The sequence below is a fragment of the Arachis hypogaea genome, chromosome 1 (assembly GCF_003086295.3).
Source record: "Arachis hypogaea cultivar Tifrunner chromosome 1, arahy.Tifrunner.gnm2.J5K5, whole genome shotgun sequence".
In the NCBI taxonomy this organism is placed as follows: domain Eukaryota; kingdom Viridiplantae; phylum Streptophyta; class Magnoliopsida; order Fabales; family Fabaceae; genus Arachis; species Arachis hypogaea.
Window position 1 is genome coordinate 8,797,274 of NC_092036.1, and position 60,948 is coordinate 8,858,221.

General features: G+C 31.0%; 5 protein-coding genes across 6 annotated transcripts; 2 read left to right on the forward strand and 3 right to left on the reverse strand.

Moving 5' to 3' along the window:
• Positions 1-13,515: 13,515 nt before the first annotated feature.
• On the reverse strand, positions 13,516-18,877 carry LOC112794817 (probable metal-nicotianamine transporter YSL7). The gene is given in 7 exon segments (XM_025836798.2): positions 13,516-14,663; positions 14,914-15,103; positions 15,477-15,611; positions 15,698-15,795; positions 15,994-16,034; positions 16,037-16,156; positions 18,462-18,877. Coding segments are annotated over 7 exon segments (2,076 nt in total). The 5' UTR covers positions 18,853-18,877; the 3' UTR covers positions 13,516-13,562.
• A 10,625-nt stretch (positions 18,878-29,502) lies between these two features.
• LOC140178988 (uncharacterized) lies at positions 29,503-33,679 on the reverse strand. Its single transcript, XM_072216918.1, has 6 exons — positions 33,329-33,679; positions 32,268-32,355; positions 31,246-31,301; positions 30,977-31,147; positions 30,305-30,381; positions 29,503-29,683 (listed from the first exon to the last, which is right to left on the reverse strand). The coding sequence occupies exons 1-6, from the start codon at positions 33,677-33,679 to the stop codon at positions 29,503-29,505; spliced, it is 924 nt and encodes a 307-aa protein (XP_072073019.1).
• A 4,527-nt stretch (positions 33,680-38,206) lies between these two features.
• On the reverse strand, positions 38,207-39,671 carry LOC112794826 (protein LEAD-SENSITIVE 1). 2 transcript variants are annotated; one of them, XM_072236742.1, is made up of 2 exons: positions 39,547-39,671; positions 38,207-39,166 (listed from the first exon to the last, which is right to left on the reverse strand). In XM_072236742.1, exons 1-2 carry the CDS (start codon positions 39,556-39,558, stop codon positions 38,492-38,494), a joined length of 687 nt encoding a protein of 228 aa, XP_072092843.1. In that variant the 5' UTR covers positions 39,559-39,671; the 3' UTR covers positions 38,207-38,491. The 2 variants fall into 2 exon arrangements, with proteins under 2 accessions (XP_072092843.1, XP_025692592.1); XM_025836807.3 differs by having other exon boundaries at positions 38,207-39,159; positions 39,547-39,658.
• Positions 39,672-51,728: 12,057 nt separating this feature from the next.
• LOC112794842 (uncharacterized) lies at positions 51,729-52,640 on the forward strand. The gene has a single exon (XM_025836819.3). The coding sequence runs from the start codon at positions 51,828-51,830 to the stop codon at positions 52,410-52,412; it is 585 nt and encodes a 194-aa protein (XP_025692604.1). The 5' UTR covers positions 51,729-51,827; the 3' UTR covers positions 52,413-52,640.
• A 2,108-nt stretch (positions 52,641-54,748) lies between these two features.
• Positions 54,749-56,797, forward strand: LOC112794849 (psbQ-like protein 3, chloroplastic). The gene is made up of 2 exons (XM_025836825.3): positions 54,749-55,585; positions 56,315-56,797. The coding sequence occupies exons 1-2, from the start codon at positions 55,121-55,123 to the stop codon at positions 56,408-56,410; spliced, it is 561 nt and encodes a 186-aa protein (XP_025692610.1). The 5' UTR covers positions 54,749-55,120; the 3' UTR covers positions 56,411-56,797.
• The last annotated feature ends 4,151 nt before the right edge of the window (positions 56,798-60,948 follow it).

The window sequence follows — 60,948 nt, forward strand, 5'->3', positions numbered from 1 at the left end:
TTTTTTGTTCTACTTGTTTTTTTATTTCATGTTAAATTTTACATTGATTAAAGAATTTTATTTTTTATAACATTTTAATATTTAAAAAAATATGTAAAAAGTTTCAAGTACTTCAAAGTCAAAAACAAAATCATAAATATTATAATTTTATTTGTTATTTGTCTTTCATCTAGAAGTATCTTCAAACTTTCAACATTTTTTCCATTATTAAGGAGAATGAAAAATTAAAGTTATAATACATTTTCTAAGTTTGCAATTTCTTGCAATATTATTCGTTATACTTCATTGGCATATAATATATAATGAAATAAAAGAAATAATATTGCAAGAAAATTGCAAATTTAAAAAATGAAACAACTTTAATTTTTTGTTCTACTTGTTTTTTTATTTCATGTTAAATTTTACATTGATTAAAGAATTTTATTTTTTATAACATTTTAATATTTAAAAAAATATGTAAAAAGTTTCAAGTACTTCAAAGTCAAAAACAAAATCATAAATATTATAATTTTATTTGTTATTTGTCTTTCATCTAGAAGTATCTTCAAACTTTCAACATTTTTTCCATTATTAAGGAGAATGAAAAATTAAAGTTATAATACATTTTCTAAGTTTGCAATTTCTTGCAATATTATTCGTTATACTTCATTGGCATATAATATATAATGAAATAAAAGAAATAATATTGCAAGAAAATTGCAAATTTAAAAAATGAAACAACTTTAATTTTTTGTTCTACTTGTTTTTTTATTTAATGTTAAAATTTACATTGATTAAAAAATTTTATTTTTGATAACATTTTAATATTTAAAAAAATATGTAAAAAGTTTCAAGTACTTCAAAGTCAAAAACAAAATCACAAATATTATAATTTTATTTGTTATTTGTTTTTCATCTAGAAGTATCTTCAAACTTTCAACATTTTTCTATTATTAAGGAGAATGAAAAATTAAAGTTATAATACATTTTCTAGGTTTGCAATTTCTTGCAATATTATTTGTTATACTTCATTGGCATATAATATATAATGAAATAAAAGAAATAATATTGCAAGAAAATTGCAAATTTAAAAAATGAAACAACTTTAATTTTTTGTTCTACTTGTTTTTTTATTTCATGTTAAATTTTACATTGATTAAAGAATTTTATTTTTTATAACATTTTAATATTTAAAAAAATATGTAAAAAGTTTCAAGTACTTCAAAGTCAAAAACAAAATCATAAATATTATAATTTTATTTGTTATTTGTCTTTCATCTAGAAGTATCTTCAAACTTTCAACATTTTTTCCATTATTAAGGAGAATGAAAAATTAAAGTTATAATACATTTTCTAGGTTTGCAATTTCTTGCAATATTATTCGTTATACTTCATTGGCATATAATATATAATGAAATAAAAGAAATAATATTGCAAGAAAATTACAAATTTAAAAAATGAAACAACTTTAATTTTTTGTTCTACTTGTTTTTTTATTTAATGTTAAAATTTACATTGATTAAAGAATTTTATTTTTTATAACATTTTAATATTTAAAAAAATATGTAAAAAGTTTCAAGTACTTCAAAGTCAAAAACAAAATCACAAATATTATAATTTTATTTGTTATTTATTTTTCATCTAGAAGTATCTTCAAACTTTCAACATTTTTCTATTATTAAGGAGAATCAAAAATTAAAGTTATAATACATTTTCTAGGTTTGCAATTTCTTGTAATATTATTTGTTATACTTCATTGGCATATAATATATAATGAAATAAAAGAAATAATATTGCAAGAAAATTGCAAATATAAAAAATGAAACAACTTTAATTTTTTGTTCTACTTGTTTTTTTATTTCATGTTAAAATTTACATTGATTAAAGAATTTTATTTTTTATAACAATTTAATATTTAAAAAAATATGTAAAAAGTTTCAAGTACTTCAAAGTCAAAAACAAAATCACAAATATTATAATTTTATTTGTTATTTGTTTTTCATCTAGAAGTATCTTCAAACTTTCAACATTTTTCTATTATTAAGGAGAATCAAAAATTAAAGTTATAATACATTTTCTAGGTTTGCAATTTCTTGCAATATTATTTGTTATACTTCATTGGCATATAATATATAATGAAATAAAAGAAATAATATTGCAAGAAAATTGTAAATATAAAAAATAAAACAATTTTAATTTTTTGTTCTACTTGTTTTTTTATTTCATGTTAAAATTTACATTGATTAAAGAATTTTATTTTTTATAACATTTTAATATTTAAAAAAATATGTAAAAAGTTTCAAGTACTTCAAAGTCAAAAACAAAATCACAAATATTATAATTTTATTTGTTTTTTGTCTTTCATCTAGAAGTATCTTCAAACTTTCAACATTTTTTCTATTATTAAGGAGAATCAAAAATTAAAGTTATTATATATTTTCTAGGTTTGCAATTTCTTGCAATATTATTTGTTATACTTCATTGGCATATAATATATAATGAAATAAAAGAAATAATATTGCAAGAAAATTGCAAATTTAAAAAATGAAACAACTTTAATTTTTTGTTCTACTTGTTTTTTTATTTCATGTTAAATTTTACATTGATTAAAGAATTTTATTTTTTATAACATTTTAATATTTAAAAAAATATGTAAAAAGTTTCAAGTACTTCAAAGTCAAAAACAAAATCACAAATATTATAATTTTATTTGTTATTTGTCTTTCATCTAGAAGTATCTTCAAACATTCAACATTTTTCTATTATTAAGGAGAATCAAAAATTAAAGTTATAATACATTTTCTGGGTTTGCAATTTCTTGCAATATTATTTGTTATACTTCATTGGCATATAATATATAATGAAATAAAAGAAATAATATTGCAAGAAAATTGCAAATATAAAAAATAAAACAATTTTAATTTTTTGTTCTACTTGTTTTTTTATTTCATGTTAAAATTTACATTGATTAAAGAATTTTATTTTTTATAACATTTTAATATTTAAAAAAATATGTAAAAAGTTTCAAGTACTTCAAAGTCAAAAACAAAATCACAAATATTATAATTTTATTTGTTATTTGTCTTTCATCTAGAAGTATCTTCATACTTTCAACATTTTTTCTATTATTAAGGAGAATCAAAAATTAAAGTTATAATACATTTTCTAGGTTTGCAATTTCTTGCAATATTATTTGTTATACTTCATTGGCATATAATATATAATGAAATAAAAGAAATAATATTGCAAGAAAATTGCAAATTTAAAAAATGAAACAAGTTTAATTTTTTGTTCTACTTGTTTTTTTATTTCATGTTAAATTTTACATTGATTAAAGAATTTTATTTTTTATAACATTTTAATATTTAAAAAAATATGTAAAAAGTTTCAAGTACTTCAAAGTCAAAAACAAAATCACAAATATTATAATTTTATTTGTTATTTGTCTTTCATCTAGAAGTATCTTCAAACTTTCAACATTTTTTCCATTATTAAGGAGAATGAAAAATTAAAGTTATAATACATTTTCTAGGTTTGCAATTTCTTGCAATATTATTCGTTATACTTCATTGGCATATAATATATAATGAAATAAAAGAAATAATATTGCAAGAAAATTGCAAATTTAAAAAATGAAACAACTTTAATTTTTTGTTCTACTTGTTTTTTTATTTCATGTTAAATTTTACATTGATTAAAGAATTTTATTTTTTATAACATTTTAATATTTAAAAAAATATGTAAAAAGTTTCAAGTACTTCAAAGTCAAAAACAAAATCATAAATATTATAATTTTATTTGTTATTTGTCTTTCATCTAGAAGTATCTTCAAACTTTCAACATTTTTTCCATTATTAAGGAGAATGAAAAATTAAAGTTATAATACATTTTCTAGGTTTGCAATTTCTTGCAATATTATTCGTTATACTTCATTGGCATATAATATATAATGAAATAAAAGAAATAATATTGCAAGAAAATTACAAATTTAAAAAATGAAACAACTTTAATTTTTTGTTCTACTTGTTTTTTTATTTAATGTTAAAATTTACATTGATTAAAGAATTTTATTTTTTATAACATTTTAATATTTAAAAAAATATGTAAAAAGTTTCAAGTACTTCAAAGTCAAAAACAAAATCACAAATATTATAATTTTATTTGTTATTTATTTTTCATCTAGAAGTATCTTCAAACTTTCAACATTTTTCTATTATTAAGGAGAATCAAAAATTAAAGTTATAATACATTTTCTAGGTTTGCAATTTCTTGCAATATTATTTGTTATACTTCATTGGCATATAATATATAATGAAATAAAAGAAATAATATTGCAAGAAAATTGCAAATTTAAAAAATGAAACAACTTTAATTTTTTGTTCTACTTGTTTTTTTATTTCATGTTAAATTTTACATTGATTAAAGAATTTTATTTTTTATAACATTTTAATATTTAAAAAAATATGTAAAAAGTTTCAAGTACTTCAAAGTCAAAAACAAAATCATAAATATTATAATTTTATTTGTTATTTGTCTTTCATCTAGAAGTATCTTCAAACTTTCAACATTTTTTCCATTATTAAGGAGAATGAAAAATTAAAGTTATAATACATTTTCTAGGTTTGCAATTTCTTGCAATATTATTCGTTATACTTCATTGGCATATAATATATAATGAAATAAAAGAAATAATATTGCAAGAAAATTGCAAATTTAAAAAATGAAACAACTTTAATTTTTTGTTCTACTTGTTTTTTTATTTAATGTTAAAATTTACATTGATTAAAGAATTTTATTTTTGATAACATTTTAATATTTAAAAAAATATGTAAAAAGTTTCAAGTACTTCAAAGTCAAAAACAAAATCACAAATATTATAATTTTATTTGTTATTTGTTTTTCATCTAGAAGTATCTTCAAACTTTCAACATTTTTCTATTATTAAGGAGAATCAAAAATTAAAGTTATAATACATTTTCTAGGTTTGCAATTTCTTGCAATATTATTTGTTATACTTCATTGGCATATAATATATAATGAAATAAAAGAAATAATATTGCAAGAAAATTGCAAATTTAAAAAATGAAACAACTTTAATTTTTTGTTCTACTTGTTTTTTTATTTCATGTTAAATTTTACATTGATTAAAGAATTTTATTTTTTATAACATTTTAATATTTAAAAAAATATGTAAAAAGTTTCAAGTACTTCAAAGTCAAAACAAAATCACAAATATTATAATTTTATTTGTTATTTGTCTTTCATCTAGAAGTATCTTCAAACTTTCAACATTTTTTCCATTATTAAGGAGAATGAAAAATTAAAGTTATAATACATTTTCTAGGTTTGCAATTTCTTGCAATATTATTCGTTATACTTCATTGGCATATAATATATAATGAAATAAAAGAAATAATATTGCAAGAAAATTGCAAATTTAAAAAATGAAACAACTTTAATTTTTTGTTCTACTTGTTTTTTTATTTAATGTAAAAATTTACATTGATTAAAGAATTTTATTTTTTATAACATTTTAATATTTAAAAAAATATGTAAAAAGTTTCAAGTACTTCAAAGTCAAAAACAAAATCACAAATATTATAATTTTATTTGTTATTTGTTTTTCATCTAGAAGTATCTTCAAACTTTCAACATTTTTTCCATTATTAAGGAGAATGAAAAATTAAAGTTATAATACATTTTCTAAGTTTGCAATTTCTTGCAATATTATTCGTTATACTTCATTGGCATATAATATATAATGAAATAAAAGAAATAATATTGCAAGAAAATTGCAAATTTAAAAAATGAAACAACTTTAATTTTTTGTTCTACTTGTTTTTTTATTTAATGTTAAAATTTACATTGGTTAAAGAATTTTATTTTTTATAACATTTTAATATTTAAAAAAATATGTAAAAAGTTTCAAGTACTTCAAAGTCAAAAACAAAATCACAAATATTATAATTTTATTTGTTATTTATTTTTCATCTAGAAGTATCTTCAAACTTTCAACATTTTTCTATTATTAAGGAGAATCAAAAATTAAAGTTATAATACATTTTCTAGGTTTGCAATTTCTTGCAATATTATTTGTTATACTTCATTGGCATATAATATATAATGAAATAAAAGAAATAATATTGCAAGAAAATTGCAAATTTAAAAAATGAAACAACTTTAATTTTTTGTTCTACTTGTTTTTTTATTTCATGTTAAATTTTACATTGATTAAAGAATTTTATTTTTTATAACATTTTAATATTTAAAAAAATATGTAAAAAGTTTCAAGTACTTCAAAGTCAAAAACAAAATCATAAATATTATAATTTTATTTGTTATTTGTCTTTCATCTAGAAGTATCTTCAAACTTTCAACATTTTTTCCATTATTAAGGAGAATGAAAAATTAAAGTTATAATACATTTTCTAGGTTTGCAATTTCTTGCAATATTATTCGTTATACTTCATTGGCATATAATATATAATGAAATAAAAGAAATAATATTGCAAGAAAATTGCAAATTTAAAAAATGAAACAACTTTAATTTTTTGTTCTACTTGTTTTTTTATTTAATGTTAAAATTTACATTGATTAAAGAATTTTATTTTTGATAACATTTTAATATTTAAAAAAATATGTAAAAAGTTTCAAGTACTTCAAAGTCAAAAACAAAATCACAAATATTATAATTTTATTTGTTATTTGTTTTTCATCTAGAAGTATCTTCAAACTTTCAACATTTTTCTATTATTAAGGAGAATCAAAAATTAAAGTTATAATACATTTTCTAGGTTTGCAATTTCTTGCAATATTATTTGTTATACTTCATTGGCATATAATATATAATGAAATAAAAGAAATAATATTGCAAGAAAATTGCAAATTTAAAAAATGAAACAACTTTAATTTTTTGTTCTACTTGTTTTTTTATTTCATGTTAAATTTTACATTGATTAAAGAATTTTATTTTTTATAACATTTTAATATTTAAAAAAATATGTAAAAAGTTTCAAGTACTTCAAAGTCAAAAACAAAATCACAAATATTATAATTTTATTTGTTATTTGTCTTTCATCTAGAAGTATCTTCAAACTTTCAACATTTTTTCCATTATTAAGGAGAATGAAAAATTAAAGTTATAATACATTTTCTAGGTTTGCAATTTCTTGCAATATTATTCGTTATACTTCATTGGCATATAATATATAATGAAATAAAAGAAATAATATTGCAAGAAAATTGCAAATTTAAAAAATGAAACAACTTTAATTTTTTGTTCTACTTGTTTTTTTATTTCATGTTAAATTTTACATTGATTAAAGAATTTTATTTTTTATAACATTTTAATATTTAAAAAAATATGTAAAAAGTTTCAAGTACTTCAAAGTCAAAAACAAAATCATAAATATTATAATTTTATTTGTTATTTGTCTTTCATCTAGAAGTATCTTCAAACTTTCAACATTTTTTCCATTATTAAGGAGAATGAAAAATTAAAGTTATAATACATTTTCTAAGTTTGCAATTTCTTGCAATATTATTCGTTATACTTCATTGGCATATAATATATAATGAAATAAAAGAAATAATATTGCAAGAAAATTGCAAATTTAAAAAATGAAACAACTTTAATTTTTTGTTCTACTTGTTTTTTTATTTAATGTTAAAATTTACATTGATTAAAAAATTTTATTTTTGATAACATTTTAATATTTAAAAAAATATGTAAAAAGTTTCAAGTACTTCAAAGTCAAAAACAAAATCACAAATATTATAATTTTATTTGTTATTTGTTTTTCATCTAGAAGTATCTTCAAACTTTCAACATTTTTCTATTATTAAGGAGAATCAAAAATTAAAGTTATAATACATTTTCTAGGTTTGCAATTTCTTGCAATATTATTTGTTATACTTCATTGGCATATAATATATAATGAAATAAAAGAAATAATATTGCAAGAAAATTGCAAATTTAAAAAATGAAACAACTTTAATTTTTTGTTCTACTTGTTTTTTTATTTCATGTTAAATTTTACATTGATTAAAGAATTTTATTTTTTATAATATTTTAATATTTAAAAAAATATGTAAAAAGTTTCAAGTACTTCAAAGTCAAAAACAAAATCATAAATATTATAATTTTATTTGTTATTTGTCTTTCATCTAGAAGTATCTTCAAACTTTCAACATTTTTTCCATTATTAAGGAGAATGAAAAATTAAAGTTATAATACATTTTCTAGGTTTGAATATTTCTTGCAATATTATTCGTTATACTTCATTGGCATATAATATATAATGAAATAAAAGAAATAATATTGCAAGAAAATTACAAATTTAAAAAATGAAACAACTTTAATTTTTTGTTCTACTTGTTTTTTTATTTAATGTTAAAATTTACATTGATTAAAGAATTTTATTTTTTATAACATTTTAATATTTAAAAAAATATGTAAAAAGTTTCAAGTACTTCAAAGTCAAAAACAAAATCACAAATATTATAATTTTATTTGTTATTTATTTTTCATCTAGAAGTATCTTCAAACTTTCAACATTTTTCTATTATTAAGGAGAATCAAAAATTAAAGTTATAATACATTTTCTAGGTTTGCAATTTCTTGTAATATTATTTGTTATACTTCATTGGCATATAATATATAATGAAATAAAAGAAATAATATTGCAAGAAAATTGCAAATATAAAAAATGAAACAACTTTAATTTTTTGTTCTACTTGTTTTTTTATTTCATGTTAAAATTTACATTGATTAAAGAATTTTATTTTTTATAACATTTTAATATTTAAAAAAATATGTAAAAAGTTTCAAGTACTTCAAAGTCAAAAACAAAATCACAAATATTATAATTTTATTTGTTATTTGTCTTTCATCTAAAAGTATCTTCAAACTTTCAACATTTTTCTATTATTAAGAAGAATCAAAAATTAAAATTATAATACATTTTCTAGGTTTGCAATTTCTTGCAATATTATTTGTTATACTTCATTGGCATATACTATATAATGAAATAAAAGAAATAATATTGCAAGAAAATTGCAAATTTAAAAAATGAATCAACTTTAATTTTTTGTTCTACTTGTTTTTTTATTTCATGTTAAATTTTACATTGATTAAAGAATTTTATTTTTTATAACATTTTAATATTTAAAAAAATATGTAAAAATTTTCAAGTACTTCAAAGTCAAAAACAAAATCACAAATATTATAATTTTATTTGTTATTTGTCTTTCATCTAGAAGTATCTTCAAACTTTCAACATTTTTTCTATTATTAAGGAGAATGAAAAATTAAAGTTATAATACATTTTCTAGGTTTGCAATTTCTTGCAATATTATTTGTTATACTTCATTGGCATATAATATATAATGAAATAAAAGAAATAATATTGCAAGAAAATTGCAAATTTAAAAAATGAAACAACTTTAATTTTTTGTTCTACTTGTTTTTTTATTTAATGTTAAAATTTACATTGATTAAAGAATTTTATTTTTTATAACATTTTAATATTTAAAAAAATATGTAAAAAATTTTAAGTACTTCAAAGTCAAAAGCAAAATAAAAAATATTATAATTTTATTTGTTATTTGTTTTTCATTTAGAAGTATCTTCAAACTTTTAACATTTTTCTATTATTAAGGAGAATCAAAAATTAAAGTTATAATACATTTTCTAGGTTTGCAATTTCTTGCAATATTATTTGTTATACTTCATTGGCATATAATATATAATGAAATAAAAGAAATAATATTGCAAGAAAATTGCAAATATAAAAAATAAAACAATTTTAATTTTTTGTTCTACTTGTTTTTTTATTTCATGTTAAAATTTACATTGATTAAAGAATTTTATTTTTTATAACATTTTAATATTTAAAAAAATATGTAAAAAGTTTCAAGTACTTCAAAGTCAAAAACAAAATCACAAATATTATAATTTTATTTGTTATTTGTCTTTCATCTAGAAGTATCTTCAAACTTTCAACATTTTTTCTATTATTAAGAAGAATCAAAAATTAAAGTTATAATACATTTTCTAGGTTTGCAATTTCTTGCAATATTATTTGTTATACTTCATTGGCATATAACATATAATGAAATAAAAAAATTATATTGTAAGAAAATTACAAATATAAAAAATGAAACAACTTTAATTTTTTGTTCTACTTGTTCTTTATTTTCATGTAAAAATTTACATTGATTAAAAGATTTTATTTTTTTATAACATTTTGATTTCTAAAAAAAAAATATGTTAGAAATTTTGAAAAATTTCAAGTATTTCAAAGTCAAAAACAAAATTACAAATATTATAAATTTATTTGTTATTTATCTTTTATCTATGAGTATCTTCAAATTTTTAACACTTTTTCTCTTATTATTTTTAACTTTGAGAAATTTGAGGGAAAGAAAAAGAGAACAAGATAATAATAAAGTCATGAAAATTACTAACCTAATCGCAATAATAAAGTCCATATCAATCTCAACTCAACTACTTAATATATGTATCTATTCACTACTATTAAAGAATGTTAATCTCTTTAATATTGCAATGGGTAAAAAAAAGAAATTATGAACGAAAATTAAAATATTTTAAAGCCAAAAGTAAAATAACAAATGTTAAAGAAGGAGAAAACTAAGAAAAGAGAAAGTTGATGCGTGCATACCTTTGTGGCTTGAGAATTGAGATAGATGAGAAGGGTGTAAAACTCAAATCTTGGATTTTTACTTAAAAATGATTTCAAGAAGTGGAAAAAGTTAATAACAATAATAATAATGAATCCACATGATGCCAACTTCAAACAACGATAAATAAATAAATAAATATTTTTTCTTGAAAACATTAATTAGATAACAAAATTTGAAATATTGCAAAACTTTCACTTTGACCGAGGGAAAGAATTAAACATTTTCTTTATATTTTTTTTATTTGGTAAATAAGATTAGACAGAAAACAGAAAGTAAAAAAAAAAAGAAATATTAAAGAAGAAGAAAACCAAAAAACGAATTCAAGAAGTGAAAAAAGTTAAATAAGATAAAGGAAGAATCAAACATTTTCTTTATTTATTTGGTAAATGAGATGAGACAAAGAAAACAAAAAGCATAATTGAGATAGAAGTTAGAACATGTGAACCATTATTTTTTGGATGAACGAATAAGAGAGTAAAATAAAGGAAGACTTGGGATTACTAAAAAAAATTATGAGAGAAACTTAAAGTATTTTAAAGCCAGAAACAAAATAAGAAATGCCGAAGAAAATCAAGAAAAGTACCATAACACTTTTGAGAGAGATGAGAAGGATTAAACAGATGATAAGTGCAATAAATAAATAAATAAATAAATAAATAATATTTCTTCTAGGAAATATTTTTTTAGATCATTGAGAGAGTAGTAAAATAGAAATCATACGTCAAAGTATTACAAAATAATGATACTAAGTGGTGAATAAAAGAAGAAGAAGAAGAAGAAAAGAAACCTGTGAAGATCGATGAAGGACATTAACTCAAATCTTGGATGAGAAGGGTTGAGTAGCGGTGTAAAACTCAAATCTTCGACTTTTACTTCAAAATAAATAAGTAAATAGTTAATTCAAGAACTGGAAAAACTTAATAACAATAATAATAATAATGAATCCACATGCATGATGGCAACTTCAAACAACCATAAATAAATAAATAAATATTTTTCTTGGAAACATTAATTAGATAACAAAATTTGAAATATTGCAAAACTTTCACTTTGACGGAGGGAAAGAATTAAACATTTTCTTTATCTGGTAAATGAGATTAGACAGAAAACAGAAAGTGTAATTGAGATAGAACATGTGAACAATTCTTTTTTTGGATGATTAAGAGGGTAAAATAAGGGAAAAATTTGGAATTACTACAAAAATGAAAACCTTGAAAGACCAATTTTACATAAAAATTTAAACATACCCAATGTGTGTTTCTATTCACTCTTAAAGATTCTTAATCTCTTTAATATTTCAATGCGTAAAAACAAAATTATGAGAGAAATTTAAAGTATTCTAAAGCCAAAAACAAAATAAAAATTATTAAAGAAGAAGAAAACCAAGAAAAGAAAGTTTGTGAGTGCTTACCTTAACATTTGACACTTGAGAGAGATGAGAAGAGAGAAGTAATGAAACTAACAGATGGCTATTGTGTGGAATGTTGCACTCTTTATTTATTATATTTTATTTAAATAATTTAAATTTAAAAAGGTAAGTAGTTAATTAAGTTAATTATTTTTTTTATAAATTTTAAATATTTTTGTAACTTTTAGATATTGGGCTAAAGTCTAAAATAAAAAAATAATATACAAATATTAAAAACAACATGTTTTTACCAAAAAAAAAGTAACTGAACTTTAAAATTAAAATAAATAATACATAAAAAATAAATTAAAAATTCATTCATCAAACCCAAAAAAAGGATATATTAGAATCTTAAAAAATAATATTAAATATATATTATGTATATATATTAAAATTTAAATAAATTTTATTTGGTGTAAAACAAAACTATAATATTAAATATGAACAGAATGATAAAAGATTGTGTTATATAAATTTAATTAAAAAAATATATACTCATATAAAAAGCAAACAAACATATAACAATTTTATTTTGTGTGAAATAAAATTATAATATTAAATATGAACACAATAATAAAAAAATTTGTATTATATAAATTTAATTAAAAAAAACATATATATTCACGTAAAAAACAAACAAACGCATAAAATTTTTTAACACAATAATAAAAGATTTTGTACTATATAAATTTAATTAAAAAATATATACTCACGTAAAAATCAAATAAAATGTAATAATTTTATTTTGTGTGAAAAAATTATAATATTAAATATAAACACAATGATAAAAGATTTTGTATTATATAAATTTAATTAAAAAAATATATATACCTATGTAAAAAGTAAACAATAATAATAATAATAATAATAATAATAATAATAATAATAATAATAATAATAATCTCATTTGTTATTTATCTAAAACTAGATGTAGCTTCTTAAATATAAATGAAATTATTAGACTACGTCTGAACAATAGACTAATATTAAAAGAGAGACTGAAAGATAAATAAATTAATAAAACATAATATATTAGCCAGTACAATGTTCAATAATAAAATTATGATATTTATTATTTTAATATGTCATGTAATGTGGTTGGGAGTAAATTGGATCAATCTATAGAATCTAATGCATGAAATTTGCAAAATAAGGATCCAATCAGTTCCAAAGCTTTAGTTCATAAGGGTATGTTTGCAAAATAATGATCCAATCTTAACTTTTGAGAACCAAATTTCATAATTTTTTTTTAATGAAATTAAGCGATTTCTTGTTTTTGTGAAATAATCGTTAGTTCACTCTGATATTTACTAATAAAGTTACTGTGATCTCTAATATGTACTAGCTTTGAAATTGCATATAGGTTCATACACACAACAAACTAAATGGTACCTAACAATTATACTAAAGATAATAAAACGAGGTCTAAGACTTAGGTGCTGAATTCCAAAGGAGAATCTTTATTTCGAATTTATCCTAAGAATGCATCCACCTTTGCATTTGTTGCTCTGGACAAAAACTTCATGCAAATTGGAGGCTTTACCCCTGCAAGAGCAATAATTGAGCTAGGTAGTGTCCAGATTCCATCACCACATATCAAACCAGAAGCCACAGCTGATCCAAATGCCTCAGCATTTTCCTTGTTAACCTTCTCCCAAATAAATAAAATCAAGCTTCCAAGACACATGTCAATGGCAAAATAGCTCCCTATGTAAAAGGGTATTGCCATGGCCATTGGAATTGGAATGAACCTTGCATACTTGTTTCCTACCATGTCCCTAATAAGGTTGATAACTATGGCTCCAACAAAGAACGCACAGCAGAGAGTGAGGCAGTATCTTGGTAGAGCCGAGAAGCCGTCGACCCCCAATATCGCCATGTTCCGGTAAACAAGGGCATAAGGAGCAGGGTATTGTGAGTCCGGGCTCCCAAGGTTACCAAAGGCCTTGTAGAAAAGCCAAAAGACACAAGGAGATATAATGCAACCCATGGCAGTTCCAACAACTTGGCTCACAAACATGGACCTTGGTGAGGCCAATGTCATGTATCCGGTTTTAAAGTCCTGCATAAGGTCAGAAGCTGTTGAAACAATGTTCATCATGACACCACATGCCGCCAAACCGGCTAGAACACCGCCACCATCAGACCCTGCCCATGCCCCAATACAGAAAATGGCTAATTTTCCATAAGTGGATGCAAGGGACCAATCAGTTAGTCCACAGCCAAAGGCATTGCAAAATGCTAGTGCTGGTGCAATGATGTAGATGACAATAATGTAGTACCACTTTAGCTGGTGGAAGATGAAGGGAAGAGTTATAGTTGAGATCGCCGCAATGATGACATATCCAGCAATAGAAAACCAGGTGGGGATTTGGTCCTTGAGGAAAAGCTCGGTTCTGCGCTTGTCGTCGTATGAGATTGATGGAGGGTGGCCATGCGAGGAATCATCGGTTGGACCAACGTCCGAGTCCTTTTTGTAGCATTGCTTATATAAACCAGAAAGTGTGCGGGCAAGAACCTTCACAAAGTTGTATAGACCATCACCAAGAATCATTGCTATGGCAATGAAAACCTGAAGTATATAAAGAATACACCATGTTAAAATCACAACTATTAGTTTAAAGGTGTGTATTGTTTCATCTAAACAGAAAAAAATGAAAAATATAACTTTCCTATACTCATAAAATAATCAGAGTTTCGCAAAAGAACAGATTTTATACATGTACAAAAACTGTACACCAATCTTTCTTGTTTACTGCAATTCAACTATTCAATCACAAAAACGGAACATAGTGAAAATTGAGTGGTAAAGGATGACTTGCCTTGTAACCTTGAAGGCCCTCTAAGCTGCTTGACTTAAGTTTTGCATCATACCAATCACCTTTTTTATTAGCAATGAGTGGCCACATGACACCCCATGAGAGAATTCCACCAATCAGTAGGGATACATTGATTATATATGGGCAAATCATCCCAACCCCAACATAAGTAGCGGAAAAATCAAAGTAGAACCTGTTATGCACAAGAAAATAACAAATAGATAAGCAAGTGGTTAAAGGAAATGAAAAACAAAGTACAAATCTATTATTATATAACAATAAACAATTAATAAAAAAATGGCATTATTTCATTCAGGACCAATAAGTGCTACCCCATCAAGCTAAGGCTAACACTAGAAGGTGAAATGCTTCATCTTAGTTTTTTTTATTGGTTTATTATTATTGCAATACAAAGTTGGCTAATATTTGACATTCAAGAAGCATATTTTTTAGAGGATAGAGGTTCTGCGAATATATTTACATGTCCTTTATTGAAATAAGTGTTTTAAACACTTCTTCTGTTTGATACTTTGATTCATCAACAAGATATAGAGTGAGTCACATACTTGTTCTTATAGGCCTGTAGACCAAATGTAGGGAAGCTTGAAAATCCGCAATCATCACCAGCAGTGAAAAACCATTGGAAGAAACTCCATAAGAAGCTCATGGAAAAAAATCTTCCCAGCTTTGATACTTGCTTCCTAAAAATTAAAAGATCAAGAAGAAATTAGGAGAAAATATGCAAGTAAAAGTGGAAACTCTGCTGTTCAAAGCCCTGAATGCTCACTTAGCTAGCTCTGCGCCCTCTGGAGTATGGAAACCATTGATAAGATTGGCTGTCGCAGTACCACTAGGATATGTCAATCTGAAGTCTACAATCATAATCTGTAAGAAGGACCATTATGCAGAAAGGGTCAACTCAACATTCTGCAACGACTAACGAACCACCATAGAATCAACTGAAAACTCTATTTGCACCGCAGACAGATATTGCAAATTGAGCTTTAATTATAAACTTATTCTATATTGATGTAGTGGTGCTTGTTACAAGAAGTGGACACATGCACAATTAGTTTAGCTTACCTTCCGAAGAGGAAGCACAGAAAAGAGGCCAAGAAAGCTACAACAAACAGAAAAGCAATCATCCATCCTAAACTCGGGTTCTTAATATCCGCAGCAGCAGCAGCTTCTGGCGATTGATTTGCGATAATTGAACTCATTCCAAACAGGTAGCTACCAAAACCACCTAGCCAAGCAATTTTTTCCATCATAAATTCAGTTGAATAGTCAAGCATCGACCGACTCTATGGCATAATATTCTTTTCAAATGAATGTAAACAATTGACACCATTTTTACCATAAGTTAAGACAAAAACAAAATTTTCTGCATGCAAGTTTTTACCCTTATGTCCTACAAGACACACTTCCTAAGTTATATAAACTTGGAACTTTCTTGAAACAATTAATTTTTAACCAAAAGTAGCTGTTTAAATTATCCCCTCTAAACTGTATAACTGGGACCTCTTTAAACAGTAGGTGGTATTGCATCAAAAAGACTAACTATTCATTGAGCAGTAAAAGATGGAAAATTAGAAATTTAGAATGTATGACAGTAAATATAAGCATAAACAAACACAGATTAAACTTTGGCAGAAAATGCTCTGTTGGTTGTGTAGTAAAACTTCAGAAGATTCGAAATATGGACAGTCTATTGTATTAAAAATGGGAAGCAAATCACATTTTTATCCAATTAAGATTTATAAGTTTCCAGTCATTGGAGTAATCAAATTGTAATGCCGACTCTTTGAAATAGCACTTGCGCAGGAGCATATTATAATCTCTTGGAAACAACTCTCAGTCACAGAAGGTTAACATAAAAGTATAAAACATAAGAAACTTCTAAACTCGTATGATGTACAAGTAAGCCAGATTTATTCTATATGCCAACTTTCTAGAACCAGGATCCAACACATGCATACTATTTGGAAAAGAAGAGTTGGATAAGAATATAATAAAAAAATTCCCTGGATACCTTTATCCAAACAAAAAGAAGGAAAAAAGAAAAATTTTTTTTGTTACTTTTAGCCATTAAATGACTAGCTGCATAAAATTAGCTTTTCAGCCTTTTCTTCAACTGCACCTTATTGAAAGAGACATTATTTATGCTCACTAATGATCCATACAAATTCCAGAATGGAAAGGTGTGTGACAGCTAGAGAAACATTCCATATATCCAAATGTAGTTGAATCACAGTTCTTGATTTTTCTGTCCCTTTCCTGGTTGTCATTATCATTATATGTATTCTTCTTAAACGTCATTATGTTAGGGAAATTCCAAAGACGAAAGATGGAGGGGAAAAGGTGAACATATGGACAAGCTAATCAAACTAACAAGCACTCAATTGTCTTCATGGAAGGTCATAAATAGCTTCATGCCACACTCGTTTAAAGAGCATTATAAGACACTTGGAAAAACAAATAAAATATTTAAGCATGATTAAGATATAAAGTGCTAATTCAACACAAATCTTAGCCACTAATCTCAAAAAAGAAAAAACACACTCCTCACCTTTCCACTTTACAAAAGGCAAAAATTTAATCAAGAGAACTTCTCCTCGCTATCTTCCTTGGTAGCTCCCACTTCCTACTTTCTACTTACGTTTCATACTCCAAAGGAAAATATGTAATGAACTAAATAATATTATTATGAATTTGATTTTATTATGTTAGTATATGACTAATAATTTATTAAAAATAAGCTTTTGTATGATTCTAAAGTATTATTATTATATAAAAATAAAATCTAAACACCAGTGTGTATATAAGATAAAAAATTAGATAATTATGTATAATATTTTCACAAAACTTTAGTTTTTATTTAAACCTAACTTTCTCATTTTAACAATTTATTTACTTTAGAAAATCTTTTATTCCAACAAAGACCACTTTTATATTTTCTGGGAATACACAAACACATTCTCATTCCGTCAGGACTACGTAAATCTGAAGTAAGCTATGTGATGCCGATATATAACAACAAATATTATTATTTTACAGAAATAAACAAACAACAAAGAGAGAAAAAGGATCACACTTTCTAAACGAACGCACGAGATCCGCTGTAGGACCCACACACGCAAACAACACCCCCCATGCAACAACCAAACGATGCCGTTTTGAACAAAACTACCATAAGCGTCTTCATATAGTTCAAATAACTTATTGCAAATTCATAATATAAAATTAATCTTAAATGTTTAAATTAATTGTTATTGAACTATGATTACTGAAATTTTCTGTAAATTAAACAGGCTTCCCCATTCACACTCTGTTCACTAAAATGTCTAAATTTGAACAAAAAATTAGAAATTATTGCACTAAACAAAATCTCGTAGCTGAAATTTCAAATTTCAAAAGAAAAATTAAAAATAAAAATCAGGTCAATCATTGCAGAAGAAGACAATAATAATGACCATGCACATTAAGTGCGCAATGTTCGTGACGAAATTTTCCCGAGAAAGAAGAAAAAACGGAGAGAAGAAAATTTTTACCGCTGAAGGCGATTCCGCTGGCGGCGACGACGCAGGTCTGAATGACGGTGTTCTCTTGGCGCGTGAACGGTGTCCTGAGAAGCCCCGTTTGAGCGAGAACCTTGGACCATGTCTTCACGAAGAAGAACCCTAACAATCCCGCAGAAACGTTCAAGGAAGGAATAATCCCAGTGGTGAGGTTGAGCTTCATTACGATGAACGTGAACGCGAACGCAAGCACGGCGCTAACGAAAATGGCTCGCACAGTGAGCTGTTTCGTCCATGGCGGCACCGGTTTGGCCTCGAAGAGCTTCTCTACCGATGTGGTATCGTCCGGCGCCGCATTGTCCGCCGTGGATGGCGGCTCTCCGGCGAGGTCGTCGTCTTTGTAACGTGCTGTTCGCGAAGTCATTGGGTTGGCGCAGTGGCAGTAACGATTCTACGAAGAATGTGTTTGATGAGTTGTATGTCTGTATGTGGTGTTATATATATACGCTGCTCCATTGACTCGGTTCACCTTTTCTTTTTTCTTTTTTTAATTTTATAATTAAAAGTTTCAGTTAAAATTGAAAATGGATGATTAATCAATGTCAACTCAGTTGTTTTAATTTTATTTTAAATTTTGGTAAAAATTCATTTGTAGTTATTTATATGTGAAGTTGATATTTAAAAATTATTTAATAATTTAATAAATTTGATTAAATTATTATTTAATAGTATTTAATTATTAATTTTTATATAAAGACAATTGTATATAAATTTTTATTATTTTATAAAAGATAATATGAGTTTGTTTGAATCATTGGATATATTTTTAAAAGGATATATTTTTCTTTTATTAAAGATATGAAGACTTGAATCCGCTATTTTTTAAATGAATATAGGAAAACTATGTTATTTAAGTTATAAGTCATTGGCTAAAATGATATTTTTTTTAAAAGTTATTTTCTTATAAAATAATTTTATTTTTTAATATTTTATATAAAAAAATATTTTTATCTATTATTTTCTTTTTTGTTATCTCAAGCCGTTTGTCCGTTTCCATATTGTTTACCGGATGTCTTATTTTTAAATTAAGTTGACATAATCTAAAATTTGATTTTAAAGTGAACAATTTAAAAAAAAAAAATCCTTAGCTTTTTATAAATAAATATCGTTTTGGGGTTTGTTTATGAGATGGAATTTTTGGACAGAAAGAGGAGGCTGTTAAATTTTTAAGTTTTATACAACAAATCTTTTCTTCTCACTCTATCTTTTTCTCTTTTTCAAACTTTCAACCATTAAAATTTGCTGTGAACTTGGGGTTTAGTTAATTTATTGTAGAAAGTTATTGTCATTTTCGAAGTAGGATTTCTTTCCAAAAAACAAAATCCTTTTTTTATCAATAAAATATCGTTATGATAGGTTAAATGCAATAATTTTCTTTTCAAATAGAAGTTTTTCTTATATTATTATTTTTTATTATAAATTTGATAAAATTTTAAAATATTTTAACGTTTAATCTTAATCTACAACACAAAATTATTATTTAAGAAAAACTTATGTAAACAGAAAAATGAGTTAATAAGTTTATTGTCTAAATTATTGTCTACAAAACTACAACCAACTTATTATGATAGGTTAAATGCAATAATTTTTCTTTTTCCTAATAGAAGTTTTCCTTATATTATTACAAATTTGATGAAATTTTAACTAATTTTAATGTTTAATCTTAATCTAAGACACATAATTATTATTTAAGAATTTGAATTACTGCAAATATAAGATACGATTTAAACCTAATACTTATTTAAACATACGAATAAACTAACAACTTTGACCTACTTAAATTGATTTCTGAGCCGCAATTCTGACTTTTGTTATTACCACCAGATTCTGAGTTAGTTTAGAAATGGCTGGAAAAATAAGTGGCCGATGAAAAGACTAGAATGTAACTGTATGTTGAATTATTCTGTAGTTGAATTCTCTTTTAAAATTAATTAATTATTAAGGAGATGATAAAGAGAGCCCATAAAAAATGGAAGAAGAGATAAAGTGAGTTAAGGAGATGAAGACAGAGGAAAAAGAGGACACATGCAAAGGATATGAAAATAATTAGTGGATGACATGAAGAAAATAATATAAGATAGAAATAAAATTAAAATTAAGATTGAAAAGAGATAACAAAATTAACTTAAATTAAAGCTTATCTTTAAATATTCTTTTATCAAGTGTTACATTTTTTATTAATGAAACAAATTTTAATTCTCTATTTTATTATGTTTTATCTACACTTTTATTTTATTTTATTAAGAGTACATTAGCATTTACCATTAATTAATATCTATATATTATTAAAGATTATGATTAATTATTAACAATGAGATATGAAGAAATAACATATTCCTTAATAAGAATTCTTATAGCATTATTAATTCATAACTCATAAGTATAAGAAGTAATATATAACATTCCTACTTAAAATTGGTTTTGGACCAAAATATATTGAGACTTGAGAATATTAATTATTAAATCCCTCTTGCATGTGGAAAATTAATTAATGGGGAGAGTAAGAGTTGATTAAGTAATTAAGCATGCATTGCGCCTCATTTTGTATCATTATTATTCCTTTTTCTTAGCCAGAAAATTTCCCATGGACTTTGCTAATTTTGGGTAATCTTCAATTAGTTCCTCTTCAGAAAGTGTGTCATCGTCTTTTTGTGGAGTCCATAGCACCTCCCCAGCCTGTAACAAATTGAAGAAATAAAATTAATTACTAAATTAATTATTTTTATACGAATATATTAAAATAAAATATATAAAATAATATTTATATTTATACAAGGGTAAAGTATATTTTTTGTTTCTGAAATTTGATAAAAATTTTAAAAATACTCTTAAGTTTTATTTTATTTCAATTTTGTTTCAAAAGTTTTCGATTTGCATCAAATATACCTTCGACGGATAAATTTTCAAAAAATTTAAAACCAATCTAACAATAATACATGAAAATTATACTTAATTTGCTTGTGTTGAGGGTTGTTCTTATGAAATTATTGTTGAATTGGTCTTAATTTTTTTGAAAAATTAGCCGTTAGAGATATATTTGATGCAAATAAAAAAATTTTAGGACAAAATTAAAACAAAATAAAATTTAGGGGTATTTTTAAAACTTTTATCAAATTTCAGGGACAAAAAATATACTTTACTCTTTGTATAAAAATACATGATAATTAATTTCGTAATTGATTTTTAATATACGAATAAAGTTTTTGGCTAATTATATAGTCATACTGTTGAAGAAATTAATAATAATTATTTAATTAATTGAATGTATGTGTTTGATCTTACTAGTAAGTGTTTTGATAGAAGGGATCTAAGCTTTTGTAATGTTCTCTTCAAATCTTCAGCTCCATTGATACTTGGAAGCTTATGCGTTCCTTTAGCAGCTACCAAAATTGTTATCTGATATATATATATATATATATATATATATATATATATATATATATATATATATATATATATATATATATATATATATATATAATTGTATTAAAGAATAATGCAAGAAGAAAGGGATTAGAACTCCCACTCTATGTTTAGAAAAATGAATAATGTTTTATGTCAGTGTATGTAAATTACTATTTGAAATATATATATGCATATATCTAGATAATATAAATATTATTCTTCGTTTAATTTATATCCAAAGAATTGAACTCTCTTGAATATAAAGTGACAAACCCTGAAAAAAATGAAGTTGAGAGTTAATTGTGTTTCCCCTTTTGATAAGAATATTCTTTTGGAGTGTCTCTTTTATATCAAATTTCCAACAATAACCCATTTTCCTCTCTAGCTAGATATAGAGACATAAAGTGTTTCCCTAAAGTAAGCAATGAATTAAGTCACTTAAAAAAAAAAAGGTAAGCAATGAATTAACCTCCATGGTATCTGGACAAATTCTTGGGTTTTTTGGAGTGTCACATGCATTTATTCTTGTATTGATTGGGAATTTGGGATTTAGGGGTAACATTCACATGATGTTCAAGAATAGAAGATAAAATTTAACTAATTTATTTCCAAAAAATGTTACACAAACTTAATTAAGAGAAAAAAAAAAACTTACATCCAAAAGTTATGTCAAAATATAAAAATACATAAAATTGTTGCTTTCAGTGTGAAAACTGGCATCCCATTATATATAAAAAAGAGTATATATTCAAATAGCTTCTTAGAGAATTTTGCGTCAAATATTTTTTTTTTTAAAAAAAATTTATTATATCAAGGTTTTTGAATTTTATAAAGGTAAGATATATAAGTTTCTATTTTAGTTAAGTCGAGTAAATATTTAAAATAGTTCTTAAAGTTCAAATTGCTATTCAATTTAGTCTCCCACTTTAATAAATGACCAACTAAATCTCTAAAACTCCAAAACGTGCATCTCCATTAGTCTTTTAGAGAAGTACCGTCTAAACGTATGATAACGTCGAAAAGAAGTGCCAAATAGACATTCGAACTATATGCTGAGGTGTCCGAAAATTGAATATGATTCAAATTGGTATCTAGAATTGTTTAATAATATCTAAATTAATCCATCTTCCATTATAAAACTCTAATCCCCAAATTCTTGTCTCCTCTTCTTCTTCTCTTCTTGTCTTCTCTTGCTCGAGGCTTTCAAGTCCTGACACTTTGAATACACATCAATTAAATTCGTACCAAAAAAAAACATTATGGTCAGACTCCACTTTCAAACACAAAAATACAACTGAATTCCCAGCTCATAAGCTTCCATTTGAGAGCAAGCTACCAGAACAGCTAACATGGTCACTGGCGTAGGATAGATCCCCAACTTAAGTATATCCATAAACAAATTTACAGATATCATAGGGCACTTGACTGACAAATACCCACAAATCAAGGAATTTTAAACAACCACATTTTTCTCAATCATTTCATCGAACCATTTTTGAGTCTCAAATACAACACCATATTTACAGTGCATACTAATGAGAGCACTATCTATATGAACGTTAGAAGAAAATCCCAACTTGACAATGGATGCATGCAGCTGAATACCCACATCAAGAAAAATCGACTTTGCGTAAACGAGTACAAACTTGTTAAGAAGAAGAAGAGAGGATAATGAATCATTTTGCAAATGGGACAAGAGTTCCAAACGAGTGGGGTCTAATGGCTTTCGTTTGTAACCAAAGATTTGGCAATAAATGGACTAAAAGGCATGGTCTTGATCGGTATCACTGTGATGTGAAACGTGGGTAGTTAAAGATCACGAGAGCACCAAAATTTGTGGTTTTGACCCCTGTTGGTACACAATTGAAGGCCTTAGTTGCTTCTTCATGAAATTCATTTGCATCCTTCCCATTCCCATTCCCATCCCCATCCATCGAAGCTCATGATCTCCCTCCTTGAATGGCGGGAGATCCACGTGGAGAGGGGAAGAGTGACCGGACAAGTCGTGGTCGTGGAGAGCGTGAGGGTTTTCATTGTTGTCTTCTTCTTTGTCGGAGTGGAAGTGGAGGTGGGAGCTGGAATTAGAGTGAGGCAGAGAAGACAGAGGAGAAGAGGAGAAGCATGCTTCGCTAGGTGAGCCTTCGCCAGAGGAGAAGGTGGAGGAGAGGCAGCGCCGCCTTCTACCGCTAATACCCTATATTACTGAATGAAGAGGTGGAGAGAGTGGTTGATTCCCTTGAGTGAGTTGATGTACGCCATGTGCGCCGCGAGAGCATACCTCCGATGGATAGCTTCGTCGAAGAAGGTGCATCAATCTCAGTACAATGCCATTGCTGGCAGATCCTCCACATTGGTGTTGTGGCGGAGGAAGGTGGAGAAACATTGATAATGGGGGACATTATTCGAAAAGGAGAGGTTGGAACGACGTTGTTTTCACATATTTAGGGTGTCCCTCCCTTAATGATGTCGTTTTCTCCAATGTCTACCTGGCACTTCACATTTCATGTCATCAACGTTTAGATAGTACTTCTCTGCTAAGACACTAATGGAGATGCACGTTTTAAAATTTCAGGAATTTAGTTGGTCATTTATTAAAATGAAGGACTAAAGTGAGTAGCGATTTAAACTTTAAGGACCATTTTGGACATTTACTCTAGTTAAATCTATTGTTGTCACTTTGACAAATAAGTTCTCAAAAGTATTGATAGAAACAAGAGACTGAGAGAATAATATGAAAAGTGTATTATTGAGTTGTGTTCTGAGGTACAATATACAAGGGGTATTTATAGGTGCTAAATGAATCAAAGTAATAAAGACATAGAATCTTACAATTAATGTACAGATATGCTATATAAATATAGACGATGCTAATTGATCTAAATTGATTCTAATGATTCTCTAACATCCCCCCTCAAACTCAAGTGGGAGCTAAGGATACCAACTTGAGTTTGGATAACAAAATCCGAAAGCGAGTCGGGTGATGAGCTTTCGTGAAGATATCAGCAGTCTGATCCAGTGTCCCAACAACAATGAGACGAACAGTATCAATAAGGATTCATTGCCAAACAAAATGACAATCAATCTCAATGTGTTTGGTGCGTTCATGAAACACATCATTATGGGCAATCTGAATAGCACTACGGTTATCACAAAACACATCAGTAGGGGACAACTGAGGAGCACCCAGATCTTCGAGAAGTCAACGAACCGAGATAACCTCAGCTGTGGTGTCAGCGAGGGCACGGTACTCAGCTTCTGTGCTTGAGCGAGCAGTGAACGTTTGCTTCTTAGCACGCCAAGAGATGAGAGCGTCGCCAAGAAACAAGCAGTAACCAGTAGTAGAACGACGATTAGTGGGATCACCAGCCCAATCAGCATCAGAGTATGCCTGAAGGGTCAAAGAAGAATGGGCAGAAAAATAAAGGCCATGAAATAGAGTGCCTTTGACATACTGAAGAATGCGGAGAATTGCCGCATAGTGAGTAGTACGAGGAGCAGACAAGAACTGGTTGAGGACATGAACTGGATAGGCAATGTCTGGTCGGGTGACAGTCAAGTAGATGAGACCGCCAACTAACTGGCGATAAAGTGTCGAATTATCCAAAACATTGCCATCCATAGGGGTAAATCGAACATTAGGCTCAAGAGGAGTAGACTCAGTGCGACTATCTGTAATCCCAGCGCGAGCAAGGAGATCTGAAGCATACTTAGCCTGAGAGAGATAAATGCCATCATATGTGGAGATTACCTTGAGACCAAGAAAATAGCTGAGAGAACCAAGATCCTTCATCTCAAAGGTACGGTGAAGTGAGGTCTTGAGATCAGAGATACCATCAACATCATCTCCAGTAATGATCATGTCATCAACATACAAAAGTAGAAGAACAACTCCACGGTCGCTTTTACGAATGAAAAGCGCATTCTCATGAGGACTAGAAATAAAACCAAGACTGCATATGGTAGTGCTGAACTTGTCAAACCATTCACGAGGAGCTTGCTTAAGTCCATAAAGTGCCTTGCGAAGGAGACAAACCTTACTGGAAGGACAAGGATATCCTGGAGGTGGTTTCATATAGACTCTCTGTTTCAAATCCCCATTAAGAAATGCATTCTTCACATCCATCTGACTGAGAGACCATCTTTTAACCACAGCAATGGCAAGGAGAGCTCTAACAGACGTAAGGCGAGCAACAGGAGCAAAAGTCTCTTCATAATCAATACCATACTCTTGCGTACAACCTTGAGCAACCAAGCGTGCCTTATAACGGTCAATAGAGCCATCAGAGTGAGTCTTGATCTTGTATACCCATCTACTGTCCACAACTTCCTAATTAGAAGGAGGATCAACCAAATCCCAAGTGTGTGCTTTTTCAAGTGCCTGTATTTCTTCCTGCATTGCTTGTTGCCAATTTGGATTTGTGGAGGCTTCTCTGAATGACTTAGGTTCATGTTGATGAAGAATAGTAGAAAAGCAATGATAATCAAGAAGATGAGGAGGGAGATTTCTTACCCTAGAAGAACGAGTGGGAGGAGGAGGCGTGACGCTAGGAGCGGGATCGACGTCCGGACTGGAATCATCGGGAGATGGAGAAGGTGGAGGATCAGGAGCCTCGAGGGGTGGACTTGGGGTAGACCCTGTAGTATCATCACTAGGAAAGAGATCAACATTTGGGTTAGTAAAAAACGGTGATGGAGTAGAAGGAATGGACTCAAAGGAGGAAAAACTAGAGAACATGTGATGCTCCCAGAAGACAACATGACAAGATATACGAATACGGCGAGAGATAGGATCCCAACAACGATAACCCTTATGTTCAGAAGCATACCCAAGAAAACAACACATGCGAGCCCGAGGTTCAAGCTTATTATGTTCATGAGGCTGAAGAAGAACAAAACAGACACAACCAAAAACACGGAGAGAACTGTAATCGGGTGTGGTACGATAAAGACGCTCAAAGGGAGTAGTGTTACCAAAAACAGAAGAAGGGAGTCTATTGATAGCATGAACAGCAGTGAGGACAGCTTCACCCCAAGCACGCTCAGGACAGGAAGAGGAAATAAGCATCGCACAGACAGAGTCAAGAATATGACGGTGTTTACGCTCAGCTCTGCCATTTTGTTGAGATGTACCAGGACAAGAAAACTCGGACAAAGTACCCTGTTCAGCGAGAAAACTTAAAAGTTTGGAGTCACGATATTCCATAGCATTATCACGTCTGAAAATTTTAATGACCTTTGAAAACTGAGTTCGAACCATAGTGGCAAAGTTAATATAAATCTCAGGCAACTCACAACGATTAGTCATCAAATAGACCCAAGTAAAACGGGAATAATCATCAATAAAGATGACAAAATATCGAGCCCCTCCCATAGAAGCGGTGGGAGCAGGCCCCCAAATATCAGAATGAATAAGATCAAAAGGAGAGCTTGCAATAGAGGAAGTATTATTAAAGGATAAGGCAGGTTGTTTTGCAGTGCGACAAGAAATGCAATCTAAAGACTCATTTTGAACTTGACCTAAAACACCCGTAGATATAAGAGGACGTAATTTGCCTAAGGAGCTATGGGCAAGACGACGGTGCCACAAGTGAAGAGTAGATGGAGAGGAAGCAGCACAGAGATTTGTAGAGGGAACATGAAGGTTCTCGAGCTCAAATAAGCATCCGACTTTACATCCAGTCCCGATGATCTTTCCCGTCCGACGATCCTGCACACGACATCCAGAATTTGAAAAAATGACATCAAAACCAAGTTCAACAAGCTGACCGACAGAGATAAGATTGAAATTCAATTTTGGAATAAAATAAGCATCAGAAAGATGAATATTGGACTGTGAAATAACCTCGTGATGTGTTACATGCAAGAGGGAACCATTAGCAGTGTTAACAGAAGGTGCATTTGTAGTGGGAGACAACGACGAGAAAAGATGACGCAAAGGAGACATATGATTGAAACAACTAGAATCAAAATACCATTTAGAATTACCTGGAGGGGTGAAAAGAGTAGCGGGGGTATTACCAGAAAAGGAGAGAAGTTGTCGAAGAAGGGTTTCAATATCTGATGGAGAGACAGAAGATGTGTTAAGAGATGTGGAAGAGGTGGACTCAGCAGCAGCAGCAGAGGCAGGCACATGCGGAGAGTTGTTGGGACAAGGTTGATACTTGTTCTGATCTGAGCATGGTGGTCGAGTAGGACAGGTAGAAATCAAGTGACCTGACAGCTTACAATAATGGCAGAACAGTTTCGGGCAGTTGGAGCCAATGTGGCCTTTTTGTTTGCACTTACGACATTCAATAGAAGGACAGTCGGAGAAGGAATGCCCAGGCCGATTACAATTGCGACAGATTTTTCCCTTTCTGTCGGTGGCAGCAAAGACAGTTTCACTTTTAGAATGAAGCAATCCCAAGCGCGTTTCTTCAGACTTAAGACGAGGAAGAGCATCTTCAAGACTAGGCAAGGGATTCTAATGAAGAAGAAAAGCCCTGACCGGCTCATAGTCATCAGTAAGTGCCATCAGAAATCGGATGAGACGTGTCTGGTTCCGATAATCCTCATATGCCTTAGCATCAGTGGGATCTTTAAGAACAGGCTCACAAGAGGTCAACTGATCCCAAATAATCTCCATCTGAGCAAGAAAGTCAAAAACTGCTTGGCCACGTTCTTGCTTAAGGCTATGAAGTTCCTTAAGCAGTTGGTATTGATGAGAGAGATCAGAGATAGTGTAACGTTTCGCCAAATGATCCCATACCTCTTTAGCAGTTTCAAAACGCCCAAACTGTAAATGGATGCCAGGAGTAGAAGTGTTGTGGAACCAGGTTATAATCTGATGATTTTTACTATCCTAATCTTTCAATTTCTCTGCATAGTCCTTCTCCTTCTCAGCATCCTCCTTGGATTTGGAGGCACCATCTTTGGATACAGTAGGCTTAACAAGACAAGCAATATCACCAGTCACATATCGCCACAATTTTCGCCCTTTAAGAAATTCTCGCATGGCTTCAACCCAATGTGCATAGTTGGAGCCATTAAGAATAACAGGGATAGGCTGAAAGACATCCGGTTTTTCCATAGTAATAGAAGAAATAGCAAAAGGAAGAAGAAAACTGCAAATTCGGGGCAGAAAAAGAGAAAACAGAGTGCGAAATCGGAAAGAGCTCACCAAAAAACCTTAGGGAGGGTCTGCTTGTCAGACACGTCAGCGAAACGTCAGCGCCACATCAGCGGTGACGTCAGTGCCACGTCAGCGAGGTGACGACACATGGCAGCACCGGATAGGCGGAAGGAGACACGCTGGCGACTGGTGGCACGCGGGTCAAAGGGGCGGGTCGGGGCGGGTCGTATCGGGGCAGGGTTGCCCAAACAACTTCGTTGCGACACGTGGACGCTCCAGCGATGTTCGATCTGCACCAAGATCCAACGGCTGCTGAAGCCTCTGGATGAGAAAAGAATGGTGGTGGACAGCAACGTTCCGACGGCGCGTGGAGGCACGTCCGGTGTTTTCTGGCGGCGATCTTGGCGGCGTTGGAAAGCTGACGGAGAGAAGAACACGTTGATGCCGGAGGTGACAAACCAAAGCGTCAAAAACAGATCGGAAATCGCGAGCAAAGAGTCACGGGTGGAATCTGAAAGAAAGATCAACCTGGTCGTGGCAACGTCTTGCGGCGGCGCGTGGGGGCGCGTCTGGCGGCGGTTTTGGTTGCGTTGGAATCACGGCGACAAGATGAACAAAATGGTTACGGGGTGACGAACCAAAGCGTCGAAAAGAGAACGAAAAAAGAGGCCAAAGAATGCTGCCAAAAAGGAAACAAAGGGGCTATGAACTAATATTCATTGAAAAAAAAAAGACCTAAGCTCTTGATACCATGATAGAAACAAGAGATGAGAGAATAATATGAAAAGTGTATTATTGAGTTATGTTCTGAGGTACAATATACAAGGGGTATTTATAGGTGCTAAATGAATCAAAGTAATAAAGACATAGAATCTTACAATTAATGTATAGATATGCTATATAAATATAGACGATGCTAATTGATCTAAATTGATTCTAATGATTCTCTAACAAGTATAACAGAAGGACTTATATGTTACTTTTATAAGGTACAGGACTTCAATGTAATAAAAAAAATTAAAACAAAAATATTTAATACAAATTTTTTTAGTAATCTATTTAGGTATATACTCTTAAAAAAAAACTAAGCTAACAAGCAATTAAGGATGAAATATTGTTGCATTAAAAAACCTTTACAAAAAATTCCACAAACCAAAGTGACACTAGACTTGAACATTTTAGATTGATTCATTAGATATATTTGGAGGGCAGTTAATTAAAATGCAGGAACACAATAATTGACAATACAAATCCAAGCAAATTTTATAAACCTAAGAGCAATAAATAAAAGAAATCATACCATACCACTATGAACTCATTCCCAAACCCATTGAGAAGTAGTTTCTTCTCTTCTTCAGGTTTCTTTTCCTCATCCAACTGCAAGAGACTACCAATTGGTTAGTTAGTTATAATTCTATATCAATTTAGATGATATGTTGCATTATGATACTATGGTGAATATGCATGTTTGCAGAGACGGAGTTAGATGAAATATTAGAAGGGGCTAAAAATATTTATACAATAAAATAATATTAAAATAAAATTTTGAAAGAGACTAAACTGAAATTTACATATAATTTACATGTAAAAAATTAAAATTAGGGGGAGCCGTTGCCCCCTTCTTGAGTATGTAGCTCCGCCCCTGCATGTTTGGGTCAAATAATATCTGATTTAAGTTTGACTGTGCTTGATTAATTTAAATGGTTTTTAATTAAATTTTATGTATAAGTTTTTATGATGGTAAAATTTTGATTTCTTAAGCATTTCGAAACAATTAATTTGAAAAAGAAAAAAAATTCAGAAAATAATTTATTTGTTTGTAAAATTTTGATTTCCTTAAGCATTTTTGAATAGTATCACATTACAAACCATAATGAAGGGTATTTTGTGAATATTTCTTAATTAACCTCAGGGTGTTCATTATAATTTTGAATGAAGCTATGAATATAATTAACTAATATATTATATATACCAATGTGTACTCATCATCATTGACGAATACATTAGCACTCTGGTTTCTTGTACTAATCTTCTCTTTGCCATTAAAGTTGACTAATGTCTCTTTGTCAAATTTGGCTCTCTCTTCATGTGATAATTGAGTGTAGCATTTCTCTCCATCTTCCCTACTCAGCTTAAGATCCACCTACAAAAGATATTGTTTGATACAATGATAATTGATATCTAGAAAATGATATTTTTTTACTTTGCCAATGAGAAGAAATTAAATGAATTATTTCTTACATATGAATATCCTGAAATACAGTAACCCGGATTCTGATGCAAAGCTAATATTGTCTCTGAAAGAGAAAATTAGTGTGATAAATTAATGCATCATAAATAAATGAAGCCTTGTGTGAACAATGTAATGATCTTAACAATAATTAGTTTCAATTCCTTGGCACATAGCTAGCATCACAAAATTAAAGAAACATATCCAAGACAAACATATTCATATCAAAGTGTTAAACTAGTATGTTTATTTTGCAGTAGTTAACTAGGGACTTGTTTGAATGAGTTTTTAAATAATAATAAAAAAAATTTGAGTTATTTTGTTTTAAAAGATTTTATAAAAAAGTAAAAATAATTTTATGTTTGGATATTTTATATATCAAAAAAAAATTTATCTATCAATTATATTTAAATATAACAATATAAAATTATTTTTTATTTATTTATTATGTGAAAAATATCCTTTTTTTTTAAGAAAAAGATCTTTTAAGAAAAGATCATTTAAAAAAAGACATAAATCGTAGTTTCTTAAAAAATATATATTTTTTATTTTTATAATACTTTTACTTTTACTATTAAAAATTTACTAAAATTGTTAAAAAATAAAAAAATCTTATCTTTTTTCATTGAAAATTTTTTTTCTATCAATTTAATAGTGTCCAAACAAGTACTATATATTTTATATATCTTTAATTTTGGGTTAGAAATACAAAAACTGATGGATATAAAAATTAAAATATTTAATTATTCTATTAATTTTTATAATTTTATCAAGTTTTAATTAGATTTTATAATTTAAAAATTTATAATTAAATATTTAAACTAAAATTTTATTTAGATTATTCCTAATTTTTTTTTGTTAAAAAACACATTTTTTTAGAATATTCGTTTCCGAATTTGATGAAGCATACAATTTCTATCATAGTTAAATTAAAGTTTTGCAATGTACAAACTACAAAGAAAGTGAATCATACTACAATAATTTAGAGAAAATAAATATTAATGACATATACCTATTAATAAGTTGCTCACACCTTCTGGAGAAGATGTATCTGCAGCTTGGGCAATCCTAGTTAGATCCCTTTGTATTGAGCTTCCCTTCTTCCCACCTAACATTGCAACCTTCAATTAAGGCATTCCAAGAAGACATAATTAACATTACAACATGATGCTAAGCAATTTTGTTAATTGCTTTTAAAATAATGAAACCTATCTAATTAGAACTCATACTAATCACTTAATTAATAGACTAAATCTAAATACACTATCAACTTGATAACTTAAGCTTGTGTAATTTTGTTTTATTTTTTATTTTTTTGGAAAATAAGAATCGCTAAACTCATTTCTCAGAATATAAATTCCTATATCTTGTCATAAAATTATTTATTTTAAAATAATTATGAGTTGATAAAATTAAGTAGAAGATCATTTTTTAATAACTATTAAATGAAAATAGTAGACTTAGCCATATGATAAGACCTGTAACTTATTCAATGTTAATTAAGCTTATACACTTATTCCTCGTTTTAGCAATTTTTCACTTAAATTTTTTTTTTTCAACATGTTTATATATTTTCATGAATATTTTTTTTATTGGTTTAGGTAGCATTACTCTTTAATTTTTTTATTGAATAAAATAAACCTAATTGATAAAATTAATAATAAGCATATATATTATGAACTACACCTTTTACTTTATTTTATTTTTGCACTCTATATTTATTTTTTTGCACTAGAGTCTCGATTGACACACAAAATATTATGTCTAAAATCCAATAACAAGATTCTTAGAATTTAAAAGAAAAAAGTATGACACTAAGTAATCCAACTTAATTATATATATCATAGTCTATTATGGAATCAAGATAGATGTTACATATAGTTATTAAGAGAAAAGAAATGACAGGGACCTCAGAATTTTTGTTTTTATTCAATCAGTTAGTAGTTAATATTTAAAAATATAGATTAAAGTATGTTGTCTGATTACTAGACTAAAAAAAATTAGATTGATAATTAAAAATGATACCAAAAACAATAAATTTTGATAACCTCTAACATTTCTCTTTACTTGAATTGAATGCATGTTTTATCATACCTGAACCTTGATCACAGAAATTGCATTTCCATTTCTGTGTTTACATAATCCAACCAAAACCAAACCAAACATGAAGAACATAAACACGCTTGGAACCCCTCCATCATCATTGTTACTTGGAGTGTTATCATCAACAGAAGGTTGAGAAGAATCATAATGTTGATAATGCGAATGATCATTCAAAGATGATTGCGAAGACGAAGAATCCGAATCGTCGAAGAAACTCCCTCCCATGACGCCTCCGGAAGGCGAGGCCAGAGCCAAGTAGTTATGGTTGTTGCAAGTTTTGATGAATATAATACTAAGAAGCAACAAAGCCATATTAGCATTAGGCCTTCTCAACAAATCCATTTGCGCGCAAAAATTCAAATTTTTTTGTTAGGTTTTGATTTTCTCACTTTAGAAGAATTAAATTCTATCGAAAGAATTATACTTTCTGTTCTAACTCAATATACATTCTGTTCCTTGCGTCACAAGAAATGTTTTCCATTATTGTATTTGGATGTTTAGGGTTTTCTCATTGTACATATAAAATTTGCACTAAAGCCATGGTGAGTGTTTAGATTATTGGTGCAAAGAGTAGGGAACAAGAGAGTTGTAAGGATCTGATGATAGAAAATTGGCATGAAATTTCTCAAGTTTATTTTTGTGAAGGAGAATGTTTGGGATTTCATAGAGATCTAGAAATGTGTCATCAAAGAGATTTAGGATCACAAACTCTTTTTCTTACCACCATAATTGCGGAAAGTTGGAAACTTTGCTAACCATATATTATATGTAATTAAAGAATATTCATAATATAGGTATTTATTTTTCCATGATAACATATATATGATTAGTTAAAATAGTATATGCAATATGCCCCTCTCAAGAAACCCACTTGTCAAGAGGAGTATTATTATAAATGTTAAGAATGCATGAGAATTTTGAAATATATTAACTACAAGCTCAAAAAATGACCTTTTAATTTTTTATAGCAAGTGTTCTTAGAATATTTCTTAGAAATTTCTTTAATTTTTTTTTTAAATCTCAAAACTAGTTGTTTTACTTCTTAGGCAAAATTATAATGCATAGGGTTAAGTTATGATAATAAAGATTTTGGTTACCAAGTATTTTCCCTTTTTTTAAGTATATATAATCAAGTGAATAACTATTAATGATAATAGTGACTACTCTTTTTGTCAAAGAAGTTTAAAAAAGTTAAACACAATTAACTATGCAATATATACACTCCATTCCCAGGATTTGGATCCTCTAAAGTTTGAATTTCACTTTAGAGAGTAAAGTGTTATCTCTCACCATTGATTTCATAGATGGGATCAAGAATAAATATGAAAGAGAAACTATTTAAGAGTAGAAGATCACACTTTACTCTCTAAAGTGAAATTCAAACTTTCGAGGATCCAAATCCCCATTCCCATCAAAGCATATTGAATCCTTGATTATATATGGTTGAGTAATAAAGAGTCAGTTAAGATTGCTTTCGACAAAATTAAAGTACCTTTTTTTTTATTTTCTATAAAAAAAATTTCTTATTAAGAAGGTAATTATGTGTAGATAAAAAGTATTAAAAAAGTTAGCAATAATTTATTTAAAAAGTTTGCTTAAAATTTTATTTTATAAAAAAAAGTAACATATTATTGCTTAAAATAAACATTTTTTTATGTTTTATAATAAAAATATTTTTTTTAACAAAAATACTATGTATACACTAAAATCAACCACTATATATTCGTATATAATAAATACATGTGTAGTTGCGTATAATGTGTAATGGGCTAAATTTTTGGTCCATGAATAAAATAAATATCACCCATACTATCCAGAATAACCATTTGGATACTAGGATAATAAACATCTCATGTCATAAAACCAAAGCTTAAGCTGATTTTGGAGTTCGGATCTATAACTTTAATACCATGTCATGAACCACTCATCCCAAAAGCATAACCTGACAGGACAATGTAACACTAATGGTCATATCTCTAATATTTCCTAAACCTCCATTGTACACATTGTATGCTTAGGTCATTGATTCCCTATATTTTTTCTTTCATTTTTAATATATATTTTGTATTCTAATATGGATTTTATACTAATAGCTAATTTTAGTAGCTGATTTTAGTGTATACTTTACATGATTATTTTTTTAATTATATCCAAACACCTTTATAATTATACAGAAATAAAATTTCTGATATACTTCTTTTCCTTTTTAAAAAAAAATCCAAAACATGCACAAAGTCGGTTTTTTTCTTTCAAGTCTTTATGTCTTTATTTTCATGTTTTGGGCCGATAGTACTATTGGGCCCGGCCCAGTTGGCAATTATTCTTAAATTTCTTATCCATTTTCTCTTCTCTCACCTCCTTTTCGTTTTTGGCGTCGCTGTGGTCGTTTCATCTTTCTTCTGTCTTCGCTGTGCTTTCAGAGAGAGAGAGAGAGAGAGAGAGAGAGAGAGAGTAATTGGGAGATGGCGAGGCGAGTTGAGGCTCGGAACGATTCGGCGCTGACTCGGGCGGTTGGAAAGGTGTTTGCGTTCGTGAGATACGCGGAGTTTGAGATCCTCTTCTTACTCTTCTTCATCATTGCTTATATCGTCTTCAAAGACATTGTAACTCTCTCTTTCTCTCTCTCTTCAAATCTTTTTTTTGTGCTGTGTTAGTATAATAATTCGGTAATTTGATTCATGAAATATTTGGAACCTCTTGTTGTATTAATATCAAGTAAATTATAGTTTTTGTGAATTAGGAGCTTAAGTTGTAGTTTTGTGGATAAAAAAGAAAATAGTTGCCAATTTTGCTCTGTCGTGGTGCTTTGTTTTTTGGCTTAATCTTCGACTTGCATAATTTCATAAAGGACTGAAAAAAGAGTCCGAATTGGCCAGGTTTCAACTGGTTTCAGGGGCTTCATCAATCAATACCTGATTTGGAATTGAGAGGGTAAGTTTAGCTGATTTGGGAGGCGAGAAATGTTATTTGAACCTGAAAATGTTGATATCATAGAGGGAGAAATGCAAAATTCTAAGTGATGATGGATATTTACAGAGAAAGGGCATTAAGTCAACACTTTTGTGGATCTCTCTTACCATGTTTGATGTTCAGATAACATGCAAATAACATTTCTCTTCACGGGTTGTCGGGTTGCATGGTTTCTGAATCATGCCTTACTTGGAAAGATTGAAAAAGATTTGAAAAAGAGATGTGAACTTTAAATACTAGACTGAATTAGGAACTGTGCTACTTATGTTAGGAGGATTAGTTTATGAATCAACATAAGTAGAGCATAAATTTAATCTAGACTAGGCCAAACAAGTGGTGTTGAAGGCGATCCAAGCTGCTGTAGATAGGATAATCCCCTCTGCAAATCTGATAACCACATCATTCCGCCAGTTCTCTATCCTCCCTAGTATCCACATCAATATTTAGGGTCAGTCATGAAAGTTTTCTTGTTGGGTGAACATCAAAAGGTGAGGATCAACACCCGGTGTTGCAGCCTCTGTGTCTGTGCCTCATAAGAGTGTTTCTGGGTTTTGTTTTGGAGAGAGTGGTTACTGAGATCTACCCAAACTCTGGAAGTTTGTGTATTTCTTGTCTCAGGTGGATGCTGACCATTAACGTTCTGACCAATATGACATGAACTTAGTTTTCACTACCTCTTCTTTGTCTATGGGTGCAAAAATGAATACATGGGACCCCAATGTTGGCAATGTGCTTCCATGTTGTCAATGCCTCATTCAGAGCATGCCAAATAAGTTTGTAAAATGTTGTCCACTTCAGAGGCATCATTAGGCTTGGGAATAGGATGATATTCAGACTTAACTTTCAAGGATCCATTCCTTTCTAGTCATCCTTCAGTCCTGATAGGCATCACTAGGCTTGGGAATAGGATGATATTCAGATTTAACTTTCAAAGATCCATTCCTTTCTAGTCATCCTTTTCAGTCCTGATTTTCTCTAGGGAGTTTGTGTATAATAATTCTCTGACTGAACAGCACAAATAGAAGGAAAATTTTGGATTCCATGTCTATTATGTCAACTTGAATTTGTATCAATCATCTTGGAAACAGTGCCCTATTTTGCAGTGTTGTTGGCTTAATAGTTGATACACGCTTATTTTTTCTCGGTACCCCTCTCATCATAAGGTGTTAAGGAAGTTATATGTGGGATATATTATAGCCTATGTTCTTTGTAAATATGTATCTGCTTTTGGTATCTCATGTTCAACCAACATTTGATCTTAATATATTGATATACATTCATGGTAACAAGAGTTGAAGAGACTAGTTCCCTGTCTAAAAACTAAAAATCCTGCTTCATTCATTAGATAGTTTTCTTTATTAGCGTGTACTAACAAACTACTTGCATAAATTGCAGACATCAAGACCCGAATACAATCAAATCCTTGTAAAGAAGCCCGGTGGACCTGAGTTTTGGCCTTACTAGAAGATTGGACACTCTGCTTGATACTGTTGGATGTATTCATTATTATTTATTTAATAGGTATGCTTAGCATGAACGCTGGTGACTTTGGAGTTTGGATATTTCCCTTTTGTATTATATCCTAATGTATTTTTATAGGTAAAATAGGTGAAACTGCTACAAATTCGTGTAATGTTCCACTCCAGTTAATAGCAAAATCTTGTAAAAAGATTCACACCTTTTTGTTTAATATTATTCTCTTGTAGTTCTCTCTATTTTCATTTCATTTTGGTGGGGATTTTTCCACATTTATTGACTATTTTGCCGGGACAATTATCTTTGACACCCAAATTTTACATGGTGCTTACGATTTACAAATTTATATTATGCTTTAGGAGGCATTAATCTCTATTCTTGTTAGTTGAGCTGATATACACCTGGTGAAAGGCAGCATAAAACTTTGATCAATTTGTGAGATGCAAGATATTTGTTTTCCATAATAAACATGAACATAGTAAAATATAAAGAAGTACAACTCCTATGTTGGCAAGAGTAAATAAATAAGTTAACTCCTGCTAAACAATGATAATCATTTGAGAGAATCTTAAGTAGTTTTAAACTGCACAGTTGAAAATTGCAGATACCACCGCAAACTTCATCTGGTAAGTGTTTGACAAATTAGGCAGTTTTAGAACACTGATCATACTTGACATTATTTTCTGACATACTTCTGCGCAACCATCTTTAGTCTAACTTGGCCATTTCAGTTATCTTAGCCGGTGAATCCAATGAATCTACAAGCTTCTCCACCGGAACTTTAGTTACGTCTCGGCGAACTCCAATATCCGAAACCAATCGGCTAATGCAGTACATGCCACAACCAACCAACGATAGACCACCGATACCCGTGGTCATGAACCGAAGTGGTGAAGAAACTAAGGCACTAGCAGCAGCAAAACAAGATGCTGCTTGACCACTTCTCCCAACACTCATGTTTGTGAATACAAGCAGGCCAGTTTTGCAGTAGATTGCAAAGTCCTCACAGTTGTTCTTAAAGACATGGTAGCCACCGAACCCGTTCTCAAGGAGGAAGAAAGCACGGTGAAGCACTTGCTCGGTTGGATTGGAAGTTGCAAGGGTGCAGGTACCACCTCTAGCTTTGGCTAGAAAGAAGGCTGGTGAGACACCATATTCAAAGAGGTAAAGGTCACCACCAGAGAGAAAACAGTCCAAGCAAGAAGAGATGACACCATCTTTTCTTGTCCGGTCGCGGCCACATCTTTGGCATGGTGTGTCTATAGGATGAGAGGGAGGTAAACTGAATAGAAAACGGTCTAAGACAGTTCCTGCTCCTATTTCTTGGTCTGCCGCCCTTGTGAAGTGGATCACCATTCCATCACCTATATAAATTCCTGCAATCTTATGCAAAAGTAGTTGCCACAAGAAAAATGAAAATTTTCAGTATCATTCATAGGTAAACTCTTTTTGATAAAATTAATTATCCACAGGTAAAAGCTGAATTCATATATTTCCGAAGTCCAATTCAAAATGCCATGTTTGGTTTGGAATTAAAAAATGGGGTGAAAGTTTATGTGGACAAGCGGCTCATCTAGGAATTTTCTGTCCCAACCAAACACAATCCAAATTCTAGAATTACTTGGGATTTCTGATATGTCACCAAACATGTTCCAAATTTGAAACAAAGATGAAAGAGGCCCCTTATAACAAGTAAAATAATATAGAAAAAATATAACAAGTCTAGAACATCAATGTGAATATAGAAGAGAGAAAGAGATGACCGTGATGTGCATAGATGTAAGCCTGTCTCCAAGAGTAAATATGATCACCAGGATTAAGGTTTTGAGGATCAACCTTATTGGAAAGCACCCCCATTTTCCCTCCTCAATGTTGGAGGAAGTAAGGAATGAATATGAATTATAAATAAAAGTTAAGGGTTCTTGGATTCCAACCCAAGGGAACAAAAAAAATAAGGAAGACTTTTCTTGGCTTTCACGGTTCTAGTTTCTTCAGTGTTCAGGTAATCAAAGATGAAATCCTTCCAGGAATAGTGAAAATACAACTTATTAAATTTTTGTGTTATTTTTATTTGTTATTTTATCTTTCTCTTCTAACAAAAATTTGTTGATGAGTTTGGAAAACTCTAATTTAAATTTGCTGATGAACAAACATTATTGAAATCATTAATTACAAAATTATTAATTTGATTTTCATTTAACATATATTAATTAATAATGTTGTGATGCAGGTTTTCTTATTGGGCCGAACAGAAAAGCAGAATTATTGCAAACCCAATATACTTGAAACCATTCAGCCTTGTTTAAATGTTTTCTCTATTATGTGGCTGAAGCAATTTGTGATTATTTGGGCCAGAATTCAAATATTATCATAAGCCTAAATTAAAGTTAACATTCAGCATTGATACAAAAATCCTTTGATCCATATGGCTGAATTAATGGTTACATTACTTGGGCCAAAATTGAACTATTATTGCTACAAGCCCAAGTTAATCATTTTTGCTATACACCCAATGCGTGATCCAAAAACAATTAACCAGGAAAGCAAATGTTGTTATTGCTTTATGCCTTCAACGGATCTCATACTTCACCATGTGATGGAATTCAAATTTCATTAAAGTGAAGTTAATAAATGCATGGGAACTATGAGAGAGAAAGTGTCATTGATTTGATTGAGGACATCAATGTTGCACGCTAAACAGCAAGGAAAGTAAAAGCAATCTCATTTCAATTAATTTGATTCATTTAATTACTTTTCTTCTAGCTCTATCCTCTCTCTCATCTCTTTCTTCTCTTCGGTCATATCACAGGAAATTATGGAAGCTAAGTTGAGCTACCAAAAGAAAGAAGAAACTATATGCATCAAGACCATCGAACTGATGGCAAGAAAACATAAAAAATGTAGTGGCTGATATTCTTATCACTTATGGTAAGATATGGTGATGAGATCTTGGCTTCTTCATACCAAAAATGGTTGAAGAAGATTCGGCCAGCAAGGAGAAGATCCTTGGAGAGATGGCTTGTCTCTGTTTTTGGGGTTCACTCATCACAGAAGGTAGTTAGGGTGGCTACGTGAGGGAGGAAGCAAAAGTGGAGCAGAAGAAGCCATCATCATCATGAAGCATCAAGGGCCAGAATTTCATCTTGGAGAGCAAGCCAAGGATGGAGCGCTCGGATTGATGAAGATTGATGACCAAGGAAGGACTAGAGGTAATTGCATGTTGGTTATTGCATGGGTTATCTCTTCTCTCTCTTTGGCCGAACCGGTTTTGCATGGAGAAGAAGAAGTTGGCTTGGTTTTTGGCTTCAACTGTGGAGGCTTCCCTCTTCTATAAAAAGAGAGAACAGCCACGGTTTAGAGTAAGGAGAAAGTGTGAGAGTGCGAGGCACAGTGTTCTTAGAGCTACCTGAGCTAATAGATTTCTCTTCTCCTTTAATGTATTCTGTTTTGTATTTTTCTGTTTTAATTTTGTCATGTCTTGAGTCTCATGAAAAAAGGCAAACAGTGAGGTTTGTATGAAAAATCCATAGAGCGGAAAAATGCAAAGAGTGCAAAATTAAAAGAAAAAGCCATAGATATCCGTAGAGTTCCTTTGTACATCTGTGTTGTGTATCATGATTCTGTGGAAATCCCCTTGTAAGTTGGGTTAGCACTTTACAATCTGTAATCAAGAAGATTATAGTGAAATTCCATCATTGTTGTTATGGAGACTGGATGTAGGTTACACTGCACTTAGCAACTGAACCAGGATATATCTGGGTGTAACTTTCTCTCTTCTCTACTCCATATCTGTTTCTACTGCACCGGAGCTAAAACTAAAAATATCTCGTGCCAAATGACGAGACAAAAATAAAAGTCTCGTGGCTAGGGACGAGACAAAAATCAAAGAGTCTCTGGAAGTTATTTCAAAGGACAATAAGTGTTACTGAGCGAAAAGGGGGCTAAGATTCAACTCCCCCTTCTCTTAGCCACTGAAAACCATCAATTGATATCAGAGCTTGGTCTCAAAGAGATCAAGCTTTGCAGCTTGGAGAAAAGATCCAGATGGCAAAAAGCAGTGGCTCAAATCTGGTGTTCTACAACCTCACAGAGGGACAGTCAAGCAACAGACCGCCTCTTTTCAATGGGAAAAACTATACCTATTGGAAGGAGAGAATGAAGATCTTTGTACAAGCAGTGGATTACCGACTATGGAAGATTATCCTGGAGGGTCCTCAATTTCCAACTAACACAAGTGCTGAAGGACTAGTCACTCTTAAAATCAGAAGCAAGCTGGACCGAGGAAGATAGAAAGAAGGTGGAACTAAATGCCAAGGCTGTAAATCTGCTCAATTGTGCTATCAGCTTTGAGGAATACCGACGGGTATCACGATGCACAATGGCAAAGGAAATCCGAGATAAACTGCAAATCACACATGAAGGAACCACCATTGTAAAGAAGACTCAGATAGACATGTTAAACAGAGAGTATGAAAGGTTTGCAATGAAGGAAGGAGAATCCATTGATGAACTGTTCGAACGGTTCAACACCATCATTGTTGGCTTGGATGCTACGGGAATAACACATTCGGATTCTGTGCTTGTGAGAAGAGTGTTGAGATGTCTCACTAAAGAGTGGGAAACAAAAGCTTTAATTATTTCTGAGAGCAGTAATTTAGACTCCATGACATGTGATGATTTGAGAGGAAACTTACTTGCTTTTGAAAACACTTACTTGAAAAAAGATTCAAAAAAGAAAGGAATTGCTTTTTCTTCTATAACTAACCCCCTGGATGATGAATCCAGTGATAATTCCTCTAAAAATGAGTTTGTGTTGTTTGCCAAAAATTCAGGAAAATGGTGAAGTTCAAAGAGAAAGGCAAAGGCAGCAGCTCAAGGAAAATGAAGAAATACCTAAGCAAAGTAACTTGTTACAACTGCAAGGAAATGAGGCATTTCAAATCTGTTGTCCCAAGTTGAAGAAGGAGGAGAAGCCAAAAAGAGGAAAGAAGAAGAGACTGATGGTTTCATGGGAAGGCTTGGAAAATGACTCAGATGATGATGAGGAATCCGAGACCAAGTCACAACTATGTCTCATGGCAGATCACATAGATCAGGTAGTCTTTCACAACCCTAACACTGAAGATCTTCATCTTATGATAGACCACCTTTCTGGAAAAATAAGATATTTTCTCCTTGATAACCAAGATCTTGAACAACAAATTATCATTCTTAAAACTGAAAATGATTTTCTCAAGGAAAAGCTAAAGGAGGCCGAAACTGCTTGTGATCTTGTTGAAGAAAATAAGCAGTTAAAAATCCAACTTAGAAGTTGTGAAAGTAACCATTCTGTTGTTGCATATGTAAATTTTTTTAAGGAGAATGAAGAGTTGCTGAAAAAGATTAAAAATCTTGAAAATGACTTAGCTAAGTTTACTCAAAGTTCTAAAAATTTAAATCAAATATTGGCTAGTCAAAAATCACTCTTTGATAAAGCTGGTTTGGGGTTTTACAAATCTGCTGAGAAACCTTTTGAAAATAGAGCTTCATCTTCTAATGACACAAAGTTTCAAGATCCCACCTACTTTAACAAATCAGCAACTCCAAGGTTTTGAAGACTATGCAACCAAAATGGACATTTTTCAATTCAATGTTTTTTGGTGAAAGAATGATTGGTGACAAAGTTTACAAAGTTGTTTTTGATTACAATTGTTTAGGTCATAGGAGATGGTTTAACGTGAAAGGATCCAAGAAAATTTGGATACCTAAGGTCACTTGAGCTTGTTTTATAGGTATGCCTAGCATCCAAATGAAAGAAAAATATGTGGTATATGGACAGCGGATGTTCTAGGCACATGACCGGAAAGACAACCTTCTTCATAAAGCTTGATGAGTATGATGGAGGACTTGTCACTTTCGGTGATGATGGAAAAGGAAAGATAGTGGCCGTTGAAAAAGTTGGTAAAATCTTTTCATCTTGTATAAATGATGTTCTTCTTATAAATGGTTTGAAACATAATTTACTTAGTGTAAGCCAATTGTGTGATTTAGGATTTGAAGTTATTTTTAGAAAATTTGTGTGTTTGGTTGTTTGTGAAAAAATTGAGGATATTCTTTTTTAAGCTAAAAGATGCAATAATGTGTATGGATTGACTCTTGAGGACTTAAAAGAACAAAATGTAACATGCTTTACTTCTCTTGAATCTGAAAAATGGCTATGGCATAGAAAGTTGGGTCATGCTAGCATGTACCAAATTTCTAAGCTAGTAAAGAAAAATCTGGATAGAGGAATTCCTAAAATCAAATTTGATAAGGATCTTACTTGTGATGCTTGTCAATTAGGCAAACAAGTTAAATCCTCTTTTAAACCAAAAGATGAAATTTCAACCAAAAGGCCATTAGAGATGTTACACATTGATCTTTTTGGTCCAACAAGAACTCAAGTCTAGGAGGTAAACACTATGGTTTGGTAGTGGTAGATGATTACTCTAGATTTGGTTGGGTACTTTTTCTTGCTCATAAAAATGATGCATTTTATGCTTTCTCAACTCTTTGCAAGAAAATTCAAAATGAAATAGATTTAAAAGTGGCCCATTTGAGAAGTGATCACGGAAAAGAATTTGAGAACCAAGACTTTGAAAAATTCTGTGATGACTTTGGAATTACTCATAATTTTTCATGCCCTAGAACACCTAAAAAATAGGGTTGTTGAAAGAAGGAATAGAAGCCTTCAAGAGATGACTAGGGCTATGTTATGTGAGAATGAGGTTCTAAAGTTTCTATGGGCTGAAACTGTAAATATAGCATGTTATATTTTGAATAGGACCATTATTAGAAAAGGGTTAAAGAAAACTTCTTATGAGCTATGGAAAGGAATCCCTCCAAATCTTAAGTATTTCCATGTTTTTAGATGCAAGTGTTTTGTGCTTAATAACAAAGAAAATCTTGGCAAATTTGATCCAAAATCATATGAGGGCATGTTTGTTGGATACTCCACTACTAGCAAAGCCTACAGAATTTACCTCAAGGATCATAGAACTATAGAGGAATCCATACATGTTACTTTTTGTGATTCTAATTTAATTCCCAGTACTGTGATAGATAATGATTCAAATTGTGAAGAAGCTGGAACAAGCAAAGAAAATCCCAAGTCAGCCCAAAATGAAGAATCTGCCAGCCTAGTTTTGTCTCGTCAGAATGGAGGAGACATTTCCATTTTGTCTCCTGAGCCAGCAAGAGAAACTGAAACAGTGAGACCCACAGAAGCTCATCAAAGCTCAACACCATAAAGGAAGCCTAGAGAATGGAAGTCCATGAGGGGCTACCCTCATGATTTTATCATTGGTGATCCCTCTCAAGGTGTAACAACAAGATCCTCAACCAAAAGGCAATCTGAACCAAGCAATCTTGCCTTTTTGTCACAAATGGAGCCCAACAATGTGAGACAAGCTCTTGAAGATCCATCATGGGTCAAAGCCATACAAAAAGAGCTTGCTCAATTCGAAAAGAATAAGGTTTGGACATTAGTACCTCATCTGGATGGTAAGAAGGTAACGGGTACTAAGTGGGTTTTTAAAAATAAACTTGGTGAGGATGGACAAGTTGTTCGTAACAAGGCTAGATTAGTGGCCCAAGGTTACGATCAAGAAGAGGGTATAGATTTTGATGAATCTTTTGCTCCGGTAGCTAGAATGGAAGCAATTAGGTTGCTTCTTACCTATGCTGCCCATAAGGGCTTTAAAATGATTCAAATGGATGTAAAATGTGCTTTCCTTAATGGCTTTATTGATAGAGAAGTGTTTGTGGCTCAACCCCCTGGTTTTGAGCATAAGGATTTTCCAAATCATGTTTTCAAACTCTCTAAGGCTTGTTATGATCTTAGACAAGCTCCAAGAGCTTGGTATGAAAGGCTTAGTGCCTTCTTGTTGGAAAATCAATTTCAAAGGGATACCACAGATACTACTTTATTTATTAAAGCATCTAATGATGATATTCTCCTAGTTCAAGTTTATGTGGATGACATTGTGTTTGGTTCGGCCAATGAGATCTTGTGTGAAGAGTTTGGAAAACTCATGACTAGTGAGTTTGAGATGAGTTTAATGAGAGAGCTTACTTTCTTTCTTGGCCTCCAAATTAAACAAACTCCTAGTGGTACTTTTATTCACCAAGGAAAGTATGCAAAAGAACTTATCAAAAAATTTGGCCTAGAAAATTCTAAACCAATGGGAACACCAATGCATCCTAACACTAAACCTGAAAAGGATGACAATGGAAAAGATGTGGATGAAACAAGTTATAGAGGAATGATTGGTTCACTCATGTACCTAACCTCTTCTAGACAGGATATTGTTCAAAGTGTGGGTGTATGCTCAAGGTTTCAATCTCACCCAAAAGAATCTCATCTCTCAACCGTTAAACACATCATTAGATACATTAAGGGAACTAGTGATTATGACTTATGCTATCCAAAATCTAATGATTTTTGTGCAGTAGGATTTTGTGATGCAGATTATGCGGGAGATAGAGTGGATAGACGAAGTACATCCGGCATGTGTTGCTTTCTTGGAAGCTCACTTAACATGTGGTCAAGCAAAAAACAAGCCACAGTGGCTCTATCAACAGCTGAAGCTGAATATATATCTGCATCTGCATGTTGTTCACAATTAATTTGGTTAAAAACGCAGTTGAAAAATTACAAATTAAAGATCAATAGTATACCCTTATTTTGTGATAATACGAGTGCTATTAATATTTCAAAAAATCCTGTTTTGCACTCAAGAATAAAGCACATTGAAATTAAATATCATTTCATTAGAGAACATGTGCAAAAGGGTACTATTGAATCCCTTGATTCTAGGAAACCACCTTTTTCAGTTTATTTCAAATAAAAGAGAAACTCTTTGGGTATTAACCGCCACTTAATGGACATTTAATTCCCTCAATTCTCTCTCCACACATTTATTATCTCTCTAACCTCCCTCCACTCACCTCACCCTTCGGCCTGCTCTTCAACTTCCATCTCCATTCATCTTCTTCATTATCATGAAAAAGAAAACAACACCAAGAAAGAGTGAAAGCATTCGTCTCTCTATTCCCCAAACTCACAACCATATACATATCCATTCCACTTCTTCATCTTCTCCCTCACTTCCAACCAAACAGACCAAAACCATGCGCACTAAGGTGATTACTCAGAAGTCTAAAGGGTTTGCTTTAAATAACACCAAGGAGCCAGCAAACTTGGAGTCATGGAATTTCAAGAAAAAGTTCCACAAATCACATTCTCACTATGATCCATCTAGGTTCGACTCTTGTGCATCCTATGAATTCCACAATGAAGTTATGGAAAAACGTCATCTCTGCACTACTTACCTCGTCAATCTTGACTCACTCACCAACAAAGGGATCCATGTCTTTTCTCTGTTTGATAATCTTCAGTGGACACCACTGCTTCACATCCAAAAATCAGTTTACCCCGGTTTGATCTGCGAGTTTTATGTGAAGAAAGTTTGTATAATCCTTGATATTGCAACTCTTGGGATGGCACTAGGCTACAAAGAAAAGGGACCAAGGGCATACATGTCCAAAAAATAGGATTTACAGGTTGGAATCACTTACCAGATGGCTTTAAATCAAACCTGCGGAAGTCTCTCTAAAATGGATGGCATGAATCCAACTCTTAAGGAACTTGGTCCAGATAAGACAATTCTTCTTTACAAACTCATATCTCATGTTCTCATACCACAAAGTGGTTCACGCCACTGGGTAACAGTTTCGGACTTTCTTGTCCTTTTTGCTCTTATTACCTCCTCTCAAATTTCTTTTGCATACCTTATAATAAGGCATATGTGGAAATTTGTAAAGAATACCAAAAAGGCTAGTCTTCCATATGGCATGTTTTTCACCAGTATTTTTGAGTATTTTAAAGTCGATTTATCTAATGAAACTGTTGAGAATAAGGTTTCAGTCATTAAGGGAGGATGAGTTACAGGGAGGATGATGCTGGACAATCTCGAGGACAAGTTGGGAGTTGATAGTAAAGAAGGCGCTGAGGAATCTGTTTTTAATATCTTTGATGATTAATTACTGTTTTCTCTATGTTTGTTGATATTTGGCATGTTTAGACTCAATTTGATACTCTGTTTTGTTTGTACAGATACTGTTAGCCCTATAACTCTGTGACATTCTATGGATACTTTTGAAAAATATTCTGGCTATGTCAAATTCTTTTTGTAGGAGCCCTTTGATGACAAAAGGGGAAAAAAGTGCCAAGAAAATTGAAACTGGAAAACAGGGGATGAAATTCTCTTTTGAGAGTTCATGATCACTCTTGTTAAAATGATACACTTGATGCTTGATAATGCATATTGATAATGCATTTGTTTTATCCTGTGATTGCTGCTGTGATGTTTATCTTGGTAAAATGCTTAATTGATTATAATTGTGATGTATTTGTCTTACCTTGATGAAATAAATGCTGTTTTAGATTTATTTTTGGCAGTTTCTTTAAGCATTGGGTATGAAAATAAATGTTGAAAATTGTTGTGATCATGCCGTGATTAAAAATATTTTCTTATCATAAATATGTTGCTCTGATTTGATTGGAAAATATTTTTAAACAGCAATTTATTTTCAAAGATATTTTTTGTTAATTCTGTTGTGTGTTTGAGCAGAAAATCAAATTATTGATAACAAACGAGTTTTGATTATCATTCAATTCTGCTCATAAATCAAGCCATTCAACATTTTACATTGAATATGTTGAATAACATTATTGCCTTAGGCTTGATAAAAATTGTTACAGGTTAGAGCTTCCCTTAATAAAAATGGTATATATTAAGGGGGAGCCATGTGACAATTAGAAAGGGGAAGAAATTCAAATATTCAAAGGGAGTACTCTATACTCTAATCTTTAATTTCTTTGCATTTCAATTTTAATAATGTTTGTCATCAAGGAGGAGATTGATGAGTTTGAAAAACTCTAATTTAAATTTGATGATGAACAAACATTATTGAAATAATTAATTTGATTTTCATTTAACATATGTTAATTAATAATGTTGTGATGCAGGTTTTCTTATTGGGTCGAACAGAAAAGCAGAATTATTGCAAGCCAAATATACTTGAAACCATTCAGCCTTGTTTAAATGTTTCCTCTATTATGTGGCTGAAGCAATTTGTGATTATTTGGGCCAGAATTCAAACATTATCATAAGCATAAATTAAAGTTAACATTCAGCAGTGATAATAAAACCCTTTGATCCATATGGCTGAATTAATGGTTACATTACTTGGGCCAAAATTGAACTATTATTGCTACAAGCCCAAGTTAATCATTTTTGCTATACACCCAATGCATGATCCAAAAACAATTAACCAGGAAAGCAAATGTTGTTATTGCTTTATGCCTTCAACGGATCTCACACTTCACCATGTGATGGAATTCATATTTCATTAAAGTGAAGTTAATAAATGCATGTGAATTATGAGAGAGAAAGTGTCATTGATTTGATTGAGGACATCAGTGTTGCACGCTAAACAGCAAGGGAAGTAAAAGCAATCTCATTTCAATTAATTTGATTCATTTAATTGCTTTTCTTCTAGCTCTATCCTCTCTCTCATCTCTTTCTTCTCTTCGGTCATGTCACAGGAAATTATGGAAGTTACATTGAGTTACCAAAAGAAAGAAGAAGCTATATGCATTAAGACCATCGAACTGATGGCAAGAAAACATAAAAAATATAGTGGCTGAGATTCTTATCACTTATGGTCAGATATGGTGATGAGATTTTGGCTTCTTCATACCAAAAATAGTTGAAGAAGATTCAGCCAGCAAGGAGAAGATCCTTGGAGAGATGACTTGTCTCTGCTTTTGGGTTCACTCATCATAGAAGGTAGTTAGGGTAGCTACGTAAGGGTGGAAGCAAAAGTGGAGCAAAAGAAGCCATCATCATCATGAAGCATCAATAGCCAGAATTTCATCTTAGAGAGCAAGCCAAAGATGGAGCGCTCAGATTGATGAAGATTGATGACCAAGGAAGGACTACAGGTAATTGCATGTTGGTTATTGTATGGGTTATCTCTTCTCTCTCTTTGGCCGAACCGGTTTTGCATGGAGAAGAAGAAGTTGGCTTAGTTTTTTGCTTCAACTGTGGAGGCTTCCCTCTTCTATAAAAAGAGAGAACAGCCACGGTTTGGAGTAAGGAGAAAGTGTGAGAGTGTGAGACACAGTGTTCTCAGAGCTACCTGAGCTAACAGATTTCTCTTCTCCTTCAATGTATTCTGTTTTGTATTTTTTGTTTAATTTTTGTCATGTCTTGAGTCTCATGAAAAAAGGCAAACAGTAAGGTTTGTATGAAAAAGCCATAGAGTGGAAAAAGGCAGAGAGTGCACAATTAAAAGAAAAAGGCATAGATGTCCTTAGAGTTTCTTTGTACATCTGTGTTGTGTATCATGATTCTGTGAAAATCCCCTTGTAAGTTGGGTTAGCACTTTACAGTTTGTAATCAAGAAGATTATAATGAAATTCCATCATTGTTGTGATGGAGACTGGATGTAGACTGCACTGCACTTAGCAGCTGAACCAGGATATATCTGAGTGTAACTTTCTCTCTTCTCTTCTCAATTTTTGTTTCTATTGCACAGGAGCTAAAACTAAAAATATCTCGTGCCAAGTGACGAGACAAAAATAAAAGTCTCGTGGCTAGGGACGAGACAAAAATCAAAGAGTCTTCGGAAGTTATTTCAAAGGATAACAAGTGTTATTGAGCGAAAATGGGACTAAGATTCAACCCCCCTTCTCTTAGCCACTGAAAACCATCATTTGTTATGTTTATCTTTTTCTAAGTTCATTATACTTATTTTTTTTCTAACAGAATTATCTGCAGATTCTGATTGTTTTATCTTATTTTAAAATTCAAATTACTATTATTTCAATTTTAAATTCTTAGTATTCTGCATTTAAAAAGTAGAAACTCACGTACAGTTGTTAATAACTAAAAACCGTTAGATAACAATTTAATAAAATATATCAAATTATTTAACATTTTTTAATTATCAACTTTATATAAAAATAACTGTACATGAATTTCTACTATAAAAGAATGAGGAGTGTTAGGAAACTAGTAACTTTCGTGATTTATAGTCATCATCAAGTAGTCATCAATAATTTTTAATGGCGTAAAATTTTATCCAATAATGTAAAATTATTCACTTTTTTTTATAATTACATACTAATCAGAATTTAATAAAGTTACTCACCCTACACTTTTCTTAAGAATTATTAGAACCAAAGTGATGGTTTTTTACTCAACTTTTGTCCCACGTGCATATATTCTTAAATATTGAGAGGGTGACACAAGAAAAAAAAGACCAAGTATTGACTTTTAGTTAGATATTCGAAATAAAATCTATTTTCTCGTGAAAATATAAAATCGATTTTATTAGAGTTTAAAAATGATAAATTCGGATCTTTTTTATAAATTTGCTATTCACTATTAAAATTATACCGAATATTGGCTATATTCTGTATAACTTTTATATGGGAGAATAATATTTTTTTTTCAATAGCAGAAAAGAATATTTATTTGTATATTTGGAAAGAAAGTTTTATCCTTCATATCTTTTGTTAGAGCAAAATTGGAGATACACATTTTTATTTTTGTTTTAGTTGGAATATACTTGAAAGATTCTTATTAAGAGCATAATTTCTATATAATAAATATTATTGATCTCTAATTAAATATTAATCACATAAATAACAATGCAACAATAATCTTTTCTAAAATGCTAGTGTAGTGACATTTGTATCTTTCACAATATTTTATGGTTTTATAGTATGTTTAGTCTGGAATAACATTTTTTATTTTTATTTTCAATAGTAAAATAAACATTTGAAAAAATATTTTTAAATAATGATTCATTTTTTTACTTTTTATGATAAAATGTTTTTAAGAACTTTTAAATGAACTCTTTTTAACGAATTAAACGCACTTCACAAGATCCTCAAAAAAGAAAGTTGAAGAAACGCTTTTTTACTTTCTTTCAATCTTTCTCTCTCTTCGCCATGGCCCCAATCCTCCGCCGTTTACCGATCGCCGCCGTGATCTTTTTGGCGGTGGCCCTCTCCGCCACCACAACCGCCACGGCACGACCCTGCAGATCCTTCCTCATCTCTTCCTACTCCATCCGCAACCCTTCCACCAACAACTTCGCCACCGTCACCGTTACCGAGATCCAATCCCTCACTATCAACACCAACAATCACTTCTTCAAAATCCCCTTCAACCAAAATGGCGTCGTTTTCCCCTTGCACCGTCGCAACCATCACAGCGATCTTTCACGCGCGTCGCTACCACGCGCCTCCTCAGGAATTTACGGTTACGACTTCGCTTCACTCCGCGACCGCACCAAGGACATCCTCAGCGTCGTCCTCGCCTTGCTCTTTGGATTCGGTTGCGGTTCCCTCGTCGCCGCCACTATGTACCTTCTCTGGTTCGTCCTCTCCGGCCGCCGCTTCGACGATCTCTCCGATGACGATAGCCATGGCGCGGAGATCGAGAGTTTCAAGAAATTCGGGTACGTGAAGATTCCGGCGGCGGAGAAGACCGCTGCTCCACCTGCGGCGGCGAAGGATTCTTCTTCGGTATGAGATTTGAGAAATAGGTTTCTTGTTATATAGTGTAAACCCTAACCTCATGCGGGTTGTTAATGATCATAGTGGAATACCATTAGAACCTTCTTATTAGTGTTTTTCTTTTTGTGCATTGCATGTTTACTTTTGAAAGTTGATGTATTTGCTTGCAGAGTTTTATTAGTTTTATTATTGTTGTTGATAGTGTACCAAGTTTCAATGCAAATGGTTGTGGCTCTTTCTGAATTGTGTATTTATATGAATATGGATATAGATGTGTGTAGACACATTAGACACGAAGTGAAACTAGGATTCAAGTGTTGGGGACTTTGGGGTAGCAGTTTCTGTGGATAGTGTAGTAGAATTCTGTATTAGGTGGCTTGCAGTTTGTTCATGAGGTTAGTAGACCTTTATATTAGGGTGTTTGGTTCGCAGAATGTGTTCACATTCTTGGGAATTTTAGCAATAAATCTTACATTGGAATGTTTCAATGTAAAATTTCCAAGAATATTCCACGAATCACGAGTCCATGTATGGTGGATTTCATACTTGAAGCCCTTTCTCTCCTGTCATTCCCTCTAAGACCCCAATTCATGAACATACCCTTAAGTAGTTTGATCTTTGAGGGTAGCTCAATAGGAGGACAAAGAAAGAAACCAAGTAAAACTAGACATTGATTATGAAGTTAGGTTACTTTGGCATCATTTGATACATGTAGCTAACTCCATCTTGTCGAATTAGGTTTAGTTGTTGTTTGTACTCTTTAGACATTGATTATGATAAGACAAGGTGAAGGCATTGATTGTTTGATTCAGGTAGTCGACTTTGCTTAGTATGAGAAGGCTTCATTTGTTGTGGTTGTCCTTCTTGTAGTAGTGTTTTTATATTTGGTTTGAACAAGGTACCTAGGAATCATTTGATTCCTATAGCTTGTGAGTCAAGTATTGTTTGTCTATAGATGAACCCTCCTAGTGAGAAAAAAAACTTCATTGTTGTTCTTCTTGTAATTGGCTTTGGGGTCTAACATGTGGAGTTTTGAACTTATGGAACTCCCAATATGAATTTGCTATGTTGATTTGCTGAGTGTCTCTATGTTGCTTAAGTTAACCTTTAGGTTAGTTGTAGACATCTTAAACAATCAGGTTTTTAGATACAAGTGATGGGATAGAATCAACAAGGAGAAGAGTTACAGATGCAGTCTTAAGATTCTTATTTAAGTGTTGTAGACTTAAAGGTATTAATTTCTTATATTTTTCCATATATATGATGTGGAAATGCATTGAAGGCTTAAAATATATTCGTTTGTGGAGTGGCATTACAGCATGTATACATGGTTGTTAAAGTTTTCATATGAGAGCGTATATTCTGAATTTTCTATTGGCTCATTGGACGGCAAGTAATATCGTTGACTGGGTTGAGGCTTAATGGCAATGTCATGGATTGTGGCTACAAGCCTATAAATAATGTTGAAGAAACTTCAAGCCCCGTTTACATTCTCAGTTATTGTACACTGTAATCGAATTGTATATTATGGTTACTTAATAGTTAATAGTTAATAATAAGTAGGTTTCAATTAGTGATAAAATTAATTTGTTTTGATGGCTAGGTTAAGGGTTTGTTCCGGTGAATTTTTAAGAAATTTTTTTTTCAATTTTTTTTAAAAGATCTTATAGAAAAGTAAAAATAATTTTATGTTTGGGTATTTATGTTTGGATATAATAATATAAAATTTTTTTAATTTATTTATTATATGAAAAATATTTTTTTAGTATTTTTATAATTTTATTTTTACTATTAAAAATTTATTAAATACGTAAAAAAATAAAAAAATTATAAATTTTTTTTTAATCAACTTTAACAGTATCCAAATCCATCCAAATAAGTACTAAATGTTCCCCGTTTTACTTAACGGCAAGTCCAAAGCTATTGCATGAGCTATAGTGCTATACCACTGTCACTTTCCTTTGTCACCAAAAGCAAAAACATTTCCCATATATATATTTTTTATCTGAAATTATAAATTTATTCATTACAAAACATCAAAGGCCTACTACAGTACATAATCACGAGCTCCCAATGTTCTAAAACTCGAAATTCGGAGAGTAATAGAATTTGATACATCTATCCGGTGCGTCTGTAATACAGTAATAGTCCATTAAACTACACATTTTTATTTTTAAAATTAAGAGAAAGTAATGTGTACTTCTCATACAAACCAGTGACCTTAATATACATTTTTATTTTTAAAGTGTTTTGCAACATTATCTAATTCTATATCATTTTTATATATGTAGTTTTAAGTTTTGAGCTTTTTAATAATAATAAAAAAATATTATGCTAACAAGTAACGATCAATTAAATCAAAGTTCTTTTGGATAATGAAATATAAGCAACACCTATGCTGACTCCATAAGCTTTTGTCGTTTTTGTTGTAACAAAAGTGACCTGAACTTCACACAAGTTTGGCCTTCACTCATTCTTAGCGTGTCATCTTTAGCAGATAAGGGTAAGATGATGAGTCTTCTTTCACTCTAGCTTATAAGCTTCAACTCTCTAATTTCTCGCTCTAATTTCTCTTACTTTGTTGTTGATTTTCATGTTCTAGTAATCTCTTATAGATTTTCAAACTTGTCTTCCAAAAAAGTATCAAACTTTACCTTTAATTTGTTTTTGGTCGACTCCATATTTCTCCTTCTTCTTTTGGTAATTGCCCTGAAAAACAAACAATGGAGTTTATGAGAACATTCATATTGAAACCAAACATGACAACACAATTATACTTTCCACCATTCACATCATCATGCTGTGTCAACAAAGTGAACAAACCTTATTCCCATCAAAATCCCAACAAGGATGATCTCTCATTGAAAATGAGCAAAAGGGTTGGTGTTTTTTTATCTGTAGCATCATTGATTCTGAGGACACAAAGCACGAGCGCGTTTGAGTTCAAGTTTGTGGCACCTGATCAAACAATTGAAGAAGCTGAGAGTGGTGTCAGAGGGCATGCACAGAATTTGTTACAAGTTAAGGATCTTTTGGAGTTAGAGTCATGGAAAGCAGCACAGAAGGAATTGAGAATGAGCTCAGCACTTTTGAAAAAGGATATATACACCATCATACAAAACAAGCCTGGAATTGAGAGGCCACCATTGAGGAAGCTCTACACTACTCTATTCAACAATGTTACTAGAGTAAGTCATGTTGAGATTAGACAAATTCTTTAAGAAAAAAGGGACTTTAGAAAGGTTTATATAAACTCAATTGTCTGATTGGATGATAGTGTAAAAGTTACACAAAAACCACTTATGGTGTAAGATGTATTTTCAGTTTCATAAATATCATGAATGAATGCTTGTATATGCATTCATTACCTAGTGGCCTTTTAATATAACTTTCTTTAAAAATTGAATTACACTACCTAAAGTGGTCTGAGCCCCTCTAACTAGCTGCTTAATGCAGTAGATTTTACAGATTCATCTTTCATATACATGGGTCAGAACAGAGAATTTTATTTTTGGATTAGAATGTCAAATTGATATTTTTGAAAGAAAAATTATGACCCATCTACTAGATGTTGCCTTTTTTATTTGGGGAGTTGACTTGTGCATTATGTATTAAAGATTTAGAACAATGGCAAATGCCTTGTTAGGATCAATTTGACAAATCTGAGGTGATCTTTAAGCTGGATTTCTGATGAGCTTGCTTGAAAATTTTGTTGGAGAACTTTTTCATTAAGGGTATGTTTCGTCGAGAGTAAAACTCAGGTGGAAATTTTCATAGATGAGCTCTATGTGAAATTTTACAAATCAAACTCATTCGTGAAATTTCTACCTGATTTTTATCCTGAACCGAACGTACCCTTTTGTTGTGTAATTGTTTATCAATTGACTGTTATTAGTGTATGTTGATTGTTAATGCAGCTGGATTATGCAGCAAGGGATAAAGATATACCAGAAATTTGGCGGCGTTACGAGAACATTGTGGTGGCTGTGAATGACATTCTATCCAGAATATGATGATATCCCTAGGATAATGGTAGATTGATTGCTCTAAGATATAAAGTAGTCAAGGAAATGGACTCAAATCTAGCTAAACAAAACAGGATCCTCTTAAATATTAAGGCGTTATTGGTTTTGATCATGTAAAGTTAGCTATGATTGTTGAAATTTGAATAGAATGTGATATCATCAGAATCATGGGTTTCAGTATGATTAGAAGACATTAAAAAGGGAAGAATACAGATATCAGTAATGTCAATTTTGGTATAGATGAATCTAAATATATTAGAAAAGGTAATGGCTGTGATAATTGAGGTTTTGATTAATATATCTACTGGTTACCTAAATATGTCTGAATATTTGTAATGGACAGTTGAATGATTGTATTTACTTGTAAATTTCTCACCTCCAAGTCTCATTTTGATACATTATACCTAAATCAATCACATTCCAAAGTTAATTTTTGTCTATTTTACTCTTTAAAACTTTTTCTTTTCAAAAGCTTAATTCAAACCCTCCCAATATATCATATGGATATACATGTATATGTGGGATGGATATATTCATTATATTGTACAGTCTATGTTCAAAGAGTGTAGCATTCTGTGTCTGAATTTGATGTTCAAATAATAATAGGAACATAAAAGAAAAGAGCATAGAATCTGTTTGAGCTTTAGTTGAATTGTGTTAGTATTTGATCTTCAAAAAGGCATGGCTTGGTAATAGCTTAATTTTTTTGTTTTTTTTTTTAATTTTTCACAGAATAATTATTTTTCCTTCTAACAGTGTTAAATGAAATTTTGTACTAGCTTAATTCATGGGTCATGGCCTAACCAAAATCCAACAATATTATAAATTCTATTGAGAATTAATTAGATGGCGACTTTTTTATTTAGGTCTTAGTTTATTTTTCCTTTGCATTGATTCGAATGTCTTAACCATTGACCTTGAAGTCGTTGATGTCATGGTTTGTGTAAATAGACTTTACCTGAACGAAACTTAAATATATTTTTTTTTTCTTTAGTAATACTTAGTTTTATATCCTATTCGTCCGATTCTTTTCAGGAAATACTAATAGTATGTCATTGAAAATACAGGTTTTATTTTATTTTATTTCATTAGAAAATTCTAGAATTTAATTTATTACGTTTCTCCGTTTATTTTTAACCATCTTTAAAAAACTTTCATGCGTAAATTAGAAATTCAGGCTTCTAAAAGATCGTGGGCTCCCGTTTACTCTTATATCTTTCACAATCAAGGGACAGTGATCTGACGGTCTTCTTGGTACACCTTTTAGTCAAATATCAAGAAATTCCTCAATCCACTCTATACTGACCAAAACCCTATCAATCCGACTACAAGATCGACCCCTAAACCACGTGAACTTCCAATCATTAAGAGGTAAGTCGACCAACTGCAAATCATGTACGCAATTCTTCAACTCTTCCGTTGATGCTGGTAACTACTCGCCCCTTTGCGTTCTTCAATCTGTAATATCGCATTAAAATCTCCCAAAAAGCAAAATAGACCCTAACAGAAGCCCATAATATAGCTCAACTCCTCCCACACCAACCGCTTCTTCTCTCTCCCATGCGTCTCATACACCAAACAAAAAGCACAGTAAAAATTGCTTTTCATCAATACTCCTTCAACGCACAACCATCTCTCCCCTTTATAACAGTTTCTGGATTTAAACATCTCATCATCCCAAATTAACAGCAAACCCCCAGAAGCCCCTGTAAACTCCACATACTCCCATCGCACAGTACTATACCCCAAATTCGTGCAATATCAAACTTAGTGATCTCTTCCCTCTTAGTTTCAAGCAAGCCTAACATGTTTAGTTTATAATTTTTCTTCAAAGATTTCACCATACTCAATTTTTCATCCCTCCTCAACTCCGAAATATTCCAGCAGCTAAAAATCATTTAAACATATTTTTACTCACTTTATTGTGATTCTTAGGCCGACTCCTTCGTGTTTTTTCTTTTTATTTCGCCATCTTTCTCTTCACCGCTATTTTGGGGATGCTCAATTCACATGTATGCTGAAGGCCTTGACGGTACCTTTGCGGAAATGACACAAGATTAATTTTGGGGACATGGATAAGAGATTGATGCTATTTGAGGAGGAAATTAAGAGGCTTGATAATCTGGTTAGTGATGGCACTTATGATGGTACGACGGAGGCTAGAAGGAGGGTGCTGGTGAGCTTTTATGAGAAGTGGTATGTTAGAAAGGAGATCCACTAGAAGCAGATGTCTCGGTCTCAGCATGCTAGAAAAATGGATAAGAATACTAGATACTTTCATAACATCGCCTCAGCTAGAAGAAGGAATAACAGGATCAACGCTCTGATGATTCATGGACGGCTAGTACGGAATCAATCAAGAATAAATGTTGCAATTAGAGGGTTTTATAAGGACCTGTATCGACAGAAATATGTTTCGATGATTGGTTTTCGGGATGGTTTGGTGAGGCGGATTGATAGAGCTGAGGCTGTAGCATTGGAAGTTATGCCGTCTGTGGAGGAAATTAGGAAGGCAGTTTGGGACTGTGAATCTTCTATAGCCACAGGTAGTGATGGGTACAATATGAACTTCATCAAACAATGCTAAGAGGAGAATGGTCAGGAGTTCACTGCAGCGGTGATGGCGTTCTTCCAAAGTGCTGAGATACCAATTGATGCGAATGTAACATGGGTGACGCTAGCTCCGAAATTTATGGGTGCCAAGGAGATCAAAGACTTTCGGCCGATTAGTATGGTGGGGTGTGGGTATAAGGTGATTTCAAAGGTTTTGGTGAAAAGAATGAGAACAATTATGCCGGGTTTGGTAGGAGAGACACAGAGTGTGTTTGTGAAAGGTAGAAAAATTCATGACAGTTTCCTAATTGCATGTGAAACAGTTCAATGGCTCAAGACACGTAGAAAGAAGACGGTAATTATAAAACTAGATTTTCAGAAAGTATATGATAGAGTCAGGTGGAGTTTTGTGGATATTGTGCTATAGAAGATGGGTTTCGGACAAAGATGAAGGAATTGGATGAAGGAGTGTATTAGTACGGCCACTATGTCAGTCTTGGTTAATGGGTCACCATCTAAGCCGTTCAAAATAGAGCGGGGCCTAAGACAAGGAGATCCACTTTCTCCGCTTCTATTTGTTCTTGTGTTTGATGTGTTGCATAGGATGTTGGGGGAAGCTATAAGGAATAGGCGCATTGCTCTGTTATTGGTTGAGAGAGATCATATTGAACTGTCACATCTTCAATTCGCGGATGAAACTATTTTGTTTTGCCCTCCGAAGACAGAGATAATTGTGAATTATAAGAGGTTGTTGTATTATTTTGAGCTGATGTTAGGCCTCAGCATCAATTTTGATAAGTCGAATATGATCTCGGTTAATTCTTGAGCAAGAGTGAGTGGAGCATGTGTGTGGCCTTCTGGGATGTAAGCAAGCTGTCTTACCTGTTAGATACCTTGGGATCTCTTTGGGGGCGAATCCGCGTTTGGTGAAGATTTAAAAACCGAACATAGATAAGGTAAAAGAGAAGCTCAACTTATGGAAAGCGAAGTTTCTAAACAAAACTGGTAAGCTAGTTCTCATCAAATCGGTGTTAAATAGCCTACTTATCTATTACTTTAGCTTGTAGAAGATGCCGAAGGTGATCGCTGATAAGTTGATTGTATTACAAAGGAGGTTTTTGTGGTGTAAGGAATATGGTAACTATGGTATACCTTTAGTGAAGTGAGAAATGGTCTAGGCACCAAGAAAGGTGGGGGAATTGGGGGTTGGAGATGCAGTGCTCAGGAACACAACGCTCTTGTTTAAGTGGTGGTGGCGATTTTCAAAGGATGATTGTCCATTATGGAAGAAGATTGTTTGTTCTTGTAACAATTTGAACCCTAATGTAATGCTATCAAATCAGTACCGATAAAGGGTGGCCCATAAAAAGGCATCTGTTAGTTGAATATAAAAGAACAACAGATGAAAGATAAAATTATCAGTGGGCTGGCAATGGAAGTAGGGAATCGAAGAAAAACTCTGTTTTGAGAAGATAATTGGGTTCAAGGTAGTCCTCTAAAAGCGAGTTTTTCAAGACTTTTCTCTCTTTCAAACCAACAAGGGGGACTGTGGGTTTTAGGATGGGTTAGAGTGGATTTGTAATTTTCATTGGAGGTGAGAGTTGTTCCGATGGGAGTTGAAACTTGTTCATTGACTTCATGAGAAGTTAAGGCCAGTGAAGCTATCAACTGGTAGAGAGAATAATCTTATTTGAAAATTTGATAATAAAAGTGTTTTTTCTATTAACTCTTTTGTGCAGATGTTGCAATCGGAGACTCTTTTAGAAAATATTACGAGCTATAATTTCATAAGTTTAATTTGGAAAGGGTTGGTACCGCTGAGAATTGAGCTTTTTGGATAGTTTGTCCTAATTAGTACGGTGAATACTAAAGAGAGGTTGAGTAGATTGGGCGTTATTCATCAAAGTGACAATATGTATGTGTCCTGTGTAAAAAAGGAGATGGAATTTATTCATCATTTGTTTCTTTTATGT

Excerpts from the sequence above, each read along its gene's own strand:
- LOC140178988 (XM_072216918.1), bottom strand. The coding sequence starts at position 33,679 with ATGGATTTGTTGAGAAGGCCTAATGCTAATATGGCTTTGTTGCTTCTT. Across the intron at positions 32,356-33,328 it reads TTTCTGTGATCAAGGTTCAG|GTTGCAATGTTAGGTGGGAA; the intron begins GTATGATAAAAC and ends CCTTAATTGAAG. Across the intron at positions 30,382-30,976 it reads ATGATGATGAGTACACATTG|TTGGATGAGGAAAAGAAACC; the intron begins GTATATATAATA and ends AGTCTCTTGCAG.
- LOC112794826 (XM_025836807.3), bottom strand. The coding sequence starts at position 39,640 with ATGGGGGTGCTTTCCAATAAGGTTGATCCTCAAAACCTTAATCCTGGT. Across the intron at positions 39,160-39,546 it reads TTACATCTATGCACATCACG|GAATTTATATAGGTGATGGA; the intron begins GTCATCTCTTTC and ends ATAAGATTGCAG.
- LOC112794842 (XM_025836819.3), top strand. The coding sequence starts at position 51,828 with ATGGCCCCAATCCTCCGCCGTTTACCGATCGCCGCCGTGATCTTTTTG.
- LOC112794849 (XM_025836825.3), top strand. The coding sequence starts at position 55,121 with ATGGAGTTTATGAGAACATTCATATTGAAACCAAACATGACAACACAA. Across the intron at positions 55,586-56,314 it reads TATTCAACAATGTTACTAGA|CTGGATTATGCAGCAAGGGA; the intron begins GTAAGTCATGTT and ends TTGTTAATGCAG.